We start from the raw sequence: 72,089 nt of genomic DNA on the forward strand, positions 1-72,089 counted from the left end.
TTGAGGTTCCCGGAGAGGAACAAGTTTTATAGGTCCTGTGATGGGACAAGTTTTATAGGTCCTGTGATGGGACAAGTTTTATAGATCCTGTGATGGGATAAGTTTTATGGTTCCCATAACGGAACAAATGATTTTGGGTCCCCGTAATGGGATAAATGGTTTTATGAGTCCTGCGATGGGACGAAATATTTGAAAATGAAAGAAGCATGCTAAAATTGAAATTGATATTTATGCACAGCACACAACTGATGATTTGGTTTTCCAGAGCATACTAGTTTTGATATCCAGTTCACACATGTTTTAATTGTTTTCTAGCAAGTTATGATTTCTGTTCCTATAATTGTTTATCATAAACTGTTTTTGATTATTTTTCATATAGTGGTGCTGCTGAGCAATCTATTGCTCACCCTTGCAAAATGTTTTATATATGTATTGCAGATGCCTAGGGGATCTTTCCGTGGTGGTCAGGGCAGAGTTCCAGTTCCTTCCGTGTCAGGCTCCTCTGAGGTGGTTGTGCTGGACCCAAGCGGGTCTGTTGAGTTGCTATACAAAGATAGTATTGTCAGGATTGTCTTTAGTAATTTTGGTTTTGTGAGGATTGTAACCTAAGTCATACTTAAACCTGGAAAAGATCTTGTAAAAAAGGGGTTGTGTTTATATAATAATGTTGAGTTGGATTATATTAAGTAGTTATTGTTGTTATTGATGACGTCAACTCCTGACCCCGGGGTTGAGGCCGTCACAGATAAGTTGGTTAAAAATTCTGTTAAAGTAATTAGGAGTGATAATGGCACTGAGTTCAAGAATTCGATTATGGAAGAGTTCTGCAAAGAGCATGGAATCAAGCAGGAATTTTCTGCACCTGGAACTCCATAGCAAAATGGAGTTGTAGAAAGAAATAACAGGACTCTGATTGAAGCTGCACGAACTATGCTTGATGAAGCAAAGTTGCCAACCTATTTTTAGGCTGAAGCTGTGCAGACTGCTTGTTTTACTCAAAATGCTACACTCATAAACAATCATGGAAAAACACCATATGAGATGGTGAAGAAAAAGAAGCCAAATCTGAAATACTTTCATGTATTTGGTTGTAAGTGTTTTGTTCTTAAGACTCATCCTGAATAGCTGTCAAAATTTGATATAAAAGCTGATGAAGGAATCTTTGTTGGATATCCACTTTCCACAAAAGCCTTCAGAGTCTACAATTTAAGAACAAGGGATGTCATGGAATCTATCAATGTCTCTTTTGATGATAAGAAGATTACTGGACTTGAAGATTTCGATGATCATGATCAGCTGAGATTTGAGAATGAAGATTTAAATTCTGATTCTGAAAATTCTGATGACTTAAATCATGATCCTGTAAGTTCTGCTGGATTAAGTTCTGATGTCATTAAAACTGTGGTAACAACTCCAAAGGAAAATGCATTTGTCCAAGGGGAGCAAGCTGAAGAGCCTATCACATCTCAAGACTCTCGAGAAGCATCAGAACCTGTCACTGACTCTTCAAGTTCTGATTCATCTAGTTCTGATGAGCCAAGTACTAATAATTCTGGAAGCTCTGATTCTTCAACTCCTGAAAAATCAAACTCAAATTTTGAAGTCTCAGAGAGCATAACTACAGGGGGGGCATCAGAAAATGCTGATGGAGACAACATGGATCATGGGGGAGGATCCAGTTCTAGAGATCAACTTCCATCTGCAAGGAAATGGACTAAAGCACACAAACCTGATTTAATCATTGGAAATCCTGAAGCAGGTGTCAGAACTAGAGCTACAACTTCAAATGAATGTCTCTATCATTCTTTTCTATCTCATACTGAACCAAAGAAAGTGGAAGAAGCTCTTCAAGATGTTGATTGGGTGCAAACAATGCAGGAAGAGTTAAATGAATTTGAAAGAAATAAAGTCTGGACCCTAGTGCCAAGGCCAAAGAACAGATTTGTTGTAGGCACAAAATGGGTATTCAGAAATAAAACTGACAGTGATGGCATAATTACAAGGAATAAAGCAAGACTGGTTGCTAAAGGCTACTCTCAACAAGAGGGTATTGATTATGATGAAACATTTGCACCAGTTGCTAGATTAGAAGCCATAAGAATCTTTTTGGCTTATGCTGCTCACAAGAAGTTTAAAGTCTTTCAAATGGATGTGAAAAGTGTTTTTCTCAATGGAGAATTGGAAGAAGAGGTATATGTTGAACAACCTCCAGGCTTTGTAGATCCTAAATTTCCCAATCATGTCTACAGGCTTGACAAAGCACTTTATGGCCTTAAGCAAGCTCCAAGAGCATGGTATGAGACTTTAGCTCAATTCCTTCTGGAAAGTGGATTTCACGGAGGCACAATTGACAAGACTTTATTCTACCTCAACCATGGAAAGGAATTACTTTTGGTACAAATATATGTTGATGATATCATATTTGGTTCTACAAATTCCAAAATTTGTGAGAAGTTTGCAAAGCTAATGCAGTTAAGATATCAAATGAGTATGATGGGAGAACTCAGCTATTTTTTGGGCCTTCAAGTCGAGCAAAATGAAGAAGGCACTTTTATCTGTCAATCCAAGTACACCAGAAATTTACTGAAGAAATTTGGAATGCAAGATTGTTCAACTACATCCACTCCCATGGCCACTGCAACCAAGTTAGATAAGAATACTGGTAAATCAGTAGATATTACTAACTACAGAGGTATGATTGGCTCCTTACTCTATCTAAATGCAAGTAAACTTGATATCATGTATGCTACCTTTCTTTGTGCAGGATTTCAGGCTGATCCAAGAGAACCACACTTAATAGCTGCGAAAAGAATTTTCGAGTACCGTAAGGGTACAGCTGATCTAGGATTGTGGTATTCTAGGGAATCAAATTTTAAGTTAATTGGTTACTCAGATGCAGATTTTGCAGGATGCAAAATAGACAGGAAAAGCACTAGTGGAAGCTTCCAATTTCTTGGAGGCAGATTGGTTTCTTGGTTTAGCAAGAAATAGAAGTCAATTTCCACATCAACTGCAGAAGCAGAATATATTACTGCAGGAAGCTGTCGTGCACAGATTCTTTGGATGAAGAATCAGTTACTGGATTATGCGTTAGAATTTTCTAAAATCCTTATTTACTGTGATAATCAAAGTGCAATTGCTATGACAGGTAATCCAGTTGAACACTCAATGACAAAGCACATCAGCATAAGGTACCATTTCATAAGGGAACATGTGGATGAAGGTACCGTGGAATTGCATTTTGTTCCAACAGATGAATAGCTAGCAGATATCTTCACAAAACCCCTATGTGAAGCTACTTTTATAAGATTGGTAAATGAACTTGGAATTGTTTCAGGTTCTTTCTCTAAATCTGCTTAGTTTTTGTTCTCATGCATCAGACTTTATGATCAGTGTTTACCGATTGTATTATCTATATGTAATCTGTGCTTAATTTGAAAATTCATTAAATGCTGATTGTTATCTGATGTGGATCTATATACTCTGATAAGTGTTTTGAATGTTCTGTGACTATTCAATCCAATGAGGATAACTGTGCACAAGATGCTGACTTAGTAGTCTTTAAGATACTAGAAATCCCATGTTTGAATTAGTTGTTTATGTGGAAACTCATTAACACAAGCAGATTCTGATATTGAGCTTAGTCAAGTTTACTTTGTGTATCTTATTACTATGTCACAAACTAGATTCTCGTTTCTTATCTGTCAAATTCTGATGTCAGTAAATCTTAAGAATGAACTAAGTGTTGATAGGCCTCACTTATCAAAAGAAAAGAAAAGAAAAGAAAATAATAAAAGTCAGGTACTCCTTTGAGATCTAGAGTAAATATGTGGAAGGGAAGACCCAAGTGCATTGCTGGTATTAAGTAATATGCATTAGAAAAGCAAAAAAAAAATTTTGGTAACTTTTCACATTCTATGATTACTGGAGAAATACTCTGATAACAGCATAAATTCTGATAAGCAGTCGTGACTCACTTACACTGAGAAGCCACTGTAAAAAGGAATTTCAAAAGATGCATAAAATGAGCACAAACAGTTGAGGTGGACTCTTGCATAAATTTGTTCTATAGTAGACATCATGACTGATGACAGATTTTAAGCATTTTTCTCAGTTATGCCTTATTTCTAAGATGTACTGAAGTTTATCAGACTTTAATCTTTATCTGATATTTTGCTGAATGCACACACACTTTCACTCCATATGAATGATGAAAATTACTGTGGTGATTAAGTTGTTGTTAAAAACAGTTAAGTATCATTTGCATAAATTCTGAGGACAAGTTCTGATGGAAGTTCTGATGATTAAAATCTGAAGAAAACAAGTCAGTATTTGTATGAAGAATTACAGAAAAAGATATTCACTTTTTGAGTATAGAAGCCATGTTCTGATGACTGTTAACATATGATATAATTTAAGTTCTGATAGTAAATCCTGATGGAATCCTTGATGCTTACGTGGCATTATTCTTTACTTGACTTATTTGTGGTAAAATCTGAAACAGTCATATTTAAATCAGAATATATTTGGGTAAGATAAAAACAGTAATAATCATTTTGGGTTAGTGGTAAACGTGTATGTCTTGAAAAACTGCATGTGCACAGTAATTGTTAATTATTTCCCATGCCCATTAACTCCTGCTTTAACCTTTTACTGACTGTTATTATTACACATCGGTCTAGGGAGACGAGGCATCATTATTTTTACTCTCAATAGTTAAATAGTCCTCGCGTCCCTTGATCTTCCATTGGCTATTTAAACCGACTACTCATCAAAGCCAAAGTCATCTTTCATTTTCTCACAAACTCACTCTCTTTTTATTCTCATCAACAAAAATGGTTTGTTTCAACTTGTTCATGAACTATGAAACTTTCAATATAGAGTTGAGTTGTGATGGCTGGCAACAGGAGTGGCATGTCACCGCCATTCCTGAAGAGCTCTGGAACTCAGTTCCACAAGAGGTTCTGACAGACCTCTTGTTCTTTTCGATGGACTACCACCTCCATCTTGATCGTTTGGAAGAGGAAAGGAGAGAATGTCTCCGTCAGCAAGAACGGATCATCCGTCTTGCAGTGCTCTTCGTCAGCAGCAGAAGGAACTAGTCGTTAGGCTTCTTAGACTAGGACTAAGGCTGTTGATGTTAAGAATCTTAGAATAGGACTATCTTATAATTTTTGCATGTAATTGATAAATTTCATGAAATGTACTCATCTGATATGTTAATGAAATTTTCTTTAATTACAAGATGTGGTATTTGTTTCTCAAATTATATAACTGTGCATGTTTTAATTGCAATTTGTTAATCTTTACTTCATCGATTTTGAACTTTATCCTGTGATGAATGTTTTGATTCAATTTTTGATGATTTGAGGAAATAATTGAAGCACGGGTTCATGCATCTGAACCTGTGATAAATGAAGCTGAGAATGTTACTTCTCAGAAAGAAACAGCACCTCAAAATTCTGATACTTTGAAAAGAAAGAAATCTGTAAGTTCTGTTACTGCTGAAGCAACTCTTTCATTGGCAAGGAGATTGAAGAAAATGAAGGCTAGGAGGTATTTGGCTAAGGCTCCATCAGAAGATACTGAAGAAGCTGAGGAAGGGGATCAGGAATCTCTGATCTCACAAGAACCAGTTATCATTGAAGCCCTTCCAGCTCAAGCCAAAGACACTACTAATGATACAGTTGTTACCCCTCCTGTCTCTCCTATTAAAGCTACATATGATGCTAAAGAACAAACTGATAATTCTGAAATAGATATTCATAATTTGAATATAACTGAAGTTATTTATCTGGAAGCTCCATTGACATCAAAGAGACCTGCTCTGGAGATAAATTCTGATCCTCAGAATTTAGATGATGTTATTTCTGAATCTCCAGTTGCTTCACACAATGTTGAGCTATCAGAACAGCATGAGTCTTCCTCAAGTTCTGATGACAGTGTTTCTGCTGAGCATCCAGTTCCTATTCTGGGCAAGTAAGAATTGGTGAAGAAATTTATTGAAAAGGAAGCACCTATTCCTTGGGAGGATACTCACAGAGGTGTTGAGTGGACCAAGAAGTGGAATGAATCAAATTTTATTCCATGTTCTAAAGTTCTGATAGAGCATATTGCAAACGCTAATAAGTTGCTCACAAATGCTGATTTTAAGACACAACTCAAGATCACAGCTCTGTCTACAAAACATCTTCAAGGTCTACATACTTCTACTCATGAAAAGGTTGATACACTCAGAGAACAAGATGACAAGCTCGATCTCCAGCTCAAGCTTGACAAGAACAGGTATATCAGACCTATTTCTAAAAAAGTTGAAGCCGTTGAGAAAACTCAAGAGAAGCAACAGGCCCAAATTGCTGAGGTCCTGGCTAATCAAGCTTCTCAGAAAGCTCAATTGGATGAAATCCAATCTTCAGTTGAACTTCTTCTTTCTCTCTTACTTCCTGATGATGCCAAAAAGGGGGAGAAGGAATTTAATTCCAAATGCTCACCTACTTATGAACTGAAGAAAAAGGATGATAGAGGTGATTGACCAGGGAAACTCTAAAAAGAGCAGAGGTCAAAGAAAAGTTCAAGGAAAATCTTCTATTCAGAACAATTCAAGTTCTGATGATGTGAATGCTCAAAGACTGAAGTCAAGTGCTGATAAACAAAGTCTGATGTCAAGTTCTGATATTCTAATTCATTCAGGATCTGAAGACTCTCAGAAGTTTTTGCAAACTCTGAAGTTAAAGGGGAAGCAGACTACTGTTTATTATAAAAATCCTAAAATCCAGACACTTGATGAGGAGATAGCTAAAAGATTTTTCTGAAACACAATCCAGGAATGGATTTAGAAACTCTCAAGGAGGAAGAAGCTAAATTTGCTGCTGAGAAGACAAATCTTAAGTCTAAAGCTTCTGATGCAAAGAAACCTCTAAGGCCTAAGGAAAAAGGCATTGTGATCAAGGAAAAGTCAAATTCTGAAACTTCAAAGTTCAAGACTAGAGAGTGATCCCAAAGACAAAGGGAAAGGAAAAGTTGATGAACCAACCAAGCCACTGGATTTGAAAACTTCTTAAGATTTGATGAAACCAGTATGCAAAATGGTTCAAGTAACTGATGATAATCTTGTTGAAGATGAAACTGTTCAAATTCTAAAAAGAAGAAAGATAATTGAAGAATCTAAAACAACCTCTAACACTGCTCAAGTTGTTGTTCAGAATAAAGGACAACAAGGTACAGAAGAAACAGCAAATTCTGAGCAAGCTATCAAGACATCAACTACTGACAATGCTCAAGTTGATTTGAAGAAAATGACAATTGCTGATAAGAAAAAGCTGTTATGGAAGAAAGCGGCTCCAGTTGAACCAAAATCCAATCTCATGATTAATCAACTCGCTACATTTGGGTTGAGAGCCAAGCAACCTAGAGATAGAGCTGGATTAGGTTCTAGCGAAGAGAAGATTCAAACAGGAGTAGAGGTTACTCTAAGAGATCCTTTCATGTTGATAGACAAACCATATGAACAAATCAAACAAAGGCACCTTGACAAGGTGTTGTCTGCTCAAATTGTTATAGATGCTCATGACAAAGGGAATCTAAAAGAGAAATTGATCTTATTTCTCAAATATGGAAGGACATATAGACTAACTGATACTGATGTACTAAAGAAGTCTGTCAGAGAGCTTCAACATATTCACTATCTTCTGGAAGTAAAATTTGATGTTACAAGAAGATGGTTAGAATACAGTTTGAAGGCTATAAGAGATCTATTCAGAATCTCTGGTACAAAGACTTCTCATTACAGTCCAATGATTACTGGAGGTGATGGAAGAGAAATTCCTATGCTGAAGAATTCTGCTAAGTTGGAAGTTATTCTGAAAGGAAGATGCTTATGTTATAATGAAAACTCTTCACATCCTAAGGTTATCAGACTTGGTGATGGACTTGAAAGAACATCCATTCAAGCTCTCAGAACAGCCATTTATCAAATTGGTGATAGTAAAGAAGAAGAACTGATGCAAGTCAAAGCACAGTTAGCTGAAGTTCTGAGGAAAGCTGAAGATAATCTGATAAATGATTTTCTTAAGAATCATTATGGATTCAGATTGATTCAGTGATGTTGGTAAAGATGGATGTTTTGTAAGTTGTAGTTAATAGTATTATTAAACTCTTATTATATTTGAACTTAAATGTTTTTGACATCATCAAATCTATTAACTTGTACATTCTTGCATAATTTACAAGTTGGGGGAGATTTTTTGATATATTTGAGATGTCATGTCTAATATGTTTCATGTTTAGTTTTCAGATCTTAACAAACAGGAAATTTCAGTTCTTACTGGAATCAGGACTTACTGAAAGTCAGGACTTAAGGATATCAGGACTTAGATTATCAGAAGATAATATCAGAAGATGGATATCAGAACTTAAGTACTGGAGGACTAACAGTTAAGGAAGGAAGCTGATTTACAGGAAATAAGATTGAGACTAATACAGAAGAAGATATGCATGGAAAGAGTTAGAGGACTAGAAGAATTGTATAAGATATCTGATTGATATATTTTAGGAGACATAATTATATTCCATATCAATTAGAATTTATCTTGTAACTGTGTGTCTATATAAACACAGACATAGGTTTACACTATATGTGTTACGATCATCGAGAATATCATACATTGTAACCTAGCAGCTCTCGTGATATTTGTTCATCACTGAGAGAGAACAGTTCCATTATAACAAAGTTTATTATATCTAATACATCTGTTTTCTGTTACTTATGTTCTAAATCGATTTGATTGTATTCTACACTGTATTCAACCCCCTTCTACAGTGTTGTGTGACCTAACAGTTGTCACAAAGCATGGTTGTCAAGTTTCTCAAACAAAAATCTTATCCCAATGACAACAAAAAGAGAGCTTAAGTAGGACTGACAGATCACATCAGGGAGTACTTTGCTACCGTTGCTTAGTAACCTAAAGCTGCACATCAAGCTGACAAAGGTACAGGACAACAAAGTGATCCATAACCTCAAGCTGAAGCTCAAATAATGGAAACTGATCAGGAACCTATTGCTCTGAACAATAAGAAGAATCCGTGCCAGAATAATCAGAATCAGATGTCTACATGCCAGACTTCTCAGGTATGAATGTATCTTCACATAGTGAAACATTTAAAGACTTCCCCGACTTAATCAACATTGATTCATTACACATCGATGAATTTCAGACATAGATCCTTGAGGATCAAGTTAGTATAAGAGGAAGTGATTTTGTTTTCCCGTAAATTCATAACCACCCTCTAGAACCTATAAAAGAATCTCAAAATCTCTTAAAAAAAACCCTGGAGTATAAGGATCCACTAAGTGAAGAGGGAGAAAATGCACTAGTTATAGCAAATAAAGAAGGTACAATAAGAGAACCCACAACTCCGTCTCCTAGAAAGTATAGTAGTGTCCAAACTGAGACAACTGTAATCCCCCTTGTATCTTCTCAAAAGGATACAATGGCTGAAAACGCAATGAAACAGTTCCTAAATCCATCTTTTCAACAAGATGTGTCTATTGAAATTTTCCCGTCGGCCAGGGCATCCTATATAGAGTCAAACAATCTTTCAGATACCCAAGATCTTGAAGTTCTAAATGCATCAATCAGACGAGAGGTATTTGGTGAGGAAGAATTGATGAAAATAGGATGTTCAACCATATTACGGTTAGAATATCCCGTTCAAGGTCCATCAATGGATGAACTGCCTTCATAGGTGTTAGGAGAAAGTGTTGTAGTCACTGCCACATCTAGCACAACACTTACCTCGCTAGCACTAATAAACCTGAATGTATCTGCGGATAGGGGATCCCACATAGATGTGGATCGGTAACCCATTGGCCATGAACCGGATTCACCTGGTGACCCTAAGGGGAAAGTGTCTTCACCGACACTTGAGAACACTGAGGATTAGATGCCAAATATGACGGCTTCAGTGATTCTCCCGGATATTCAAATTTTGGAACTGTCATCCCAGGATGACATGCAACTTGTCTTGTACAAGGAACGAGATTCACAAAATCCCATTGCACCACTACTGACCTTCTCAAGGATGACTCCAGTATTTTTTACAGGTACTTCTGAAACTCGAAGTTTTGAGCAGAGTGTATCAGTGAGGATTAGTGAAACACAATGCCCTAAACCGAGTGACAAAGTGCTGAGTGAAACACCGCGAGAAACCAGTGAGACACCCACCATCTAAACTACACCTATAGATATGTCAAAGTACATTACAAAGGCATATCTTGAAGTGCAGTTGGCATTCAAAGATGAATACCTTAGAGAACAACAAACTCTAAAAGATCAATTACTCTAGGGTGAACTGTCTATTAGGGACCACCAGATTGCACGTCTTTCCGAACAACTGGAAGTTCAACAAGCATCTTTTACGAGCTTATTGGAATTCATGGAGCAATCACTCTCTCATTCCTGAAAGGGAAAGGCAATTGCCAATATTGAGGCAAAGCTCTCAGTTAGCAAGCAAGTACCAATTCCTACAACCACTGGATTAGTTTTTTCCAGTACTGAGGAAATGACCTTAGTCAGCAAGCAAGTATCTATTTCAGAACCATCTATTCCAAATGCCCATAACTTGATCTTAACTACACAATCAACCCTAACTTTGAAGGATAACACAACTGAGGGGGAGAAAAGGGTATAACAAGAAAAAGTAGTTGCTTCTGTAGAGTTAATTCAAGATGCATTTCAAGCAGCTAGCTCAGAATATGATGAGTTTGGTGACGAAATGGAAGAAGAGAGGGGTGAAGAAAGAATAGATGAAAGGGTGCTTATTAGAGCCAGAGCAAGTGAGAAGACTTCTACAACTCAGAGGGAGCAATCAATATCAAAGGAAGATCTTTTGAGCCAAATTATAAAAGCTCGGAGGAATCTACTATCAAAAGTATATGGTCCGAGGTCCTTATTTACAGAACTTGAGGATCGAGGATTGGAAGAAGGGGAGATTGATGAAAAAGATTTTCCTCAAGGGTTTGAACCTGTGTATGAAGAAGTTGAGGTAGAAGAAAGGAATAAGAGATTTGAGGATGAAGAGTATGAGGATGGAGATACTTTCACGGATGATTTCCTATTTTACAGAGCTACTGAAGAGTATAAATTATCATATAAAGCAATTCAAGATGAGATACAAAGATCAAGAGCAAGAGTCCAGAGAGCTATTCAAAGAAAGGAAGCTAGAGAAGCTATATAATCATATTTTCAAAGAACCAGAAAAGGAAGCAAATGGGATGAAGTGAAAAAAAAATGGACAAATCGTAAACATATCTGAAGACAGACACTGATAATAGGAAGCTCCTAAATGTTGGGGGAAAATTCAGGGAACGCTTTGTGAACATTCATGTTTTCTTTCATGAGTTCAGTCAGATAATCACTGCTGTCACAATGAATACCTTGAAGATTGGATGGAGAATTTATGTTAATCACATTGACGGGATCCAAATGAAAATATCCACCAGTGTACCGAGGAAACTAAACATTGTTGAGCTATTTCTCTTAAATACCAAAATCCCACGGTTGACTTCACTGAAGAATGAATACATCAGAGATAAAATTCATAAGATGATGATGGATGTGTCTTCTCAAACATTCTATGAACCATTTGTGAGCAAGAGGTTTGCAGATGGAAGAATGCAGAACATAATAATATCTGATGAACATTTGAGACTCGGTCGATATCTTCAACTCACCTTTCTTAAAAGTCAACTTAGAAGCAAGAAAGCAAAGAAGGAAGCTCCTGGAGTGAAAAGATCAGAAGCAGATCTCAAATCTAGTAAAGCACTGTATGCTTATAGGTTGAATGACAAAATGATCAGAGATTCAAAAAAGGATATGTGAAAGCTGAGCAGAGCATATCATGAGATGGTGTTAATAAATAGGGTGGCAGAAATTATTATTCTGAAAGATTGATAAGTGGATTTTATATCTACTTGGAACGCTTCATTAAAAGCTAATGTTGGTATTTTGGACTCAAGTTGTTGGTATTTTTGATATGTTTTTGTGTTATTGCATTTCAGGCATCGATTAAATGAAGAAATGAGTTTTTCAAGGAAATATGCTCAAAAGAGCTAAGAATTGGAATCCTAGGCCATTCTCAAGTTGAAGTGAATCTCGTTAGCTTCGCGTGGGAATTTGAATCGCCTAATTTTGACGAGTAGAACTCAAGATACAACCAAAAGAAGAATCAGGAGAAAAATCCAGAAACCCTGTGCGGCCTCCTACGCGCCCGCGCCGTTTTTCTGCCGAAAACCAGCGCTCCCGCCGCCCTTTTTGCCCCAGAATCCTTATTTTATTAGAATTTGATGATTTTGAGGGTCCAGGTCCACTAGGGGCTTATATAGTGATAAAAATACGTTTTTAACAAGAAGAGAGCAAGGAGAGAGCAGAAAGAAGACCTAATAGAACAATACAACGAAGGAGAAGAAGATCTTGTTTTTACTTGTGATTCTTTGCTTAAGTTATAATCTTGGATGCTTATTTTCTTTGTTGTTTGAACCTAATACTCTTGTTAACGTACTGTGTTATTATTATTCAGTTATTTCAAACTTAGTTTATCTTAGTTATTTACCATGCTTTCATTGGAACCCATGGTGACAATGAGTTCGGTTATGAATTAATTGTTATCGTGGGGTTCTAACGGATTTACTTATGGATTTCTATAGTTAATTGTTTTAATACCTAAGTGTGTGGTGATTGTATGATATCCTAGTGTTGATTGTGCGTATTCGTCTTATGTGCTCGCGAACATATAAGATAGTAAGTTAATCTCTATTGAAGCGACAGTGAATATAGAGATTTAGAACTTGCCATGCTAGCATAGGTTCATGTATTTATTATGCATGATTCGTAGGTAATTTTAACCATCTTACTTGCCCTATGTAATCAAGATAGATAACTTGCGCATTAAACCTTTATATTGTCAAATTGTATAGACATATATGGTCTCAACATAATTGGTGTCTATTCAGCTTCTATCTCTTTTGTGGATGTCTGGTAGTAGGGTATTCGTACAACAAAAGTTGGCGTTTACTAGTTTCGTGTTATCTGATTAGTTGTCATCACCATTGCATGTTAAGGTTAATAACAATGACTTTGAGTGAAGTAGTAATGAAGTTAGAATCCTATATTTGCCTCATATAGTTAATTCAATCACTTTAATTCTTAGTTAATTGTATGTTAGTTTAATCTTAGTTATAAACATCTCAACTTGTTGTTGTCTTAGCATTGAGCGATAGCCATACTATTGTTGCATAGGTGCATAATCTTAAGTTAACTAAAAAGTGTCTCTGCGGGTACGAATTTGATTTATATCTTATACTACTTGCGAACGCGTATACTTGCATGTAATTTTAGTGCATGTTTTCGACCTAATAAGTTCTTGGCGCCGCTGCCGGGGACTCGGTGTTAATTTTTTGCTTATGTGCTTGACATCAGTGGTCGTTAAAGTTTACTGACTCGGACTTTTTTACGTTCACGGTTTACTTGTTTGTGTTTCAGGTACTCGAGAGAGTGTGTATGCGAACACGTTCTCAATCTCTTAAGGAAACTATTGAAGAAGAAGAAGTGGTCATTACAATGGGAGAACCAGCAGCAACAACGAAGGCGTTGATGGATTATTCCCAACCAAAGATCAATGACATTCAATCGAGCATTGTTAGGCCAGCCATCGCGGCTAATACCTTCGAGATCAAGCCTGGCACGATTCAGATGGTACAGAACTCAGTTCAGTTTGGGGGTTCTTCAACGAAAGATCGCAATATGCATATTAGGGATTTCATCGATATCTGCGATACCTTCAAATTCAATAATGTTTCTGAAGATACTGTGTAGCTAAGACTTTTCCCTTTTTCTCTGAGGGATAAAGCTAAGTGCTAGTTGCATTTTGTACCAGCAGGTTCTATCACTACTTGGGAAGATCTTGCTCAGAAGTTTCTTACTAAATTCTTCCCTATGACAAAGACAACTATAATCAGGAATGCTCTTACTCAGTTCGCGCAGCAATCAGGTGAATCTTTATATGAAGCTTGGGAGAGCTATAAGGAGATGCTTAGAAAGTGTCCTCATCATGGAATGCCTGACTGGATGGTGATCAATTGCTTTTATAATGGGTTGGGAGCACATTCGAGAACCATGCTCGATGCGGCATCAGGTGGAGCATTATGGGCAAAAAGCTATGAGGAAGCTTATGAGCTGATCGAGATGATGGCTGCTAATGAATATCAGAACCCAACCCAAAGAATGCCACAGGGCAAGGTAGCAGGAGTTCTTGAGGTGGATACAACTAGGTTATCATTGCTCAGCTAAAGGTGATAGCTATGAAAATCGATTCTCTGGCTAACTATGGAGTTCATCAGAGGACAAATGTTTGTGAGCTTTGTGTAGGTTCACATGCGACATGCGCTATATCTAGTGAATCAATTCAGTTTGTGAGCAACTTTCAGAGGTTACAATAGCTAGTTCCTGTCACGTACCATCCTAACAACCATAATCATCTGAACTTCAGCTGGAGCAACAATCAGAATGCAATACAACAGCCGTACCAGCAGTTTGGAAACAAACAATTCAATCCTCCTGGTTTCCAGCAACAGTTTGCACCAAGACATCAGTTTCAGCCACAGGGGATGCAAAAACAATCTCATGGAGGTCCAGGTCCATCTGTTAATGAAAGATCTGAATTGGAGGAGTTGAGACTCATGTGCAAAAGCCAAGCGGTTTCAATCAAGACTCTGGAGAACCAAATAGGGCAAATTGCCAATGCAGTGTTGAGTCAACCTCAAGGAACTCTTCCTAGTGATATAGAAGCTAATGCAGGCAAGAGGGAAGTCAATCCGAGAAGTATCATGATATATAATCAATCCTTATATTTGAAAGGTGAACAAAACCAAGCATAAGTATTTTTTTATTTTCGTACCTGGTATACTTAGATTTCTTAAAAACACCTTGATATTCTGATTTGATCTGCTAGCTGCGATTAGTAAACAACCTTGCAATTACCTTAAAAATTCTTACACTACGTCACTGCTTTGAAATATAGAGTATTCTCGTGCTGATAATATTTTATATATTTTATAATAATATAAAAAATGAGAGAGCTAGATGATCGGGAGAAAAGAGATCATACTCATATATCATGCAATGATTTATGTAGGCCTTAGGAGTTTTAAGTTATATCACTGAAAAACCAAAGGTTAGGCTTAAGTTACAAACATATGAAAGGCCAAAAGTTGAGTCAAGTAGTTTCCAGAGAGTCATACAATAATTTCACGATAAATTTGAGATATTTCAAATGATAACATTGTATAATTGTCTTTTTCATTTGGTACCATCCAATATGTTTGACTTCCAAATGGTACCATTGTACTTTGAACTTCATCCACATGATACAACTTTGTCAATCAAATGTTAATGAAACGTTTTAAATTTATAAAAAATTTTAAATGATATCATTATACAATTGTCTTTTTCATTTGCTACCATTAATTTTTTTGACTTTTATAAAATACCATTTTTCAAAACTTTTCATTATTTTCACAATTTACTTACACATATTTCTCTATTTACTAATTCTCTCACAAATAGTACTTTACATAAATACTTCAGATCATCCAATACTCTCGTATTCAATTACATAGTCATGATAGAAATTAATTAGTGGGTCAGAATATAAATTAAATACTTTATATGCGTGTTTGTTTTATACTTAATTAGCCCAAAAGGCATGAGTATATTAAAAATGTGTATGCGGATCTATCAAGATAATGAAGGAAATTTAGGATGATTTATTTTTAATATTTAATAAAAATTGATTTCAAGCGGCATCACGGTAAAAGTGATTTTTTCATGTTATACCCTTTAAGTTAATATTTGTATAACAGGTAATAAAATCTAAAATACAACGATACCACTTAAAAAGTAAAAAATATTGCACGATATCAAATAAAAAAGTCAATTGTACAAAAATGATAACATTTTAAATATCCTAAAAATTTTATAATACAAGAATTAAGCATCTGCCTCGAGTTAACTCTATGAATAAATTTTCTTGGGCTAATCCAAAGCTTGATCCGGTTTCGCACGGGTGAAGGACAAATTTAACCCGTTTTTACATAAAATTGACAAAAATAACCAATTTCTGAAAAGTAGGTCAACTTTGGCCGATGGGATACTCAACTGTCAGTGGAGTATCCAGTTTATACAAGATACCCAACTGACAGTGGAGTATCCCATATATGAAATACCCAACTATCAGGGATTATCTTATACAAATTGGGATACCCAACTAACAGTTGAGCATTCAATCGGTCAAAATTGGCCACTTTTTTCAGAATGACTGTTTTTGTTAATTTTTTTCAAAAATCGGTTATTTTTGTCATTTTTTCGTTTTTCGCACTAAATTAAGCTTTTTGTTGTGCCCGAACCATTTATTATATATATTTGAATGTGTAAGGAGTTAATATGAAGGGTGATTAAATTAAATGGCAGCGGCCGTTAAAACAAGCTCAAGGGCTGTCCAACAACACCTGTTCTCTCTCTTACACAACTCCCTCACTTACAAACAACTTGAACAAATACATACATGTCTTATCATCAATGCCTTGGCTCACAAAAACTTCATTCTTGTAAATCTATTGTCCTTGTACATATCTTTAGGCCATTTTCGAAAAGCCCATCAAATATTTAATCAGGCTAATTCCCCTAGCACTACCGTTTGGAATCAAATGATTAGAGGTTATTGGATGCCCCGTGAGTCGATTAAGCTTTATAGTAGAATGGCAGGTAGTGGAGTGAAGGCGGATGAGTACACGTATTCGTATGTTGTTACTGCGTGTGTCAAGGCGATGGCGTTGAGAGAGGGAATGCAGCTTCATGGGAGGGTTTTGTGTAGTGGGTTTTGTAGAAATGTGGTGCTTCAGACTAATTTGCTGAATTTGTATTTGATGGCTGGAGGGGAGGGGATGTTGGACGAGGCCCGGAGGGTTTTTGATGAAATGTGTGAGAGAAATGCGGTAATGTGGAATTGTTTGTTATCGGGGTATTTTAGGTGGGGGGAGATAGATAAGGCTTCTGATGTTTTTCATGAGATGGCGGACAAGAATGTTGTTTCTTGGACAACTATGATTGTTGGATTTGTTCGGAATGGGAGGTCAAAGCGAGCGTTGTCTTTGTTTTATCATATGTGGAGAGGTTGTGTGAAATTTGATCGGGTAACATTAGTGGCTGTATTGTCAGCTTGTGCTGAATTGGGTGACTTGAGATTGGGAAGGTGGATTCACTGTTATTATATACGTGGCAATTTGGATGTTGTGAATGACGTGGAGTTGGTGACATTACATAATGCACTTGTTCATATGTATGCTAGTTGTGGCTGTGTTGATGAATCTTTTAAAGTATTTAAAATGATGCCAAGGAGAAGTACTGTTTCTTGGACAAGTATGATCATGGGTTTTGCAAAACAGGGCCATGGAGAAGAAGCTATTGAGCTTTTACGGGGGATGCAAGGATGTGGAGATAATGATGTTAGACCTGACGGGATTACACTGGTAGCGGTTCTGTGTGCTTGTAGTCATGCTGGTCTTGTTGAAGAGGGGCGTTATTTCTTTAACTGTATTCAGACATGGGGTATTGAGCCAATGATTGAGCATTACGGATGCATGGTTGATATTTTAAGTCGTGCTGGACATCTTGATGAAGCGCACAGACTTATAATGTCAATGCCGATGAAGCCAAATGATGCAGTATGGGGAGCTCTTCTAGGTGGTTGCAAAATTCATAAGAATGCAGAGCTTGCTTCTCTTGTGGCTCAGAAAATGGTTTGGAATCTTGATCGCGACCAAGCTGCTGGTTACCTTGTCCTGTTATCAAATGTATATGCCACTACAAAGATGTGGCAAGATGTGGTTGATGTTAGACAGATGATAGGGTAGGACGGAGCAAAGAAGACTCCTGGGCAAAGTTGGATCCAAATAGATAAAATCATTCAATATTTTGTGGCTGGTGAACAGAAAAATGTAGATGCACATATGGTTTGTAAAATACTGTCGGATGTTAGTAAGGAAGCAGGAATATTTGATGTACAATTAGTTATTGAGGAGAAAATAGTTATGATTTTCATAAAGATAGCCTAGGTGAAGTAAGAAGAACTTGAGCTATGGACAGTTGTTCGAATCAAAGGTTTTGGTACAAATTGAACTGAAGGACATGAGCATTGGACCAAACCATCAATGAAGAAGTTTAAGATAGATGTGCATACCGCCATTTTTAAGATACATGGATATTAGCCGAATGTATCACCGATCCGAATGACCAGTACTCTGATTTGGGTCTCAATAAAACATACAGTCTTGAACCCCAGATTGAATCTTTTGACATTGATAGGAAAATGAAGTTTTAGAAATACTCTTATCTTCCGGGTTGGGTTAATACTTTTGCATGTCACTTGTTTACTACCTAATCCTATTGATAGCCTAATTAGGGATAATTATCTGTCAGAACCTGTAACGAATATGATTGATTACCGTTGGTTATATGATGATGCAATTATTACTGATATTGGCTCATATGGCCAAAAATAGTAGCTGGTTATTGTGAGAAACTGCTGCGGTTAGGAAGTTTGTGAAGTTATGTGGATTTCATGGATGGAGTCTTTTGTTTGAAATTTTCACTGGATTTGTCTGTTTGTTGGATGACTGGCCTCCAATGGGTTGGAAATGTCCGATTCATGACGAGACGTGGAAAATTTTGACCGAGATTTGAAGTGCAATGGTTGGTTGATAGGTCTGTGGAGATGATTGGAAAATGGAAAGTATTAGCTAGAATTGGTAGATAAGAAGTGCCCGTTGTGACTATTTATTGGTATTTCTTAGGTTTACGTAGTTGAGAACTGCTTGAGGAGTAGGGAGTGCTCAGCATTTTCTTTTCTGACAACCAGGTTAATTACGCATTATGGGAATAGGCAAAATACTACTCTTTTGGAAATTTGTCAGCTACTCTTTTGGAGTATGTAGATTAACTTCATAGACAACATTCAACACTAAGGAATAGTTGATCAAAAGGTTAACTTGTATGCCATCCCCTGCAGGAGATTATCTTTAGGTAATGTATTACAATTATACAGTTTCAGGTTTTAGTTTCATAATACTTGAAGTTCAGTCACGGCTTTGTTCTTCATCTGATTGAGCACTTGAGGATAGTATTAGTATCTATTGTTGATGTCATGATGTTGCTGAAAACTATTCAAAATTGAAAGAGAAATATTTGTAAAAGTCTTGTTTATAAATTTTGCTCACTAGACTTAAGCTATTGCTAGCTAAGATACATTAATGCCTTTCTAGCCCATCTGCTTCATTCAGTGGAGGGAAGACATTCTTGCTTCATTCAGTTGAGGGAAGAATTTTGAGCCTGTGTATATTATTTGCATAAATCCCATAGTTTTTCTAATACAGTTCAATGCTTAAGTGTTCTATTAGCATGTCATGGCTAGGCATACTGCAAAGAGTATATTTAGGCTCTCATTTCATTTTTTTCCCCTTCCTTTCTCTTTTTTCTCCTTTAAGAACTCTTGGCATGCACCGTAGATCAGATCCATTGTGAACTTAAATGCTATTGAACATACTTGTAGTATCTAACTTGTATAGCATGGAGAGCTGGAAAAAAAAGTGAAGTATTTCCTATAATATGATCTGATATCTGCATTGCATACCATATAATGTGATGCACATATCTGCATTGCATACCATATAATGTGATGCACTGATACTTCTTTTGTTGATTGTGCTATTCAGTGGGGAACATGAATATATGCAATCTTAGTAAATTGGAATTCAGGTGTAACAGGGTTATATGACAACTCAATTAATTTTAAATGCTTCTTAATTGCTTTTAAATATGAGCAACCTGATTTGGTATTTATTTATTGGCATGTCAAAGCTTTAAATTTAATTCTTCTACTTGTTGCTTGGAAGTATATGGCAATATATGTTGTTGCTTTTTGAATTATCAAATGTCTCGCATCGCCAGGTGGGTACTGCAGCACCACAGTCAAGTTTAATTCTTTCAGCAGACTAAGTTTCTGTGCTTCCTAGCTGGTCAAAGTACTTCCATCGAGGAGTATGTTTAGAGAGAAAAATATTTCAGTAAAAATATAAATTCTTATTTAAAAATGAATGATACAAGAGGTATTTATACAGACATCTCATATGAAGTAAAAGACTAGAGTACCCATCCGATCTATCTCACTACTTACTCTATGAGCTAATCTGACTAAGCTAGCTACAGAGTATTTACAAAGTTAACTATTTTGAATAAGCTTCATACCCCCTTAAATTGGCAGGGGAAACATCGTTTGCCACTCCCAATTTGGACATTAGAACTCGAAGTCGATGAGCACTAAGAGGTTTGGTTATAAGATCAACTGGTTGTTGAAATATTGATAGATATGTGGCTAGTATGAAACTTTCTTTCACCTTGTCACGAATGAGATGACATCCAATTCAATGTGTTTTCGTTCATGAAGAACGGGGGTTTCGGCTATATGAATAGCAGAATTACTATCACTATACAGCACTATAGGACGAGGAATCTTGAAATGAAGTTCAGTAAGAAGATTGTAAATCCAGATTACTTCACATAGAGCATTTGCCATGCTTTCGATATTCTGCTTCAGCGGAAGAACGAGCTACAATAATTTGTTTCTTGCATTTCCAGGAGAATCCATATTACTTCACATAGAGCATTTGCCATGCTTTCGATATTCTGCTTCAGCGGAAGAGCGAGCTACAGTAATTTGTTTCTTGCATTTCCAGGAGAATCCATATTACTTCACATAGAGCATTTGCCATGCTTCGATATTCTGCTTCAGCGGAAGAGCGAGCTACAATATTTTGTTTCTTGCATTTCCAGGAGAGAAGAGAGTCTCCTAACATTACACAATAACCTAAGATTGATCTGCGAATCATAGGACAGGTAGCCCAGTCTGCATCAGTAAATACCTTGAGTTTGAGAGGACTGGATGCAGACAAAAATAAACCTTGTCCTGGTGCATTTTTAATATATCGGACTAGCTTCATTGCTGCGGATTGATGAACATCAGTTGGTCTGGCCAAGAATTGGCTGAGAATATGAACTGGATAACTAATATCAGGACGAGTGATTGTTAAGTAGACTAACTGATCAACTAGACGTCTACAAGACATAGCAGCATGAGAATGAAGAGCTACTCCAGTGTCATTAGTTAAATAAAGTTGGGACTCCATAGTGATAGCACTAGGTTTTGCATCATGAAGACCTGTACTATTAAAGAGATTCAAGGCATATTTTCGGTGATGAAGACATATACCTCTTGAACTTCTGGAAACCTCAATGCCAAGAATATATTTCAGAGTGCCTAAGTCCTTCATCTTCAATTTACTGGAAATAAAGTCTTTGGCCATGGCAATCTGACTTGGAGAGGAATCAGTTAAGATTATATCATCTACATAAACTAATAACATGATAAAACTTCTCCAGAGGAAGATAAAACAAAGAATTATCACATTTTGACTGAGTGAAGCCATAGTTGAGAACAACAGTAGCAAACTTATCAAACCACTCCCTTGGAGCTTGTCTAAGACCATATAAGGATTTTATAAGTTTGCAAACAGGAGTAGTCCCTTGAAATGAGGAAGGTATAGGTATACCAGGAGGTATTGTCATATATACTTCTTCATGCAATTCCCCATTCAAGAAAGCATTATTTATATCTAGTTGATGCAAGTCCCAATTCTGAATAGCAGCAAGAGACAAGATAAGTCTGACATAAGTCATCTTTGCAACTGGTGCAAAGGTCTGAAAATAATCCAAACCATAAGTTTGAGTGAAACCCTTGGAAACTAATCTTGCTTTATATTTATCCAAGGTTCCATCAGCTTTATATTTAAGTTTGTATAGCCATTTACATCCAACAGCTTTTTATCAGAAGGTAGAAATGTTATAATCCAAGTATTATTTGCTTCTAGTGCATTGATTTCATCTTGCATTGCTTTACACCAGTTAAGATCCTGAATAGCTTGGTGAAAATATTTAGGTTCCACAAGAGTTACACTGGTAGAGGCTACAATATTAGATGACTTGGTAGAGTAGGGGGAAGACAAGTATAATCAGACAACTTGTTAGGAACTGTTCTAGTTCTGATAGGTCTGGATGGAATTTGAAAGTTCTGATTATTGTCTATAGCAGTGGAGTTGTGGGATTCTGAAGTATCAGAATGAGTATTCTCAGATGTAGAACATTCAGGGACACGAGTAGTAATGATTTCTGCAGAAGTGTCAGATATAGTAGGAGTGGAAGAATTCTTCTTATTTACAGGGATAAGGGTATCTATAAATGAAATTTCTTGCGGAAACATCAAATGAGAGGCAGTTGATGGTTGATTCACAAATGGAAATGTGGATTCATAGAAACATACATCTCTAGAAGTAAAATGTTGACCAATTTTGAGATTAAGTAATTTATAACGCTTCTGATGTACAACATATCCAACAAACACACACTTATGAGCTCTGGAGGCAAATTTATCTTTTCTAAGTGACAGTGTTGAAGCATAGCATAGAAAACCAAAGATCTTGAGATGACTGTATGAAGGTGGTTTATTGAATAATACCTCGTATGGTGATTTGTTTTTCAGAACAGATGAGGGAGTCCTGTTGATTAGATATGTTGCAGTGAGTAAGCAGTCTCCCCACAAATGAATTGGCACATTTGATTGAAACCTTAAAGCCCTAGCAACAGACAGCAAGTGCTTATGCTTCCTCTCAGCTCTACCATTCTGCTGAGGGGTTTCAACACAAGAGTGTTGATGTATAATTCCATGAGAGTCAAACAAAGCATTAATCTCTTTGTTGAAAAATTCTGTACCATTATCAGATCTAATAACTTTCACTGTGATATGAAACTGATTTTAAACAAATGCAAGAAATTTCTGAAACAGTGATAACACTTGAGATTTATTAGACAGTAGATATGTCCAGGTACATCTAGAGCAATCATCTACTATTGTCAAGAATGCATTACAAGTAGAGTAAGTCTTGTGTTTGTAGGGTCCCCACAGATCACAGTGTAAAAGGTAAAATAGTTTATCAGCATGACTAGTGCTATTAGGAAAATAAGATCTACTATATTTTGCATAGTGATAGACATCACAGGGAAGGAGTTTGTTTGTATTAGCAGGAAAATCTATACTAGCAATGTTTTTAAGAACATGAGTTGGAGAGTGTCCAAGTCTTGAGTGCCACAATTGACAGTCCTCAAGCTGAGCAGTAGAACAAATAGTTGATTTTTGAGGTTCTTGATTGAGAATAGCAGAGATACCAGGACTGCAATTTTTTTGTTTAGGTAGAATGATTTTGTAGAGAGAACCCTGCATCCTACCAATCCCCATCACCTTCTTCTGCAAATAGTCCTGTATAATGCATTTATTTGATCAAAATTGCACATCACAGTTTAAGGTATATGTGAGTTTACTGACAGATACCAGGTTAAACTGAAATTTTGGAACCAGTAGAACATCATATAGCACAATTTCAGGTGTCAAGTGAACTGCTCCTTTTAGTTTCACCTTTGTTTGATAACCATTTGGTATGCAAATATCAATATCACATTTAGTGATCTTAGTAAGAAGATTATGATAGCAAGTAATATGATCAGTAGTCCCGGAGTCAATGATCCAGTCATTAGGATTATGATTATTAATGACACAAATTGATGTCATATAGGCACAAGTATGAAACAGAAACATGTTACCTGATTGAGGTATTTCACTGTTAGAAGTAGTTGAGTTATTCTGATTCAGAATTTGCATCAACTGCTAATATTGTGAGCTTGTCAGTGTTGTGTTTGAACCTTGATCATTTTCCTGAGAATTAATATCTGTATCTGCAGCTTTAGAGTACTCAGCATTGTTCACATTTGGAGTTGTAGCCAATTGAGCCACCATTTTTCCTGCATTTGCATTTGTTTTTCTAGGGGAAAACCAATTAGATGAAAACATCTATCTCGAGTGTGATTAGTACCATGACAGTAGGTACATTTTTATAGTTCTTCCTTCCTTCATTGAAGCTTCTCTTGAAGTTCTGACCACCAGTAAACTTTTGACTACCAGCAAATTTCTGATTCTTGAAATTGTTACCAACAGTCCTATTCATTAACAGTGCAGACTCAACAGCTGGTTGTACCATAGACATATGGCTTCTGTTTCTTTCTTTTTGTTGAAGAAGAGCTAACACTTGAGTAAGTTTGGACATAGGGTTCATCATGAGTAATTGGCCTCTAATGTTACTATACAATTCATTCAATCTTATCAAGAACTGAGTTACTTTCATTAACTCATCATATTGCTCATTTTGAGCCTTTGCTTTGCAAGTACACAAACATACACACTTAGGTATATTAGAGACATTAACAAAATCATCCCACAACATCTTGAAATTTGTATAGTATACAAACACATACATAGTTTCTTGATGAAGAGCACTCATGGCTTGCTTCAATTCGAATATTCTAGGGCCATTACTCTGAGTATACCTGGTATGAATATCATTCCATACATTTACAACAAGTGGAATGAACACCAAACTAGATCTTATTTCAGGCACAATTGAGTTCAAGATCCAGGTGATTATCATATCGTTACATCTCTGCCAGTGATCAAAGTACTTAGAGTAGTCTGAAGGTATCTTGAATTTTCCAGTAACAAATCCTAATTTATTCTTAGCTCACAGAGCCAGAGACATAGATCTCTTCCATTTATTGAAGTTTTCACCATTAAAAATAGTACTCACAAGAATCAAACCTGGATGATCAGATTGATGAAGATACAACGGATGACTTGTTTCCAAAGATATAGAATAAAATTCATCTTCCAGATCAGTCTCCTCAGTTTGATCTGTTGCTTCTTCAGTTTGATGATCATTACCTTCAATTCTTGCCATTGATGACGTTTTCTTGCAATTAGTTACTCAATATATATGAATAACAGTTTGAGTTTGTTGAAAATCACAAATCAAGACACATTTCAACTAGTATTAATAGCTAATAAGAGAGATTGTATAGATGTATTATGATTTATGTGAAGAAGATGAAGCTTGTATGAAGCTTTAATGGTGGAATTATACGTAATTAAATTGATTGATAAAAGTGAAGAAGATGAGTTTGTTATAGAGAGAGAAAGAAAGCTCTGATACTATTTAGAGAGAGAAATATTTGAGTGAAAATGTAAATTCTTATTTATAAATGAATGATACAAGCGGTATTTATACAGACATCTCATATGAAGTAAAAGACTAAAGTACCCATCTGATCTATCTCACTACTTACTCTATGAGCTAATCTGACTAAGCTAGCTACGAAGTATTTACAAAGTTAACTATCTTGAATAAGCTTAATAGTATGCCTACTAGACACAAAGATTATCCATTTTCCACTTCTAGTTAAACATGCATCATTTATCATTTTATATGGGAGGTAAATCTGATTTGCTCTTTCTTTTCCTTGTAATTTTATTTATCTAGTTACATATTTAGTCATTAGTATTTTTTTTAAGTTCTACATATCGTTTTTTTGCTAAACAGTTCTACATATCTTTTTAAAGATTAATACATAAATTTGACTGTCTAAATATGAAGGCCTGTAACATGCGAGAGGGGAAGTCATCAAGAAAACTGGAAATATAAGACATTCAAAGTGCTAGAAGAATTGAAACATATTTATATGTAAAACTTGGTTTATGTCATCCAATAATTAACCTATTATTAGTGCATAATTTTCAGGTTTAATGTAATCAACATCTATTAATTTTAATAAACAATAGTAGACATGCAAAGGAACTTGTACCATATCTTAGATATGAGCAACAGGATTATGCATATGTACGCCCTAACTTTTCGGCTCCCCAAAGAGAGGTATTTGAAAAATTTCTCAAATGCTGGTGCGTTATATGGTACTTGGTAACTTTCCTAATAATAATACAGGTGCCCGCGTGTATACATATGCGCCTATAAATTAAACTTGTCATATGTTATTCACATCATTTGGGAATTTTTTTGGGTTACTTACCACTACTCATTTCAAATTGCCTCCAGAAAATCGAGAAAAATCAGGTTCTTTCTTATTTATATTATTTTGAGGGAAACAAAGCTTAAGTTCTAGGCAGTAACCACACATCTAAAAATTCATTATATGCAGCATTCTAGTCGATTCATAAGAAATGAAAAACCAATTGAACTAGAAGATTTTTTACTAATGGAACATAGTAGATAAGGAATCATAAAGGGCATATCATCATTCTGGGATTAAATATTATCAAATTTTCATATCAATGCTATATTTTTTCATGGGATATTAATCCTGGAACCTATTTGCTTAAAATCTGAACAATACCGTAGACCAAATTTTAATTACTTTATAGTTCATTTATATGAGATTAATAATACATAGAGAGATGATGAGGAGTGATAGTACATGTAGCTCCTGCAAGGACCAGGCCCAGACTCCTAACTCACTCCAGTCCCGCACACTGCTAGTCCTAACTGGCCTAGTCCCGCAAGCCCAACCTTGGGGGGCCCAGCACGTGAGGCACATGCCGAAACACATGATAAGGAAAATTGTCACCCATCAATCATGGGAATAATCAAGGCACGTGTCAGAAGATCCTCGGAACATTCCCCAACCAGTCCCGTCTCGACACGTGTAAAGCATCCACTTCAGCCAGGTGTCCCCCGCTCCTAGAACCGACAAAGAAGAGGAGAAGCAGAAAGATCTAAAAGATTTAATCAATGAATTGCAAAGGAAAATGGACAGAGACTCGGGAGTAGAAATTGGGGAAACTTTAACTCCTTTCAGCCAGTCCTTGGAGGCTATTCCCCGACAGCAAGACCCAAAACACTACAATTTCGATTCTTTTGATGGACTGGGAGACCCAGAAGAACACTTGAACTACTTTGAGCAGATGCGCAGATATATTACTACAACGATTTGACAAAATCCTGTTTCTTCGCATCAACTCTTAAGGGAGGGGCCCAGAGATGGTTCAGTAGGATCCCATCCCGAAGCATCCATAGTTGGAAGGAGTTCCGCGCAGTATCCCTCAGGAGGTTCTGAGCAAACAAGACACATAAGATGCATATGTGTCACCTGGAAACCATCCGGCAGCATGACAATAAGTCCCTCTCAGCCTATATGCACCGGTTCCAGGAAGTAATCAACAAGGTTTCAAACTTGGACGAGCGCGAAGCTCTGAGCATCTTCAGGAGAAATTTAGATCCGGAGCATAATGAAAGATACATAGTAGAACTGATCAATAAGGAGCCACAAAATCTGGCAGCAGCTTACTCCATGGCTTCCAGATTCATAAAGGAAACTGATGTACTCCAGGCAATGAGGATGACCCGGAGTGGAGGATCTAGGAGTAAGAACTCTGATGACCGACCGAAAGGGGGTTACCATCAGGACAAGAAGTTCAAGCAAAGCCATCGAAACCAAGAAAAACAAGCTACTCCAGTTTTTCAGAGGCTCGGTCCTAAGCCGGAGTTGAAGAGCGATCCAGGACCCACAAAGCAGTCCTAGGAGCCAAAGCAGGAGCCAGAATGGACTCCTCTCAACATGAACCGGGAGGAAATCTTAAAGGAGATAAAAGACAAGCCTTTTTATTATCTTCCGAAGCCAATGCAAACTCCACCGGAGAGCAGACCTTACAACAGGCAGTGCGATTATCACGACACACATGGCCACAAGACGGAGAACTGCTTATCGCTCAAGTACTTCATAGAGGACCAAGTAAAGAAAGGAAACATGAACAAGTACTTGGTCTGGGAGAGCAACAACAGAGGAGAGGGGCGGAAGAGAGGGAACAATATAGTTAATATGGTCCTAGGAGGTTCTCACTCCCCACCACGAAGCCCGGACTTCGACGAAGAAGTGCTCTCAATCCAATCACTCCCAGATTTGGTGATATCCTTCAGAAGTAAGGACTATGAAGGAGTCAACCCCCACCACAATGCAGCTTTAGTTGTCACCTTGGACATATTTGATATTGAAGTAAGAGGAATGCTGAAAGATAATGGTTCCTCGATAAATATTCTCTTCAGCACACACTGGATCGAATGCAGTTAGGGAGCGTCCGCTCAAATGATTTCCGGGTGGACCCACTCTATGGGTTCAAACAACAATCTAGTCCTAATCCAAGAGACCTTATACCTACCTGTAGTTTTTGGAATAGCTCCTAACTAAGTGACTCATGTCATCAACACTCCTTCATCCTGTAATGGAATCATTGGCAGATCAGCTTTAACTATGATGTAAGTGATAACTTCAATTCCCATCTCAAAATCAAGTTCCCAACCCCAACGGGAGTCGGAGAGATAAAATGAGATTATGGAGTGGATGAAATATGCTACTACCAGGGGTTAGTCATGGCAGAAACACACCAGGATTACAAAAGGAAGGCCACAGTCCTTCAAAAACAGTAAAGTATCAAGAAGCACCGACCCCGGCAAAGAGAAGAAACAACAAAAGAAGTACAATTCATCGAATCGAGTCCAGATCCAGAAGCAAACATAACAAGTTCGGAAGAACTGACAAGCAACCAAGTCATGGTAGTCGACAAGGCAAATCAGGTCCTAGACCAAGCTAGTCCTATCATGCAAGCAACCAAAGACAAAGGATCAGAACAAGTTAGCTCCTACTTGAATAAGAACTTCGACGCCCGAATTCATTAAATGGTCTCAACCAAAGAATAAGCAAAAATTGAGGTAGCAGTTGAAACAGAGGAAGTCCAGGTTGATAAAAGCAATCCTAACAGAAAGGTGAAAGTTGGATCAGGAACCGAAGATTCCTTTAGAGAAGAACTAGTGTCCTTGCTCTGGGAGTACAAAGATATATTTTCCTGGAGTCCAAGAGATATGCCCAGACTGCATGAGTCCATAGCAATGCACAGTTTGGACGTCAACCCCAACAGAAATCCGGTCAAGCAAAAAAGAAGAAACTTTGCCCCAAAAAGGCAAAAAGCAATAGATGAAGAAGTAGAAAAGTTGCTCAAAGCAGGAATTATCAAGGAAATTAAATATCTGGAGTGGTTAGCAAATGCTGTCTTGGTGAAGAAGTCAAACAAAAAATGGAGAATGTGTGTGGACTACACTGATTTGAATGATGCATGTCTGAAGGACCCATACCCTCTCCCCAATATTGATCAATTGATAGATGCCACCTCTGGACATATAATGCTAAGTTTCATGGACGCCTTCTCCAGGTACAACTAGATCAAGATGAACCCGAAAGACATACCCAAGATAGCATTCGTAACTCACAGAGCAGTCTATGCTTATGTGGTGTTACCATTTTGAATAAAAAATGCAGGATCCACTTACCAAATAACCATGAACAAGATATTCAAGTCCCAGGTCGAGAGAAACTTGGAGTCCTATGTCGACGACATGATTGCTAAATCAACAACCATCCCCGAACACATAGAAGATCTGAAAGAATGTTTTGACAACCTGAGAAAGCATGAACTCAAACTGAATCCGGAGAAATGCACCTTCGGAGTTGGAGCAGGCAAGTTCTTAGGGTTCATGATCAGCAACAGAGGAATAAAGGCTGATCCGAACAAGATAAAAGCAATCCAGGAGATGAGGGCTCCCAGGACCCAAAAAGATGTGCAGAAGCTAGCAGGATCACTAGCAGCACTCAGGAGATTCGTTTCAAACCTAGCAGAGAGATGCTTACCATTTTTTGATTTGCTCAAAGGAGCAAAAAAGAAGAGATAGGTAAACTAGAGTTTGGAGTGCTAGAGGGCATTTGAGGAGATCAAGTCCTACCTCTCCCAATTACCAGTCCTAACTAAAGCTCTACCAGGAGAGCCTCTCTACCTATACTTATCAGCGGGAGCACAAGCAGTAGGGGCTGCCCTAATCCGGGAAAAAAATGGAAGACAACAACCAGTTTACTATGTAAGCCAAGTACTTAAAGATGCGGAAACCAGGTACCCAAGAGTAGAGAAGTTTGCCTTCGCCTTAGTCATAACATCAAGAAAGCTCAGGTACTACTTCCAAGGAAGAGAAATCAGAGTGGTCATAAATCAGCCTCTAAGAAAGATAATTCACAAGCTAGATGACTCGGGAAGGCTAGTCAATTGGGCTATGGAGCCAAGCCAGTTTAATTTGAGCTTCATACCCAGGACTGCCATTAAAGCTCAAGCACTTGCAGATTTTATAATCGAATGTAACTTCCCGGATGAAGAACTAGCGCCGATGAATATAGATCCGGGTACAAACCAAGATGCAAATCCAGGAGCCTGGACCTTGAAAGTAGATGGATCTTCAACAAGCGAGAGGTCGGGAGCCGGACTTATACTAAAAAGTTCTGAGGGATTCACCATTCAGAAAGCTATGTCTTTCGGCTTCCCGGTAATAAACAACCAGGCGGAATATGAGGCATTGATTACAGGACTGAAGCTATCCAGGACCCTCAAAGTCCAGGACCTGAATATCTACAGCGACTCCAAGATAGTGGTCAAGCAAACAAACGGAGAATAAATAGCAAAAGACCCTATGCTAGAAAAGTATCAAGCACTGGTTCAAAGTTACTTAGCTTCAATCCCGAAGCATCAAGTCCTCCTGATATGTCGAGAAGAAAATGAAGAAGCGGATATTCTATCCAAGTTAGTCCGGAACTCATCAGATCTGGACTATGAATTCTACTTCGAAGAACTCCAAAAACTCTCCATTGAATCCGAAGAAATCTTGGAGATAGAAAGCAACCAGAACTTGATGACTCCCTAAATCAATTACTTGGAGAAAGGAGAACTCCCAGAAGATAAAGGCAAGACTCAAAGACTGAAAGCCAAAGCAGCCAAGTTTTTCCTTGAAGGACAACTTTACCGCAGGACCTTTTCCTTTCCTATCCTTAAATGTATCGGCCCAAGAGAAGCTAAGTACTGTTTAAAGGAAGTCCATGAAGGGATATGTGGAGATCATATGTCCGCAAAGGACCTGGCACATAAGATCATAAGGCAAGGCTACTACTGGCCAACTATTTACCAGGATGCGCTAGAATTCGTGAAAAAATGCAAGGAATGCCAACTCTTCAGCAATGTGTCCCGGATTAGCCTAGTCCTACCTTCCATAGTCCTATCTCCAATCCCCTTTGCTGTCTGGGGTATTGACATCATGGGATCCTTTCGCCGGGCCAAAGGATATCTCAGGTACTTGTTAGTCTCAATAGATTACATGGCCAAATGGGTTGAAGCAAAAGCAATAAGGACCATAAACCAGTAGAACTGCATAAAGTTTATAGACAATATTTTAATGAGGATCGGGATTCCAAAATCCTAGTATCAGATAATGGACCACAGTTCATCATATCAGAATTCAAGTCCTACCTCCAAGAACGTGGGATCAAGCACAAAAAGTCATCAGTTGCATATCCCTAAGGGAATGGACAAGTTGAAGTCACCAACATAATCCTGCTCCGGGGAATTGAGAAGAGACTCAAAGAAAGCAAAAAACAAATGGCTAGAAGAACTCCCAAGCATACTATGGTACTACAGGACAAGCCCCGAGATAAGCACATGAGAGACTCCATTCAAACTAGCTTATGGCTTAAAAGCAATGCTTCATATTGAGGCGGGATCTCCTTCACACAGAGCAATAAACTTCGATGAAGTAGCCAACAAAAAAGGACTCAGAACAAACATGGAGCTAATTAATGAGGTCCGGGACCAAGCTGTAGAAAAAACGGAGAGGTACAAGGAGAAGAGCAAGGAGCATTTCAATAAGAAGTCCAGAGTTAAGAACTTCCAAGTTGGAGATCTAGTTCTTCAAGACACAGAAGCATCAGATCCTACAAACACTGGAAAGCTAATGCCCAAATGGGAAGCCCCATATAAGATCAAAGAAGTGTTGAGGCCAGGGACTTACAAACTCTTGAACATGGATGGCTCAGAAGTCCCCAATACCTGGCATGGACTCAGGCTAAGGAAGTTATACCAATAGGAAAAAAGCAAACAAATTAACCAAAATCTTATAGCCCATATGGCAAACAACCAGTTTGTTTTTCCTTATATCTTGTATAAATGAAGTTTCAGATTAATGAAAAGAATTTCTCTATATTACATTTTCTCATATTTATCCAAAAAATCAACCAGTAGTCCGGACCAACGATGAATCTGGACTAGAGTAAACATACTTGTAATTATTTTTCTAAAATAAAACAACAACCACTAGTCCAGACCAAACATGAGTCTGGACTAGAGCAAACATATTTACTTAGAATTAATTTTCGAAGTAAAACAGCAACCACTAGTCCAGACCAATGATCAGTCTGGACTAGAGCAAACGTATTTACTTAGAATTATTTTCCTAAGTAAAAAAAGCAACCACTAGTCTGGACCAAATATGAGTCTGGACTAGAGCAAACATACTTGGAATTATTTTTCTAAATAAAAAAGCAACCACTAGTCCGGGCCAAACATGAGTCTGGACTAGAGCAAACATATTTACTTAGAATTATTTCCTTAAGTAAAAACAACAACCACTAGTCCGGACCAAACATTAGTCTGGACTAGAGAAAACATATTTACTTAGAATTATTTTCCTAAGTAAAAACAACAACCACTAGTCCAGACCAAACATGAGTCTGGACTAAAGCAAACATACTTAGAATTATTTTTCTAAATAAAACAACAACCACTAGTTAGGATATACGATGAGTCTGGACTAAAGCAGACATATTTACTTAGAAATATTTTTCTAAATAAAAGATCAACCACTAGTCCGGACCAAAGATGAGTCGGGATTAGAGCAAACATATTTACTTAGAATTATTTTCTAAGTAAAACATCAACCACTAATCCGGACCAAAGATGAGTTTGGACTAAATCAAAAATATTTACTTAGATATTATTTTCTAAGTAAAACAGCAACCACTAGTCCGGACCACAGATGAGTCTGGACTAGAGCAAACATATTTACTTAAAATTAGTTTCTAAGTAAAAGAGCAACCACTAGTCCGGACCAGTGATAAGTATGAACTAGAGCAAACGAATTTACTTAGAATTAATTTTCTAAGTAAAACATCATACACTAGTCCGGACAAAATAGGAGTCTGGACTAAAGCAAACATATTTACTTACAATTTATTTTCTAAATAAAATGTTATACACTAGTCCGGACCATTATGGCAAATGACTAGAGCAAACACAATAATTTAGAAAAAATTTCTAAGGCAAACACAGTATAAAAAAGCAAAGATAAAGGCAAACAAAAGCAAATGCATCAAAGTTAACCGGACCAAAAAAGCCTAGAGCTAGTTACGATATTACAATTACAAATCAATAGTCGGTCTAAAAATATTACAAAGTCCGGAATGAAAGTTCAGAAATCAAATATAATGCTAAGAATCCAGAGCAGTTGGAGGGAGGAAACTAGGGCAAGGACCATCGAAGGGCTCTGGCTCCCCAAGCCCAGACTGAATATCCTGCTTGGCTTTAATAAATTCGTACACAAAGCTATCCCAGTCCGTCTCCGGATTAGTCTTCATATGTTTCTCGACGATAACCCAACAAAGCCCAATCTCCAGAGCACTAGCATTTACGATAGCCCTATCATATTCTTCAGATTTCTTGTAAGCCTCGATAACTTCAGCCTCCGGTCTAACAACAAATATCTATCTCTAGAGCTCAGCTAGCTCTATCTTCAGATCAGCAGGTTCCTTCTCAGCATTCTCAGCCCGTATTGTGACATCATTCAGATGAGTATTCAGGCTGGACAGAGAAGTGTCCTTCACAAGAATCTGGCCCCTCTGCTCCGCAAGTTCGGTATTCTTGTCAGCAATCGTGGTCCGGGCATGCTTCAATTCGTTATATGAGAGGGACACAGCTCCGGCCATGTAACCACCAAGCTATAAAGAGGAAGTTACAAACCTCAGAAAAATTTATAAGGCAAAAACAGAAAAAATGGAGCAAACACAGAAATATTGTATACCTGGCCCCAGAGACGAGTACATTCCTTCATCGTAGCATCGAAGCTAGAGGCATTCATTTCCTTCCAATCAGCTGGTGAGGGAATCTCATCCATAAAGCGAGCAACCTTCAAATCCAGGACCGGACTGCTCCTTTCCGGATGCCCCTCCTCCACTCCCTTCCCCTTGTGCACTCCATACTGAGCACCAACATCAGTCTTTTCAGCCCAAGGGAGGTTTCGATCCCATACACCGGAGCCTTTTCTTCCTCCGGACAACATCCACTTTGGGAACTCTCCCAACGATTCAATCTCCTCCAAATTTTCAAACTCATCACCAGGTTCAACTTCATCTTCCTTCTTCGGAACCCTTTCATGCCCACTAGACTTCAGCCTAGAGATGGCATTGCTCTGAGAGCCCTCCTCCGGAAGTGGATTGGATCCGGACCCAGCAACTAAAGCCTTTTTTCAGCTTGAAGGCGGTTCATAAACCCTTCAAAGCATCAGTGTAGGGTGAAGAAGACATGTTCGGATTAAAATGAGGTAAACCTGCCAAAACACAACAAAATACAAGTTAGCACAAGTACTGTACAAAAAAAACACCAAGTAACAAGTACAAAAACAACCAAGTCCGGACCAAAAAATAAACACTCACATCCAAGCCTATTCATGGTCCTGTACATCATAAAAGTGTCCCTGGTTAGCTGAAAACCCAGACACTCACAAAAGGAAAAAATGAGCCAGATAGCATATCCCCGGAGAACGGCCCGGGGAAACCTAGTCCGGATTCCCTCAGCAGCAATATGAGGAAGATACTGCAAATCCAGCCCCTTAAGCATAATCAATTCCCCATTCTAATATTTCAGGGAAGACTGTTGGATAACCGGTCTGTAAGAAGAACCTTAGCCGCACTCCGTAGACCCGAATCGAAGCTCATACAATGGCACCTCGCTAGACCTAACTAAGCTAAAGATATAGTGCCACAACCTAAATATAGGTTGCACCTTAAACTGATTGCAGGAGGCAATAAACCAGGTCATCCACTTTATACCGTTCAGAGTCATCTGCATCGGAGAGAGCTGATACTCATACTTGTACAAGTGCTTCAAGAAGAGGTGCCAATGGGGATACCACCCGGACCGTAAATGCTCCAGCCACACCGGAATAAACCTATCAGCCGATCTATGATAAATCCTCTCTCCGGGATGAGGCCACATCCACTGAATCCGGGGATCCAACTGGAAAGCATCCCAGATTGAGGGATCTTGGGCCGCGTGATCCAACGTGACATATTCATCCTTCAGTTCGTACGGTTCATTGGCGACTATACTTCCTGCGAATCTCCTATCAAACTCAAACTGATCATACGGCCCCGGACCAACATTCAGTTGCCTCGCTTATCCGGACCTGATACTCCTGTAATACCAGTTGTTCTCTATTTCCTCACTCTTAGTGATGAAGTAATTCGGAACATCAACCCATAACCCCTTCGGAGTGTAGGGTACCTTCCTAGGGGAAATCTTTCCTATAGTCAGTTTAGTGATTGCATTGGCATCGGAAGTAGAAGCTTTCTTCCCCATCTCAAAGCGCTCAGAATTAGTAGATGAATCTGAATCCGAATCCGACGGGCCCGGGTAGCAGGAGATGTAAACCTTCGCACGAGTTTTAGTCTGGACCATATACCTAAAACAAATGATAAAGGTTACTCTAAATCCCTACAGTTTATTTATCTTGAATCCTACATGGTCCGGACTACCCTATGTTCAATTTTATTAAATTTATAAAAACACAGCCCGGGAACCCGGACACCGAAAACCAAAATAGGCCCATAACCAAAAAACAGAAAAACCACAAACAAAAAGTCCGGACTATACAGAATCTAAAAACCCAAACACACCAAAAGTTTAGTCCAGAATCAAGTTACAACCAGCCAAAACAAGATAAAACCAAACACAAATCTTAAATTCCGGACTCTGCATTCAAGTCCGGACTAACCTAAAAAATCCTACACATAGAAACACTACCAAATGAAAATCAAACACCAAAACATGTCTAGAACACATATACATACACTTATACACATGAATATTCAAACAAATAATCCCATGAACACAAAAGTAACACAAAACCAAATAAACAAAACAAATTAAACACCAAGATCTCGAAATAAATACAAAACGAAAAGTGCAAGAAAGAACAAAGAAGCTTACAGGTATAGAGAATATGGAGAGGTTGGGGACGACCGAGCAACTAATGCACACCTTTGAGATCTCTGTCACAAATGCCAAAAAAGCTTCAGAGAAAAAAGAAAAACTGAGAAAATAAATTGGAGAAGCAGTAAAAAGAAAAAGAAAGGTTAGGGGTGCCTTTTATAGGCACGGTGAATCCCAACAGTCTTCGCCACGTGGAAAAATCATGACCACCCATCAAAGATGTAGTTAATACAGGCTATGATGGGGCACATCCTTTTAAGATATTTATAGCTGTTAGAATTCAAATCACGGGGGGAAACCATAAATGATTCATCTCCTAGTCTGGCCATATGAACTCAACACAATCCGGACTGGGGGCAAGCAAAGCTCAAAATCTCCTAAAGATAACAAACCTTAGTCCTGATTGGCTGAACTCAACACAATCTGGAATAGGGGGCAAGTAAAGATCAAAATCTTTTATAGAAAATGATAAGTGGCATTTTATACCACTTAGAACATCTTAAAATGGCTTAAATTGGTGCCTTGAAATCAAGTATTTTGTGTATTTGATACGTTTTTCTAGTGTTTATGCATTTCAGGGTATTAGTTGCATTTCGGAAGAGTAATCATCAAGAATAAGCCTTGGCATGTGTTCACCATTGCGAGAGGAAAGAAAGGGGCATATTACGGTGAAGAAACGAAGCAAACTCAGGAAAAATCCAGTAGGGTCCTTAGCGCCCGTTCAGCTATGCTGAGTGGCCGCGTAGAAAGCTGAGCGCCCGCTCAGCTATGCTGAGCGGCCGCGCAGGGTCGGGAAATTAAATAATTATTTTTAGACTTCTACTTATGTTCGGCTTCCAACTTTTATGTAATCTGAGTTTTATGGGACTATTATATAAGTAGATTTGGAGACGTTTTCATGAGGTTGGATGGTGGTATTAAGCAAGGAGCAAAGGAGATAAGGAAGAAGACCGTTTTAGCACACAGCAAAGAAGAGGAAGCATACTTTCTTGTGATTCTTATTTCGTTGTAACGTTGGATGCTAGTTTTCTTACTTTGAACTTAATTACTCTTGTGACGTACTCTGATTTAATATAATTAGTTTAGTTATTATTTTCTTGTGTTTGTTTATCATGATTTCATATGAACCCATGATGACGATAAGTGCTATTATGGGCTAATCGTGATCATGGGGTCGTAACGGATTTACTATGGAATTCTTTAGTTAATTCTTTAATACTTTAGTGTGTGATGATTGTATGATATCTAGTATTGGTTGTGCGTATTCGTCTTATGTGCATCGCGAACATATAAGATAGGGTGTTAATCTCTTGTGAAGTGACAGTGGATCTTGAGATTTAGAACTTGCCATGCTAGCATAGGTTCATGTATGATGTACATGATTAGTGGGTAACTCTAACAGTTTTATTTGTCCTGTGTAATCAAAAGGAATAACTTGTGCTTAAATCGTTGTGTTGTCAATTTCTGTAGACATATAGGAACTCAACATAATTGATGCCTATTCAACTTCTATCTTAATTGTGGATGCTTGGTAGAATGGTATGAGTACAATGAAAGTTGGCTTTTATCAGTTTCGTGTTATTCGATTAATATCATCACTGTCACATGCTAAAGGTAATAACAATAACTATTGAAGGAAGTAGTAATGAAGTTGTGATCTCATGAGTGTTTTAATATTGTTAATTGAAGTGTTATTTAAGTGAAAAACTAAGTAATTAATTGTAGTTAATATTTAGTCAATAATTCTAAGTGTTAGTGTTTTAAAATTGAGAAGTAATCATACGTTGGTGCGTGAGTTTAATTAAATAATAATTAGTTTCAGTCTCTGTGGGAACGAACTAGAAAGTATTTTATATTACTTGCGAACGCGTATACTTGCGTGAATATTAGCGCGTGTTTTCGCCCTAACAAGTTTTTGGCACCGCTGCCGGGGAGCTCGGCGTATTTGTAGTTTATGTACTTACCATCATTGGTCATTAGGACTCAGTGATTAGGACGTAGTTGTTACTTATTATTTCTGGTTTTGTTTCAGGTACTTAAGCGAGCGTTTATGCAAACTCGTTCTCGTACTCGCAAGAGGACTTTAGATACAGCTGAGGAGACAGACGAAGTTCTTGATATTCCGGAGAAGATAGATTTTGAAGATTCGGATTCAGGAACTGAGCAGAAAGAACCAGTAATCATGGGTGATCGTATTGTTCAGGCTGATCCAGCTCTTATGGACTTTTCTCGGCCTAAAATTGATGACATTCAGTCAAGCATTCTTCATCCGGCTATTCAAGCTAACACCTTTGAAATCAAGCCGGGCACTATTCAGATGGTGCAGAATTCTGTTTCTTTTGGAGGAGCTGCAACTGAAGACCCCAACATGCATATAAGGAATTTTGTCGAGATCTGCAGCACTTTTAAGTATAATGGCGTGACTGATGAGGCTATCAAGCTGAGGTTTTTCCCATTCTCACTGAGGGACAAAGCTAAGCACTGGTTACATTCTGAACCAGCTGGGTCCATCACTACTTGGCAAGATCTTGCGCAAAAGTTTCTGGTGAAGTTTTATCCGATGGCAAAGACTGCTGCTATGAGGAGTGCTCTTACTCAGTTTGTACAACAACCTACAGAATCTATGTGCGAAGCTTGGGAACGCTACAAGGAAATATTGAGAAAGTGTCCACATCATGGAATGCCCGATTGGATGGTGATCACTGGTTTCTATAATGGTTTGGGGGCCTAATCTCGGCCCATGCTCGATGCAGCAGCTGGAGGCGCGTTATGGGCTAAAAGCTATATTGAGGCTTATAATCTTATCGAGACTATGGCTGTAAATGAGCATCAAAACCCAACTCAGAGGATGATGCCTGGGAAGGTAGCAGGTATTCTGGAAGTCGATGCAGCCACCGCTATTGCAGCGCAGCTCCAGGCGCTGGCGATGAAGGTTGATTCTCTAGCTACATATGGAGTTAATCAAATAGCTATAGTTTGTGAGCTTTGTACAGGTTCTCATGCTACGGATCAGTGTTATCTTGTCAACGAATCTGTTCAGTATGTGAATAATTATCAGCGACAACAGCAGCCTGTGCTAGCTACTTATTATCCTAACAACAGAAATCATCCAAATTTCAGCTGGGGTAATAATCAGAATGCTATTCAGCCACCATATTAGCAAGGTGTGAGTAAACAGTTTAATCCACCTGGATTCCAGCAACCACAGCAGTATGCTCAAAGGCAATCATACCCTCAACAGGGAAGTGCAGCTGCACCTACTAGTGCTGATTTTGAGGAACTTAAGCTGTTATGCAAGAGTCAGGCGGTTTCTATCAAGACCTTGGAAAATCAAATCGGTCAAATAGCCAATGCAGTGCTCAATCGTCAACCTGGAACACTCCCTAGTGACACGGAAGTACCAGGTAGGAAGGAAGCTAAAGAGCATGTCAAGGCTATTACCTTAAGGTCTGGGAAAGTTGTTGATGCTGAAAAGCCAAAAGAAGGAGAAGCTGAAATTAGAGATGAAGAAGCTAAGCAAAAGGAGAAAGCGGTGGAACCAAGGAAGACTACTGTTGAACACACTCTGCCTGAGGGTAATACAGGGGAGAAACAGCTCTATCCTCCACCACCTTTTCCTAAGAGATTGCAGCAACAAAAGCTGGATAGACAGTTCGGTAAGTTTCTGGAGGTGTTCAAGAAACTTCACATCAATATACCTTTCGCTGAGGCTCTGGAGCAAATGCCTAGTTATGCGAAGTTTATGAAGAGTATTCTTTCAAGGAAGGTGAAACTGGATGACCTTGAGACCGTTGCTCTCACGGAAGAATGCAGCGCTGTTCTGCAGCAAAAGTTACCTCCAAAGCTTAAAGGTCCAGGTAGCTTCACCATTCCTTGCACCATTGGCAAGTTGACTTTTGACAAGTGCCTTTGTGATTTGGGAGCAAGCATCAATCTGATGCCGTTGTCGATCTTTAAAAAGTTGGATTTGCCTAATCCAAAACCCACATACATGTCTCTACAATTGGCTGATCGTTCTATTACTTACCCAAGGGGCATAGTGGAGGATGGGCTAGTCAAGGTGGATAAGTTCTTCTTTCTTGCAGATTTTGTTATTCTAGATTTTGATAAAGATAAGAAGATTCCCATAATCTTGGGAAGACATTTCTTAGCTACTGGTCGTACCTTGATAGATGTGCAGAAAGGTGAACTTACTATGCGGGTACAAGATCAGGATGTGACCTTCAACGTGTTCAAGGCAATAAAATTCCCTACAGAAGATGAGGAGTTCTTAAAAGTGGATGTGATTGATTCTGCGGTTACTTCAGAACTCGATCGCATGCTAATGTCTGATGCTTTGGAAAAGGCCTTAGTGGGGGAGTTTGACAGTGATGATGAAGATGGCAATGAACAATTACAATATCTGAATGCTTCTCCCTGGAAGCGAAAGCTGGACATGCCGTTTGAATCTCTTGGTACTTCTGACCTCAAGAATGCTGAAGGAAATCTCAAACCATCAATAGAGGAAGCACCTACCTTGGAGCTCAAGCCACTACCTGAACACTTGAGGTATGCTTTTTTAGGTGATGCATCTACTTTACCTATTATTATTGCATCTGACCTTTCAGGTAGTGAGGAAGACAAGCTCTTACGGATTTTGAGAGAATTCAAATCCGCTATTGGATGGACCATAGCAGACATCAAGGGGATCAGCCCTTCATATTGTATGCATAAAATTCTGCTAGAGGAAGGTAGTAAGCCGACTGTTGAACATCAGCGCAGACTTAATCCTATCATGAAGGAGGTAGTGAAGAAAGAAATTCTAAAATGGCTCGATGCAGGCATCATTTATCCTATTTCTGACAGTTCTTGGGTGAGCCCTGTACAATGTGTGCCTAAGAAAGGAGGTATCACTGTGGTAGCAAATGAGAAGAATGAGCTCATCCCCACTCGAACAGTTACAGGATGGAGAGTATGCATGGATTATCGAAAGTTGAACAAAGCCACGAGGAAGGATCATTTCCCTCTTCCTTTCATTGATCAGATGCTTGACAGGTTGGCTGGTCATGAGTATTATTTTCTTCTGGATGGCTATTCAGGGTATAATCAGATTTGTATTGCATCAGAGGATCAGGAAAAGACTACCTTCACTTGTCCATTTGGCACGTTTGCTTTTCGCAGAGTTTCGTTTGGGTTATGTGGAGCCCCGACCACTTTTCACAGATGTATGATGGCTATATTCTCTGACATGATTGGAAATAATGTCGAGGTGTTTATGGACGACTTTTCCGTCTTTGGACATTCATATGATGAATGTTTGAATAATCTTCGTGCCGTACTCAAAAGGTGCATGGAAACTAATTTGGTGCTCAATTGGGAGAAATGTCATTTTATGGTGCGTGAAGGCATTATTCTTGGGCATAAGGTCTCTAGCAAGGGTCTGGAGGTGGACAAGGCCAAGGTGGGAGTCATTGAAAATCTTCCACCACCAATTTCTGTGAAGGGAATCCGTAGTTTTCTTGGTCATGGGGGTTTTTATCGGCGATTCATCAAGGACTTTTCGAAGATATCTAAGCCGTTGTGCAATTTGCTTGAGAAAGATGTGCCTTTCAAATTTGATGATGAATGTTTGGCGGCATTCGAGACTCTCAAGAAGAGTTTGATAACTGCACCAGTTATTACAGCACCAGATTGGACATAGCCGTATGAGATGATGTGTGATGCGAGTGATTATGCGGTAGGTGCAGTTCTGGGGCAGCGCAAGAATAATCTCTTTCATGTGGTCTACTATGCGAGTAAGACCTTAAATGGGGCCCAAATGAACTACACCACTACGGAGAAGGAGCTCTTGGCTATAGTCTTTGGTTTTGAGAAATTTCGATCTTATCTGCTTGGGACTAAAGTGACAGTATTCACTGATCATGCGGCCATTCGCTATTTGGTTTCCAAGAAGGATTCAAAGCCGAGACTCATTCGTTGGGTGCTCTTACTTCAGGAATTTGAGTTAGAGATCAAGGATCGAAAAGGTACTGAGAATCAAGTAGCTGACCATCTCTCTAGGTTGGAAAATCCCGAGTCTACTTCACAAGATAGGACATTAATCAATGAATCTTTTTCGGATGAGCAGTTGTTCGCAGTTTAGGAGGAAGAGCCATGGTTTGCAGATATTATAAACTATCTTGTCAGCAATATAATGCCTCCTAATTTGACCTCAGCTCAAAAGAAGAAATTTCTGCATGAGGTGAAGTGGTATATGTGGGATGAACCATATTTGTTTAGACATGGAGCTGACCAGATCATCAGGAGATGTATCCCGTTCTGTGAGACGGAGGGGATATTACGAGACTGCCACTCCACAGTTTATGGTGGACACTATGGTGGTGAGAAGACGGCAGCTCGTATTCTGCAAGCAGGTTTTTTCTGGCCTACTTTGTTTAAGGATGCTCATCAGTTTGTTTTAAGGTGTGATCGTTGCCAAAGAGTGGGAAATTTGACGAGAAAGGATGAGATGCCGTTAAATGTGATGCTTGAAGTCGAGGTCTTTGATTTTGGGGAATCGATTTTATGGGGCCTTTTGTCTCATCCTACAATAATCAGTACATCTTGCTGGCAGTCGATTATGTCTCAAAATGGGTAGAAGTCAAAGCTCTACCGACAAATGATGCAAAGGCAGTGCTGAATTTTCTTCATAAGCAGATTTTGACAAGGTTTGGAACACCTCGGGTAATCATAAGTGATGAAGGGTCGTATTTCTGCAACCGTAAGTTTACTTCTATGATGCAGCGTTATAATGTGAATCATCGAGTTGCTACTGCTTATCATCCTCAAACAAATGGTCAAGCGGAAGTGTCTAACAGAGAGATCAAGCGCATTCTAGAGAAGGTTGTTTGTCCGTCAAGGAAGGATTGGTCCTTAAAGCTCGATGAAGCTGTTTGGGCTTACAGAACAGCATACAAAACTCCACTTAGTATGTCCCCGTTTCAGTTGGTGTATGGTAAGGGATGTCATTTACCTGCGGAGCTTGAGCATAAGGCCTACTGGGCGTTGAAAAAGTTGAACCTGGATTTAGATGCAGCTAGTAAGAAAAGAATGCTTCAGCTTAATGAACTTGATGAATTCCGACTTCAAGCGTACGAGAATAACAAAATGTACAAGGAAAAGGTGAAGAGGTGGAATGATAGGAAGCTACATCCTAAGTTATTCATGCCGGGGCAACAAGTTCTCTTATTCAACTCTCGTCTCCGACTTTTTCCTGGGAAGTTGGAATCAAGGTGGTCTGGACCTTTTATTGTCAAAACTGTGTTTCCACATGGAGCGGTGGAAATTTTTGAGAATGATCCGGACCAAGCATTCAAGGTTAATGGTCAGCGGTTGAAGCACTACTATGGGGACATGGCAAACCGAGAAGTGGTTAGTGCCATTTTATTGACTACTTGAGAAAGGTACGCAACGTCAAGCTAATGACGAAAAAGAAGCACTGCATGGGAGGCAACCCATGATTTGTTGTTACAGGAACCCTTAGAAGTTAATAACCTATCCAAAAACACAAAAAAATCAGAAAAACGGGACTGAAAAAAAAAATTCCAGTGACCCCCTGAGCGCTCGCTCAGCTCTGCTGAGCGACCGCTCAGCAAGCTGAGCGCCCGCTCAGCGCCCGCTCAGCTTTGCTGAGTGACCGCTCAGAGGTCAACTGCCAGAATTTTTTTAAGTTCAGAAAAAAAAACAAAAAAAAAAATCAGAAAATTAAAAAACCCAAACACAGCCCATAAACCCACGACTTCTTTTCCTAATACCCCATGATTTCATCCCTCAACCCCACTCCTAATCAAATTTTAACCTAATCCACACCCTATATATACATACACCTATCCTACATATCTCCCACAAACTTTCTACACTCAAACTCTCTCCCAAACACAAAAATTCAGTTCTTAACACTTTTATTCAAGATTCAATGGCACCCAAGAGAGCACGAACTATTGATAGCAGCAGCACAGTCCCTACTGCTGATTCATCGAGGGGTACTGCTGCAAGGCCTCGGTTGAATGACAGAGCTGCGGAGGAGGAGTACACTAGGCTTTTGGGGAAGCCGATTCTGAAGGAGAGAGGGTTTTTACCATCGGGGAGGGATGGTGAGTTGCTACCTATGAGTGCAGAGAATGGGTGGATAGCTTTTTGTGAGTCGCCCGAAGCAGTGCCGATGAGCGTGGTTCGCGAGTTCTATGCGAACGCGAAGGCCGAGAAGAATGGGTTTTCTGTGGTCCGAGGGCTGACGATTGATTATCACCCAGCGGCGATTCGCCGTGTGATTGGGTAGCGAGAGAGGAAGTCCGAGGAGGAGAACTGGAATGAGAAGACTGCTGAGGATTTTGACTTGGATTTGATTTATGCTACTCTCTGTAGGCCGGACACAGTTTGGACCTTCAAGACCGGCACTAATGAGTATCGTCACTTCCCGGCGATCACTATGAACAGGTATGCCTGTGCATGGAATGCATTTATTTGTGCTAATATTTTACCTTCTTCGCATGCACACGAGGTCACAGTTGAGAGAGCACAGTTATTATGGGGAATTCTTAATGAGGAGTACTATGTGGACCTTGGTGAGTTTATCTACCAAGGAATTCTGAAGTTTTTGAGGGGAGCTAAGCATATGAACATCCCTTATTCATCCACGGTCACGAAGCTTTGCCGAGCAGTGGGAGTGAACTGGCCGGCTCATGAGCAGTTGCAGTTGCCGGCCACTTCAATTGATTCTGGGACTCTAAATGGGATGCAGGAGTGGACCGGTGGTGAGCCCGAGGAGCATGGGCTGGGTTATCGTCTTCCAGGAGGGCGTCCAGCAAGAGGTGCTACTATGGCTAGGCCTAGGCGTGATGAGGCTGGTTCTTCGAGAGCTCAGGAGGGTGCTGGGATGGCTGATACCCAGTATAGGAGGCTTTCACGGTGGATGGATGCCATGTTCGAGACACAGAGCAGGTTTGCTCAGGAGCTCACCCTTGCGTTAGGGACTGCTTTTCGGGGCCTTGGAGTCGATATCCAGTGGCCAGTTTTTGGTGAGGACTCTGTATACCCGCCGCCTGATACTCCACCCACTGAGGGTGATGATGATGATGACTCCGAGTAGGTATACCCTGTGTTCCTTTCTACTACCTTCACTGGGGACAGTGAAGATTTTAAGTTTGGGGGTGGTAGTTGAGGAATATTTTGTGTGTGTCATATAGTTGCATATTCATGATAGTTTAGTTCATATAGTTGCATATTCATGCCATATAGTTTTTTTTATAGCTTTATTTGTTTATCATGTCATATAGCTCATGCATATACCATGATCCCTTTTGCGATGATTTATCGACTGAATTGTGATATTGATGCGCGTGTAGTGATAGCATTAAAGTGATATTGAGTCGTGTAGGTTGATATGCATGCTAGAAGCACTTGTATTTTCACTAAGTCTTAGAGAATGCTTAAGGGCTAGATTTTTATTATGCTTAAAATTTGATAATAGGTTCTTAGTGATAAAGGCATGAAAAAGAAAAAAATGGAGTAAAAATGGAATTTGTTGCTAGTTGTGGCTAGGCGTCAAATGGCTAGTAGCCGGCTCGCATGTTATGCGAGTAGTCTAGGGTTGAGCGAGATGGAGCGAAACGCACTTGCTCAGAAATTTTGAAAAAAAAAAGAAAAAAAGAAAAGAAAAAAAATTGTGGTGTTTATGCATAATTGATCACGAGTGGGCTCTTTGGTATTCGAGTTATTAAGTTCTTAGGGGACTTTGTGCCTAGTGACCTAAGGCTTTTAGAGTCTGGGATCCGCTAACCTAACGCTCGCTACATGGATAACATTGTATAAGTCTTTTGTGGACCTCACTCATTGCACGGTCAAATAAGCATTGTTGTCGTGAATAAAAAGCATGATTCGGTAATAAGCTCCAGAATTCTTGTAGTGTTATATGTCATTTTGTGCCTAGAATTTTTATTCTTTGTATAATCATGTGATTGCCTTGATGATAATTGAGTCATAATAACTGGTCTAGCTCCGAAGCATATCTTTAAGCATCTGCACACACCACATTTCTGGCTGTATGTTCGTTTGCATGAGTTTATTGATCTTTAGTCGCCTAACTGCATTTGTTGAGATGTTGCAATTTGGTTGGTTTGTTCGTAGTAAGGGGGATCGCTGCATTTTCATATAGATTGCATTCATGCATGTTTTTTTTATTTTTTTTTGAGTCTGTGATGCTTGAGGACAAGCATCGATTTAAGTTTGGGGGTGTGATAAGTGGCATTTTATACCACTTAGAACATCTTAAAATGGCTTAAATTGGTGCCTTGAAATCAAGTATTTTGTGTATTTGATGCGTTTTTCTAGTGTTTATGCATTTCAGGGTATTAGTTGCATTTCAGAGGAGTAATCATCAAGAATAAGCCTTGGCATGTGTTCACCATTGCGAGAGGAAAGAAAGGGGCAGATTACGGCGAAGAAACGGAGCAAACTCAGGAAAAATCCAGTAGGGTCCTGAGCGCCCGCTCAGCTATGTTGAGCGGCCGCGCAGAAAACTGAGCGCCCGCTCAGCTATGCTGAGCGGCTGCGCAGGGTCGGGAAATTAAATAATTATTTTTAGACTTCTACTTCTGTTTGGCTTCCAACTTCTATGTAATCTGAGTTTTATGGGACTATTATATAAGTAGATTTGGAGACGTTTTCACGAGGTTGGATGGTGGTATTAAGCAAGGAGCAAAAGAGATAAGGAAGAAGACCGTTTTAGCACACAACAACGAAGAGGAAGCATACTTTCTTGTGATTCTTATTTTGTTGTAACATTGGATGCTAGTTTTCCTACTTTGAACTTAATTACTCTTGTGACGTACTCTGATTTAATATAATTAGTTTAGTTATTATTTTCTTGTGTTTGTTTATCATGATTTCATATGAACCCATGATGACGATAAGTGCTATTATGGGCTAATCGTGATCATGGGGTCGCAACGGATTTACTATGGAATTCTTTAGTTAATTGTTTAATACTTTAGTGTGTGATGATTGTATGATATCTAGTATTGGTTGTGCGTATTCGTCTTATGTGCGTCGCGAACATATAAGATAGGGTGTTAATCTCTTGTGAAGCGACGGTGGATCTTGAGATTTAGAACTTGCCATGCTAGAATAGGTTCATGTATAATGTGCATGATTAGTGGGTAACTCTAACAGTTTTATTTGCCCTGTGTAATCAAAAGGAATAACTTGTGCTTAAATCGTTGTGTTGTCAATTTCTGTAGATATATAGGAACTCAACATAATTGATGCCTATTGAACTTCTATCTTAATTGTGGATGCTTGGTAGAATGGTATGAGTACAATGAAAGTTGGCTTTTATCAGTTTCGTGTTATTCGATTAATATCATAACTGTCACATGCTAAAGGTAATAAAATAACTATTGAAGGAAGTAGTAATGAAGTTGTGATCTCATGAGTGTTTTAATATTGTTAATTGAAGTGTTATTTAAGTGATAAACTAAGTAATTAATTGTAGTTAATATTTAGTCAACAATCCTAAGTGTTAGTGTCTTAACTTTGAGAAGTAATCATACGTTGGTGCGTGAGTTTAATTAAAAAATAATTAGTCTGAGTCTCTGTGGGAATGAACTAGAAAGTATTCTATATTACTTGCGAACGCGTATACTTGCGTGAATATTAGCGCGTGTTTTCGCCCTAACAGAAAACAAACCTCAGTCCTGATTGGCTGAACTCAACATAATCCAGATTGGGAGGAAAACAAAGCTCAAATTCTTCTAAAGACATCTAACCTCAGTCCTGATTAGCTGAACTCAACACAATCCGGACTGGGGGGCATGCCAAGCTCAAATTCTTATAAACAAAACTAACCTCAGTCCTGATTGGCTGCACTCAACACAATCCGGACCGGGGGCAAGCAAAGCTCAAATTATTCAAAAGACATCTAACCTTAGTCCTGATTGGCTGAACTCTACGCAATCCGGACGGGGGGTCAAGTAAAGCTCAAATTCTTCTAAACACAACTAACCTTAGTCCAGATTGGCTGAACTCAACACAATCCGAACTGCGGGCAAGCAAAGCTCAAATTTTTCTAATGACATCTAACCTCAGTCCTGATTGGCTGAACTCAACACAATCTAAAATGGGGGACATGTGACGCCCTCCAAACCCGGGTCAGAAGTTTGGGGTTCACAGCACACAGACACATTCAATATATATATACCTTCTTATAAAAGTAATATATGTATAGACCCTATAACCATGGATCGCAACAGGTTAAAGTATGAAAACAAGCCAGAACTTTAACTTTTATTACATTATACCAAAACCCAACTAGTTCCACTTATAACTGATAATGATATCATTCTTACAATCTTACATAACTCATCAACATTATAAAGCTCCTGCTAACTCGGTCCATCTTATCCTGGAATCCTAGCTTGCACACTAGACTGGGAATCCTCGTTACCAACAATTTCCTTTTCAACCGTAAAATAACATAAACAGATTTGCAATAGTGATCTAACTAGCTCAGCAAGTCATAATAGCAATAACTGAGGTTTAGCAATAATTAGAATTGGATATTCACTTTTATTTTAAAAACCAAGGTTAGGCTGCTGATCAGTCATACACTAACCCTGAGCAAGGCTCCCAGCTTTGCTCTATATACTGGATCCAAGGCACACATTGGCCTATTATGACCATGAATCTGGTCCGACCACAAATCTGGTCCGACCACAAATCTGGTCTGACCACAAATCTGGTCCATATTTCAAAACAATCCAATTCTAGAATAACAATATGATAAACAATGTCATTCAATAAGCTGAATCATAAACAACATTTATCTTGAAGCATAGGGTGATTCACAATACCATGAAGGTGTAACAAGGAATTCAAAAATTTTGGCTTTTAATCAAGGAAAGAATCAGAAAGTAGAAGACCAAGGGTTCAAGGGTTACAAGGATTGGTCTTCCGTTAAACAAGGCAAAAGGGTTGGTATGTCAAGCAATTCAATATTAGAAATCAGTATGTGGTAGATATGTATTTGTGGAGTGGTATCGTATATTTTTGGCTCGTATCTGAGAATTCAACAATCAATGGTTTATGAAGAATAGAGCTTATGGCTCAAGATCAATAAGAATCGGGGTTCAAGGTTGAATATTTTAGAGCACTTGCAATATAAAACAAGAATTATTTTGAATACTAGCAAAATGTTATGAGAAAGTTCAGAAATATTTGCAATATACTCGATGAAAGGTTTAGAAGGACTTGCCTTATCACAGATGATTTCCAACTTTACTTGTACTCATCTAACAGTTTTACTTTTCAATCACTTTCCTTCTTTTTCTATGCCTTGCTTCTATTCGTCAATCACTTGCCTTCTGTTTCTACGCTTCAATTCTATTTACGGATCACTGACTTTCTTTTTCTATGCCGCTCTTACTCTTAAATTATGCACTGAAATGGATGATTGATTATGAAAGAACTTGTCGAGAGCTTCAATTTGATATATTGCACGCCCGAATCGGAGTTCGTTAACGCCTTCGTTTGTGCGTTTGATTATGATGAACGCGATGAATTTTAAGGTTTTTATCTGGAAACTATATAGTTTTACTATTTGAAAATGATTATCTGTACAAAATACAATACTGTATTGGCTATTTATATTTACGGAATATTAGTACATTCTGGATCGTGTTGGATCGATAAATACATTTCTTAACCGCTAAGTAACTATAAAAATGTTCCTATCGGATAACGTTTTGGATAAACATTATCCTTTTTTGGATAAGCATTATCTAGTTTTGGATAAGCATTATCCTGTTTTGGATAAGTATCAAAGGTTTTGGATAATTATCAAAACCGGACTTTTATAAAATGCTTTGTACGAAGATAATGTTATCGAAAAGGGTTATCGTATCGAATATTTTGTGCCGGGCCGCGCACGAGTCAAACCGTAATCCGGATCGAAAAAGTCAAAACACGGAAAATGTCCAGAAATACCAGATTAGGTTACGAAGGAGTTTTCGGAAGAGTTTCGGGTGGTAAAATCATAAAAATGGTTGAGGTTGAACGATTCTCGGCTTTATAAAATAGTTTTGTAATTATTCAGAAAATAATTAATAAATTCAAAAATCAATATAAAATCATATAACAGTCCAAAAATTACCAGAAAAATACCGTAATTATCTATATTTTATTCTGGTCATAATAAAATTAACATACTTATACTTTACCACGTATAAATATCCACATATCAACACCAATCATCGGATAATTCACCAAAAATCACATAATAATCACATAATAATCATTTATCAATAAAAATAATTACACGCTATGTCCCGGATATTACATCCTTCCCTCTTAAAAGAATTCTATCCTCAGAATCACACTAAGGATCAGATAATGATATATTCAAGTATCTCACATCCATTTTCTCAGATTGATCCCTCAACCTTACAACTTTTCATAAACTTTACTCACAACACCACTCATTACCTATCAGCCTCTTGCTGATATCATATTCTATTAGTTGCTCATATAACTCAACTTAAGTCACCATTTTATATATATAATGGAGCTTAATTATGTTTCCAGAATATACACACATAAACACCCTATAAACCAGCTATACGTGTGGCGGTGAAGCCAACTCACTTATACTTATCGTGCCGATTTTACTATTTTAAAAGGACCAGCATAATGCATATTAATTCTCTTTTCTTTCTAATTCTAGTAATTCGTGCTCATGAACGTTTCCAATAGTTACTGGTTATTTAACCTCATTCCCACATGTTTCTCTATTCAATCAACCTAGTTTGTAATTGCTCCTAATCACATTCGAGGCTCTTTAATCGTCCGCTTAATCTCCTTGTCCATCTGCGAATGATATATTGAAACCAGGCCGTATTGGATTTCTAACGTTCACGAAATTACCTTAGAATTACGAGTTAACGAAAAAATCTCGACTGGATATGATTGGCGCACAGCCATATCATCATACCTTAATTTCCTTGAATCACAATCGAGTAGATTTGCCGAGCGAAATTCTCTTACTACTTCGAAGAAAATAAACTAATTTGGAGGCATCACCCACTTATTATAACCATATTATCATTTATTTTAGTTTTAGGGAGTTCTCATACGAGCTGACTGCAATGCTCTTCCTTGACGTCTAGTCACATTTAATGCTTATTCTTATTTTATGCCATATTATCAGAAAGTCTTCTTTGACATCTATGTCTCGTATCATATTCTCGGAGTAGCTTGAATCCCTTGAGTTATCATAGCCAAATTCCTATCTTTTAGTTCCTTCTTACTTACTGCTCGTTCATCTAGGAGTGGTATATACTATTCGGGTTCGACATAATTCATCGTATTCTGAATACTCATGTAAAATCTCAAATCAAATAATATCGATCATTTACAATCAATTTCTGGATCTGATGACGTACCGCCATTTCTTCAAGCAGCAACTAACACACTTATTGGAGAAACTTTGGTTCTCAGGTGACTTCACTACGATGTTTCCTGGCGAAATGTATCCATCTAGTCTTTGATGTCCCGCCTTAACTCTTGGGTAGGTATAATATTTATCTACATGTTCCCCCCCATTTTATCTTTATGTCTGGTCACTAGATATCTTCTTTTAGCCCTCAGTACTTAATCGTACTCCTGGGACACATTCCCTATCTCAATTTATAAATGTTTCCTAATTTTTTCACCTTACTTCTGTCCCTCATTTTACTCATATCTTACCTATAAAGTTTCTTTATCATCCTTTTGATTCCACTTTCTTTCCTATTTCCGTTCTTCATTCTCATAGCTCATTCACAACAGAACTCTGATATTTATACTCATTTTGATGTCATATCAAATTAGATATCAATACAAACTTTGATGCCCACAACATCCCATACTGAAGTAAACATCAATCATTTATATTAATACAACTTTTGATATTTAACAACCTAAGTATCAATATCAATCAGAAACTTAACTAAAACTGTATCTCACATTTTATCCAAAACATAAATACTTGATAAATCATTTAATGTATGATTATCAAAATAATTTGGAAACAAGATGTCCTTCAATAAAACTTTATTGCAGATGATAAAATCTCTTTGATTGTCTAATAAAATCAATATTGGTGTGGTTATTAATCTCTTCTTTATTCCACCATCCTTCTTCCTTTTCTTCCTTCCTTCTCTTTGCTTTATCTTAAATCTTTAGTTCTTCAAAACATTCTTCTCACTTGTCCATACAAATAAGTTTTTATTTCTTTTGTTCATTGTAAAGGGCATATTCATCCAAGTAAAACCTCACACACTTGCAGCAATTTCTAAATTCTACTGGTGTCCTTACCTTCTCCAAATTCCTCATTGCTTTGATTTCGGATTTAAAAGTCACATCAAACTTTGACTTAATCTAATTGGAATTGATTTCCATCTAACTGACCATTAATTGGTAAAATTAGCCTATTAACTCACTTAATTGATCAATTCCACCAAGTGATGACTAGCTAAATGAAATCAAAGACCAATTATATTTAGTCAGATTGGTTGTAGCCTCTTTCAAGAACCGATATCGCAATTATTTAGAGTATCAACAGGAATATCAATAACACACGGAAGTATATTTTATATCTTTAAAAAATAGGTTATTTTCCAAAAATTGGGCAGCATCTCCATTATATTATTGACTACCATTCGGACTCAAGCCACCACTAACAATCAATCAAACAACCAACAATCAATCCACAAGTGTACCAATCAACTGCCACCTTCTAACTCACCATTTCATCATCACATATAATACTAAACAGTAAACCCATATTTTTAGTTCAACTTAAGATTATAGCGACCAATTCTTATTATACCATACCTTTTTTCTCCACTTATGCCTTTTCATATTGAACTTCTTTCACCGGCTCAGTTACGAGTATCAATTTTACGATAACTCATTTACCTAAGTGGGAAAACCCAACCATTCCTTGAAGAACACCTTTGAAGTTTATTCGTAACTGGCATTTCTCAGATCTTGAACCTTCATGAAAAGTATCTCTCACATGATTGAAGTATGTTTCATCTTCACAATGTATTAATAGATTATCTGGTTATTGTTAAGAATTTCTTCATTCGCTTCTATTGTCCAATCAATCATTTGCTTTATCCGATATACGCAACTTTACTTTCTTATTTCTCTAGTTAATTTACCTCACACAGTTCACTAACTACTTCAATTCACGTCAAAATCTCAGACTTGAAACATATCATGTATACAAATTTCCGCTTCTAATTTGATGTCCTCGTAACAACAATCACGTTGTTGGTATAAGGGTTCTTCTCTGCACGTATATGTCCACTATTTAATGGCTTGCAATTATCCATACTTATCATATAACCCCATCTGCTACACAGGTTCATTTGACTTCCTTTTAAAATATTTAAAGAATGGACCTTACACAAGAAGGGAATTTGTGGATATGATTCTGATTGGAAACCTTTTGTAAAGAATAAGAGTACAAGGAAATAATCAGAAGGATTCCATAAATCAACAAATCATGGTTGAAGAAGAAAGTATGAATAATGGTGTAGATATGAATGAGACAGCCATATTTGTACTTAAGATGGCCAGTTTTTATACTATATGGCATATAACACATGATTAAGTGGCGTCTCACCAGACTCTTCGTTATTTCGATAAAGAGTTATACCATAACACTGCTTGTCTCAATTAGAAAATAAGTCTTGAGGGGAAAATGATTTTTGAAAGGAATACAACAATTTCCTTATCACCTCATAGAGCTGATTGTGAATAAAGTTCATACTTTATTCAAGATGCATAAGAATGTATGGTATTATAGAAAATAATGATAACATTGGTCGCCGTCCACATTTCATCTATTTACAGCTTCAATGCTCATTCGATCAATATATCCCATTCCGAGTCATATATTGACTTTTAAAAGTTTTCTGAAATGCCTTCTTCAATCGATCATTATAACAAATTCCCATGTATTAGGTCTTGTATTTTTTACGTCGCACTTCCATGTTCAATTTTTTTATAATTCGACCCTATTTGCACTCTTACGAGATTTACAATCATAACTTCAAATTTTGCTTATGCTACTGCTCATTCAACATATCAACTCCTTTCCTAATAGCATTCTTCCTTTAGAAAATTCTAGAGATTTTCTCAATCTTCTTTGCTCATACTCGACTTCTTGTGAATCGACGTATTCTTTGAACTCTAATCATCTCAGAAATTGGATGAATAGTTTCTCCGTATATTGGTTCTGTCGTTAAACTTATCAAACAATATTTTCACTCTTCTGTTAGGATTTATCAAATCTTCTCCATAAAGTGGGTCCACTTGGCCTTCTAAATGAACCATACTAACTTCTAGAACAAGTATTCTCCTGGATAATCTGAATCTTATAACAACCAAGAAACTCAAGTAGTAGTTTGACAACCAAGTTTTTAAAACTTGTTTTGTTTAAAGGACTTTTAGAAAAATTTGTTAAGAAAATCTCTTTTAAAAACTGTTTAAAATTTTAAAAATCATACACCTGGTCGTCATTACTATATAAGTTGGTTGTCGTCCTTCTCAACCACTACCAAGTATCAAATTAGGGAAACACTCAGATAAGAGCTCATTCATTTCCATATATCTTCTACCCTTTATTGGGAAATGCCTTCATTGGTTGACAAAAATTCCAGTTACCATTGCATATTATCTTATTCGTAACTTCACTTCTAATATTCCATACCGGTAACACTCCCATCATTATCTCTTACGATTACTAACTATAATAGGTCTATCAAATCTATTTTATAAAACAAGATCGACTAATATCACATCACATTACTACTATACGTATCATGTTTGGTCATAACATCATCTTCTACTTGCGAGAAATTTCTATTATTTACTAATCGCGTAGCGAAAATCCTACTCGCGTACGAAAATTACACGCTTAAAATATTCCAGCAATACTCGCAATGCCACACGACTAAATTACACACAATATATAATGAATTCGCATAATCGGCCTTATAACACAGAATATTTATGAATATATATATCGCACTTATAAAGATAGCTCTAATATTTACCGGCTGTCACATCCTCTCCCCCTTATAGGATTCTATCCTCAGAATCTAGGAGAATAATTGAGGATACCGATTCCGCATTTCAGATTCTAATTCCCACATTGCTTCTTCGACTTTAGGATTCTTGCATAATACTTTTACCAAACTTACTACTTTATTCCTAAGAATTCTCTCTTGTCGATCTAGTATCTGCACAGGTCGCTCTTCAAACGATAAATCAACCTGAATCTCTACTGGTTCAATCTCTATCACATGATTGGCGTCTGGATTATACTTCTTTAGCAATGAGACATGAAACACATTATGCACGTGCTGATATTGTGGTGGTAAGGCTAACTCATAAGCAACTTTACCTACTTGGTTCAAGATTTCAAAAGGTCCAATGTATCTTGGCGCTAACTTCCCTTTCTTACTGAATCGGGTTAAACCCTTCCATGGTGATACTTTTAGTAACACGGCTTCCCCCAATTTCAAATTTCACATCTTTCTGGGCGGGGTTCGCGTACTTCCTTTGTCTATCCTGAGTAGCAATGAGTCTCTTCTTGATCACAGTGACAATGTCCTTCATATGCTGATTCAATTCAGGTCCATAAATCTTTCCTTCTCCAACTTCATCCCAACTCATCGGTGTTCTACACTTTCGTCCATATAACGCTTCGTATGGTGGCATGCTAATACTGGAATGGTAGCTATTGTTATAACGAGAATTCTACGAGTGGTAGATGATCGTCCCAACTTCCCGAAAAATCAATTGCACAGCTTCGCAACATATCTTCAATGGTTTGGATTGTTCATTCGCTTTGGCCATCGGTTTGTGGATGATATGCCATACTCATGTCTAGTTTCATCCTAAGGTTTTCTTTAAATTACCTCCAGAATCTCAAGTTGAATCACGAGTCTCGATCCGAAACTATTGATATGGGTACACCATGATGTAACACGATTTCGCGTACATACATATGAACTAGTCTGTCTACAAAGACTTCTCATTGATTGGAAGAAAATGAGCCGATTTCGTAAGGCGGTCAACTATCACCTAAATCCCGTCGTGTCTAGAACGTGTTCGCGGTAAACCCACTACAAAATCCATGGCAATATTTTCCCACTTCCATTCTGAAATCTTCAATGGTTGTATTAAACCACTTGATTTCTGATGTTCTACTTTCACTCTTTGGCACATGTTGCATTTTGAAATCCATTCCGTAATCTCCCTTTTCATGTTCGTCCACCAAAATACTCTTTTTCAAATCATGGTACATTTTGGTACTTCCCGGGTGAATCAAAAATCTTGAGTTGTGTGCTTCTTTCAAAATATCATTCTTTAATTCAGTCACATTTGGGATCTAGATTCTTGTTGAAAATATCAACACACCTTGTTCGTCTTTTTGGGTACATATCTCTTCTCCTGTCAACTAATTATTCTCTTGAGTCATTACTTCATCTTGGCATTTCTTTATCCTTTCTAGTAGTGTCGGTTGAAAAGTAATGGCATAACACATTTCTTCCACTCTTCCATGATCATAAAGCTCTAATTGTAATTTTTCAACTTCATCAAATAATTCATTCGGCATTGTTATCATATTTAAACTTTCATTCCTACTCAAAGCGTCTGTTACCATGTTGGCCTTTCCCGGATGATACTGTATTGAACAATCATAGTCTTTAATCAATTCTAACCATCGACGCTGTCTCATATTCAGCTCCTTCTAAGTAAAGAGGTACTTCAGACTCTTATGATCGGTGTATATCTCACACTTTTCCCCATATAAGTAGTGTCTCCAAAGCTTCAAAGCAAACACTATCGCAGCTAACCCTAAATCGTGTGTCGGTACTTCTGTTCATGTGGTTTAATTTGTATCGAAGCATACGTTATTACCTTCCCGTATTGCATCAATATGTATCCAAGTCCTTTGTGAGAGGCATCACTATTTGTAAAGGATTGTGTATATGTTGTGTACTTGATGATTTCATGAACAAAACACCTTAGTAGATTTTACTTAGTGAAATAATGTAGCACTCGACGGATAATATATATAGTCCCGACGGATGACTCATTATAGTCCCGACGGATGATGACTTATTATCCATCGAGTGAGTAGCTTATGTAACAATAAGTCTGTAGCACATTTCTGCATTCACTATTGTATAGATTCTGTAAGTAGTATTCAAGTCATGTTGACTTTAACTAGATATGCAGAATAGGTTGATTAATTGTACATAGATGATGTCTTGTAATTATGCATAAATGAAATGAAGTCAAGTGCCAGTATGCTACCCGATGGATATCCTACAATGAAGTCGACGGATGATCAATAACTCGACGGATGATCATGAACACGACGGATAAAGAATTCAAATATCAGTTGACAGTGACAACACAGTCACATGCGTCGAGTGGATGCAAATGGAATGTGGTAGCCTATTCAACTGGGTTTTCGAGAACAAAGTAGCATTGCCATTTCCATGCTATTATGAAGATATTCAAAGATGCTGGAATAGAGTAATGAAGTAGCATTGTAATAGACTAGATAGTTTTTGTTTTATTATCTTATCTTATTACTTTGTAATCTTGGTGATATATAAACCAAGTAGTAGCAACTAAGACACTATCAATCTAATCAAGAAAGCAGAGAAACATTTGTAAGCAGGATTCTCAGCATTTCTCTGTAGTCTTAGAAGTTCAATTGTTGTAAGCAGCTGTGAGCATTTCTGCACACAGGGTTCTCTCGATATATAATATATATCTCTGGTGGAATCATTCAAATCCACCAGAAAGTTTTTAAAGAATCTTGTTTTTAATTACTTGTGTTTTGATTCACTTAAGTTTTTATTCTGCATTGTGCTAATCAATACACTTATATTTATATTTGAGTTAGAACATTTTATTTCAAGAAAAAGTTTCAAGAATTCCATTCAACCCCCCTTCTTTAATTCTTGTCATATTGTTAAGGGACTAAAAATTGGTATCAGAACAAGCTCTTAACTTACAAAGAGTTTAAAGATCAAAACAATACAGCAAGATGAACAAGAAGGATGTTGGAGTCAAGATCCCTTTTCTGGATAAAGATAATTAGCATCATTGGAAGGTAAAGATGCATCTTCATTTGCTTTCTCAAGATGAGGCCTATGTTGACTGCATAGAAAGAGGCCCTCATGTTCCAATGAGAGCAGCAACAGGAAACGAGCCATCAGTCCCCAAGCCAAGGCATGAATTATCTGATCCCGACATTGAACAAGTCAGGAAGGATAAAAAGGCAATGAACATCCTGTTTAATGGAGTTGATGGAGATATGTTTGACAACATTATCAACTATAAAACTGCCAAGGATGTTTGGGATACAATACAGATAATCTGTGATGGCACTGAGCAAGTTAGAGAAAACAAGATACAGCTCTTGATTCAGCAATATGAGCATTTTCACAATGAAGAAAGTGAGTCTCTCACTGACATTTATAGTAGGTTTCAAAAACTACTAAATGCTCTAAAGTTGCATGGAAGGGTCTATCAGACAAAAGACTCCAATCTGAAATTCCTTAGATCTCTTCCAAAGGAATGGAAACCAATGACAGTCTCATTAAGAGACTCACAAGACTATAAGGAGTTACTTTGGAGAGGCTGTATGGCATCCTGAAAACCTATGAGTTTGAAATAGAGCAGGATGAAAGTGAATCAACTTCAAGGGTCTGTGTGAATAAGGGCAAGGGGCTTGCAGTAGAAAGTGAAGATTCTTTGAGCCAAGATGACATGGAAGACATTGATGAACATCTAGAATTTCTTTCCAGGAGATTTGCCAAGCTCAAGTTCAAAAAGAACTTTGGAACAACCAAGCCAAATAGAAACATGGTGGATAAATCAAAATTCAAATATTTCAAATGAGGCTTGGCAGGGAATTTTGCCAGTGAGTGTAGGAAGTCAGATTCCAGTAAGAAAAAGTTTGAGCCAGTGGATTATAAGCAAAAATACTTTGAGCTGCTCAAACAAAAGGAAAGGGCTTTCATAACACAAGAAAATGACTGGGCAGCAGATGGTCTGGATGAAGATTAAGATGTCAGCTATGTCAATCTAGCCCTAATGGCCAAGTCTGATGAGACAGAAACAAGTTCTTCAAGTAATCAGGTAATTACTACAAACCTTGCACATTTATCTAAAGCTGAGTGTAATGATGCCATAAATGACATGTCTATAGAGTTATATCATTTGCGTGTTACACTTAAGTCTCTTACTACTGAAAATGCTAAAATCAAATAAAACAATTTGTTTTTGAGTAAGAGAAATAATGTGCTTGAGTCTCAGTTCATTGATTTTGAAAAATTAAGAATTGAGTGTAAAATTGCCAAGGAGGAATTAAATGAGTCCTTGAAGAAAGAGGAATTTTAAAGAAGCAGCTCGAGCATGAACAAGAGATGATTAAAGCATGGAAAACATCCAGGGATGTCCATGCTCAAATCACCAAAGTTCAAGGAATTGAGTCTTTCTGTGATGCAGCCTGGAAAAAGAACAAAGAGAAACTAGAACCAAATTTGGTAGATGGAGTGCTTACAGATGTAGACTCGACAGATGATGAGGATCATCCGTCGGATAACAAATAATGTTATCCGTCGAATGATGAAAATCCTCATCCGTCGGCTGTAAGCAAGCCTATCAGTAAAGCCAAACTAGTTAAGCTGAATGAGAAGTATGGGTCTGTTTCCAAGAACATTGTTTCAGGAGAATCGAGTCAGGTTAAGAAAGGGTAAAAGGCTAATGTTGGTCACATGACTGTCAAACAGTTAAGTGACAGACTTGAAAAGGTTGAGGTAAAAACAGAGACTAAAAAGAAAAACAATAGGAATGGTAAAGTAGGAATTAACAAACACAATAACTATACACCTGATAAATATGCTCCTAGAAAAATCTGTGTCAAGTGTGGTAGTGTAAATTATTTGTCTGTTAATTGCAAATCTGTCATGCGTACTTCCATGTCTGTGCAACCTCAATTTCCTAACATGAATGCCATGCCTCCCATGCCTATGAATGCTATGTTTGCACAGAATATAAATGCTCAGTTTGCTAACATGCCATTTGCACCTAATCCTTATTATGCTGCATTTAGTATGCCACAAATGCCATTTAGCATGCCATATGGGAATAACATGTTTACTAATAGCATGCCATTCCCTGTTAATAATAATATGCATGATAATTCTGTTGTAATAAATGGTTTCAAAGGCCAAACTCAAATGACCAAGGATGAATCTGATATCCCTATGTCAAATGAGATAAAGCCTAAGAAATAGAAAAAGAAAGCTAATAAGGCAGGACTCAAGGAAACTTGGGTACCAAAATCAACTTGATTTGATTTTGATGTGTGCAGGGAAACAGAAAGAATCTTTGGTACTCAAATAGTGGTTGTTCAAGACACATGACTGGTGATTCTACCCTGCTCACAGAGTTTAAGGAGAGAGTTGGCCCAAGTATTACTTTTGGAGATGACAGCAAGGGTTATACTGTGGGATATGGCTTGATTTCAAAGGACTATGTCATCATTGAGGAGGTTTCCTTAGTGGATGGTCTCAAACACAACTTGTTGAGTATCAGCCAGCTTTGTGATAAAGGCAACTCAGTCACCTTCAACTCAGAAGCCTGTGTTGTGACTAATAAAAGAAGCAACAAAGTGGTTCTCACTGGTGTGAGAAAAGGAAATGTGTACCTAGCTGATTTCAACTCATCTAATGCAGAATCTGTAACTTGTCTTCTTAGTAAAGCAAGTCAGGATGAAAGTTGGCTATGGGCACAAGAAGCTATCCCATTTAAACTTCAAGACCATGAATGAGCTAGTAAAGATAGAACTGGTTAAAGGCATTCCTCTAGTGGAGGTTTCTAAGGATGGACTGTGTGATGCCTGCCAAAAAGGGAAGCATATTAAAGCATCATTCAGGAAGAAACTTGATTCAACGATTGAAGAGCCTTTGTAACTACTTCACATGGATTTATTTGGACCAGTCAATGTATTGTCCATCTCAAGGAAAAGATTTTGCCTAGTAATTATAGATGATTTCTCAAAGTTCTCTTGGACATATTTCCTAAAGTCTAAAGATGAGGCTAGTGAAATCATCATTAACCACATAAGGCAAGTCAATAATCATCCTGATTTCAAGGTTAGAAGAATCAGGAGTGACAATCGAACTGAGTTCAAGAATTCTGTCATGAGAGCATTTTATGAGGAAAATGGGATTCTGCATGAGTTCTCAATATCATGGACTCCACAACAGAATGGAGTAGTGGAAAGGAAGAACAAATCACTTATTAAAGCTGCAAGGACAATGCTTGAAGAATCTAAACTGCCAACATATTTCTGGGCTGAAGCTGTAAATACTGCATGCTACACTCAGAATATATCTCTGGTTAATCAAGCTAGATGCACGACTCCCTATCAATTGTTGAAGAACAAGAAGCCAACTTTAAATTTTCTTCATGTCTTTGGCTGTAAATGCTATATTCTGAGAAATCAAACTGATCAAAATGGAAAGTTTGATGCTAAAGCAGATGAAGGAATTTTTGTTGAATATGTTGTTGGTAAAGCATATAGAGTCTACAATCTAAGAACCAATATTGTTTTGGAATCAATACATGTTGTGTTTGATGATAAAAATATTGAAGGACTGAAAGATGGAGATTACCATGAGAGCCTCAAATTCGACAATGTGGAGATGGTTAGTGATGACAGTGATGATGAAAGTGATCAAGAAACAGTGTCTAAGGATAATGCAGATAAATCTACTAGCAATGAAGCACAAAACTCAACATCTGTCGAGTTGCACAATGCTTCATCCGTCAAAAGGCAATCTGCGTTACCCGTCGGAAGACAACCAGCTTCATCCGTCGGTACTCAAAATTCACCATCCGTCGGGTTATCAAAAGGAGCAGGAAGTCAAGATAGATCACCTATAAAAAGTTCCCCTTTCTCAAATCAAAGATCCACAAACTCAGGGGGAGTTTCTAACAATCAAAACTCAATCACACATCAAGACAACAATGAGGTTTCTTCATCTAGAGCTAATCTACCTCAACAAAGGAAATGGACAAAAGATCACCCCTTTGAGATTATCATTGGTGATGTTTCTTCTAGAGTTCAAACAAGAAGAGCAACTCAGGAAGAATGTCTATACAACAGCTTTCTTTCCAAGGAAGAACCAAAGAAGGTAGAAGAAGCTTTGTTGGATCCTGATTGGATTTTAGTGATGCAGGAGGAGCTAAACCAATTTGAAAGGAATAATGTATGGAAGCTGGTGCCCAAGCCTAAAGGAAAGAATCCAATAGATACCAAATGGGTATTCAGAAAAAAGATGGATGAAAATGGCATATTAGTCAGGAACAAAGCTAGATTGGTTGCTAAGGGCTATTGTCAGCAAGAAGGAATAGATTTTAATGAAACATTTGCTCCTGTTGCAAGACTTGAAGCCATCAGAATCTTCTTTGCCTATGCAGCCCATGCCAATTTCAAGGTCTATCAAATGGATGTCAAAAGTGCCAGTCTGAATGGAGATTTGGAGGAAGAAGTCTGTGTCAGTCAACCTCTTGGCTTTGAAGATCCAAATTTTCCAGAACATGTCTATTATCTTTTGAAAGCACTTTATGGATTAAAGCAAGCACCTAGAGCCTGGTATGACACTTTATCAAAGTTCCTTTTGGAAAATCACTTCACAAGAGGTACTATAGATAAAACTTTATTTTTCAGAAATGTTAATGGCTCTAGTATACTTGTTCAAATTTATGTAGATGATATTATTTTTGGCTCTACAGATGAGAAGCTTTGCAAAAAGTTTGCCAAATTGATGCAAAGTAAGTATGAAATGAGTATGATGGGAGAACTAACTTACTTTCTTGGTTTACAAGTTAAGCAAGTTAGTGATGGAATATTCATTAGTCAAACTAAATATATTTTTGATCTCTTAAAGAAGTTTGATCTAATGGATTGCACATCTGTAAAAACTCCCATGGCCACTGAAACTAAACTTAAATTAAACAATACTGAAAAGTCTGTGGATATTTCATGTTATAGGGGCATGGTTGGCTCACTTCTGTACCTAACAGCTAGTAGGCCATATATAATGTTTGCTACATGTTTATGTGCTAGATTTCAGGCTGATCCTAGAGAATCTCACTTAATAGCTATTAAGAAAATTTTCAGATATCTCAAGGGTACACCAAATCTTGGCATTTGGTACCCTAGAGATTCTGGTTTTGATCTAACTGGTTATTCAGATGCAGATTATGCAGGTTGTAGAATTGATAGAAAAAGTACAACAGGAACCTGTCAATTTCTAGAAAACAAGCATGTGTCCTGGTTCAGTAAAAAGCAAAACTCAGTTTCCACTTCTACAGCTGAAGCTGAATATATTGTTGCTGGTAGTTGCTGTGCACATATATTATGGATGAAAAATCACTTGCTAGACTATGGTTTGTAAGTTGAAAGGATTCCTATTTTCTGTGATAACACAAGTGCAATTACCATCACTGAAAATCCAGTACAACATTCAAGGACAAAGCACATATATATCAAGTACCATTTCATAAGGGAACATGTAATGAATGGTACTGTGGAACTTCATTTTGTTCCAAGTGAGAAGCAACTTGCAGATATCTTTACCAGGCCACTGGATGAATCCACCTTTTCAAGGTTGGTAAGTGAGTTATGTATGCTTAATTACTCTTAAATCTATATAAGTTAATTTGCAAGTTGAAATGCAGCCAGAAATTTAATTGATTTTTCAGTCTTGGATGAAATTTTGGCTAAGTCAAAAATTTACATCTCGACGGATGATCCTTATCCATCGAGTTTGATCATCCTTCGATATATTATTTGCTAACAAAAATCAATTATATTTCTGGAATATTTTATGTCTCGACGGATAACAGTTTATCCTCATCCGTCGAATTGTCTTAATCTCAGCCGTTAATTCCCTGGACATTATCCATCGAGTATACTTACAGTTTGTAAGCATAACACGACGGATAATGGGTGAAATTTTTACAGTTTATTTTTTTAAACGGCTATTTTAGGCAATTTCTATTGGTTACTTTACTTTACTTTATTATTTTTATCAGTTATTTTTGAGATAGTATAAAAGCTTATTACAATGTGACTTCACCACACACTGACACTGATATAATCAATATGCTTAATTCCATGCACTATGCACTTCCTACTTCTAAACTGAGTGATATTAGGAGAATGGATCTTAAGAAAGAGTGGAGTTTCTTGTGTGATGTAGTTACAAAAGTTTTCTCAGGAAAGATCAGTAATTTTGATTCAGTGAATATTTCCATGCTTAACATGCTCTACATGCTAGTTACAGATAAATTCTACGATTTTAGTGACCTCGTCTTGTTTGAGTTAGGTTTTAAATTAGGAGAGTTAAATAAAAGAGGTAAAAATGTGTATTATGCTAGATTTCTTATATTATTAGCTAACTACCTCTGTAAAGAGATTGTGCTTGAGAACCCTAACAACAAACTAGATTGTTGGGTTCAAGAGAGAAGGCTCATTGCAGATTTGAACAGGGCCAATCATCACAAGGATGTGCCAATGTTCTATTTTCCTGTAATGCTAGCACCTCAGGTAAGTGAGGTAAGTTCACCTATCCCCAAAACTATTCCAACCTCCACAATTTCTTTGAGTTCAAGTGTGGCTATGGCAACTGTGTCAATGACCAAACAGTTGCCTACCAAAGCTGCCAAACCTTCAATTATTTCAAAATCCAAATCAAAGAAAGCCCCCTCTGGTATCTCCCAAAAGACGCCAGTTGAAAAATCCACTAAAGCCAAAGAGGGGAGTGTGAAGGAGGGTAAGTTAGGTGAGGGAAGGGGTGAATATAAAAGAAACCCCAGGAATAAGGTTGGAGAGTTGAGTGAATCCCAGCCTAGCTACACTGTAGTTTCCCGACAAACTGCAGTGCTTAAAAAGGACAAAAGCTTATTTCTAGCTGCATCCTCCCAAAAGGATGTAGCTATTGAACAAAGCTCTCAACCAAGAGCACATGCCAAGAGGGTTAGGGACACAAGCTCACCCCAAACTTATACCAGAAAGAAGAAATCAAAAACCTTTGGGGTTGCACAGAGTACACACACTGTACAAACTGGTGCTAAAGACACAGTCACTGCACCTTCACAAATTCAGTTTGATGTGGTTCCAATAAATGTGGAGTCACAGCCAAAATCTCTAGTTATAGAAGCACCTCTAACACCAAACTCACCAACAAATTCTCTGGATGTGGATTTGATAAACACATTAATTCCTGATTCCCCTTCTTTAACTCTGTTGGGGAAGCCAAAATCTAGTGCAAGTGAGCATCATCTTTTAGATGATTTGTTGGCTCACTTTCCAATTGTTTCAGGAACTGTTATGTCATCTGTGTCTAAAATGTCTTCAATCAGCACATAGTCAATAAAAGTTTCTATTCCCAGCTCATTCATTTCTACTCTCTCAATGGATATTGCTCATCCCTCGAGTAGTGATCGTATCCCGACGGATAAGCCTAACAACAGTTATCCATCGGATAGCAAAACCACCCACTCGATGGATATCACTCATCCGTCGAGTATCTCTGCACAACTTCAAACTTCAATTATACCAAGTGCAGAAGATTTAGTGGTTGTACAGTCACTCTTAGGGTTGAGAGAGAAGAGTGTTTTGAGTGAGAGTTTGGGTTGCTCCCAGGAAAAAGGAGAGTAAATGAGTGAAAATCTGCAATCCATTTCTTCAGGATTGGCAAAAGAGAGTGAGAGGAGTCCCACCTTAGTAGGTGAAGGTGAGCTTGTGAGGGTGGGGAGCCAGGGTGAGACCCTGATGCAACAAAAGAGAGAAAATGAGAGAAATGCATGTACTGGAGCAATACAGATGGATGTCATTACTAGTGAGTCAATGAATGTACAGGATGCAGACAGGGAAGGACTATCTCAGCATCCTAAAGCTGTTAAAGATTCCACTTCCCTTCATGTTGAGGCATTTACTCACCCTGTTCCAGCTTATCAACTTCTAGCTGAACAGGGCAATGACAATGCAGAAAGGATACTGAATTTGGTGCATACCACACAGTCTATAATGAGAGCTAAGGATGTCATCACAGCTTTGCCTTCTACAGCTGGTGATGTGGACTATGAGACTCGTGGTTCAGCTGATTTCTTTGGAGATGGGAGTGGGGATAGTGAAGATGAAGCAATGGACATAGGGGGAGAAGTAGGCTCAAGTTCAAGGTCAGGTATGCCATCATGGGCATTCTCAAAGCACTGTGATGAGCATTAATTCAAGACAACCCTGATCCAATTAATCAATCAGACAAATACTGCTCTTCAAACCACTTCCAATGCCAGCACCAAGAAGCTCCTTCAGGCACATCTAGCCTCCCTGCAACTTCAACAAATCCAGGGCTTCCAACATGCTAGGGATGTGAACACCATGAAGGGTGATATTGAGGAGATGAAGAAGGCCCTTTCAGACCGGATAGATTTTAAACTTCCAGAAGCTACAATGCTTGACATCAAGAACAATTAAGGAAAAATTCTAATCTGTCAACCAAGATAGATGTCTTGGACACAAGAATGTCATTCATGGAAGCATCTTTACTGCCATTCATCTCCATCAAGCCCAACAGACTAATCTACTTCAAAAACTGGTGGCTGCTTAAACCCCCTCCTCTACTCAACTTGATGATAACAAAAAGGGGAAGAAAGGATCAAGTGAGGGGGAGAGGCTTCAAATTCAAATCAGTAAAGTAGTTGTACCTTCAATTACTATCTCAAAGCCATCAGTTACAGATAGTATAGCTCTGATCAATGCAACAGCAGCCAACTTAAGAGTAGCTGATAAGGAAAAGTTAAGTTTAGTAAACTGGGAGAAGATTGATGAGGAAATACAGAAGAAGTTTGAACTTGTCAAGGAGCCAGTTAAGTCAGCCATCCATCACTCTCAAGTCAAGCAAATTAGTGTGAATGAGATGAGCATGAACTATCTGGAAAGAGGACAATCTTCCTGCATCAAATCTCCAAAGGCTGAAATAATTCTTAAAGCAAGGGTAAACTACTCAAAATCATCATTGAAGAATCCTTTGGACACTGTGTATGAGACACCTAAGCCTGATGAGAAGAAGCTTCTGTCAAGGTCAATTGCTTTATACAAAGATCCAGCTGATTCAGCTTCCAAAAGAAGAATTGCCAAGATTTTCAAAAATGGGAAAGAAATTTGTGTGGTAGCTGGACGTCCTCAATTTGCTCAAGCAAAGAGAGAAGAAAAGGCTAGATTGAAGCAGGAAAAGAAGCAAGCTGCTCTGGATGCTAAAAAGACTAAACAAAAGAAAGAGCAGATTGCTATCTTGGCCAAGCTACATGCTGTAAATTCATCACAACAAATTCCTTCTCAACCATCTGAAGCTATTGAATCAAAGAAGCAAGTTGAACAACAGAAGAAATCTCCAAGAAAGAAGGAATTGGCTAAAAGAACTAAAAGGAAACTGGATATTGTTGACAAGGAATTGGAAGATCAGTTTCCTAAGGAATCCACACCATCAACAACTCAAGCATCAAAGCCCTCTGTGGTATTTGAAGATATCAGGGTGGTGGATCCCTACAGGAATATTCATGGTGAACCTATTGTGCCCAAGGATGAGCCAATAGAATGGGAGAACATACCAATTCCTGACTTCAATCTACCAATCCTTAGCAATCCAAAAAGAACAAAGTCAAGAGCAGTCAAGAAAGTGAAGCTGTCACCTCTCAAATCCAAATCTCAAGTCAAAGCTCAATCTAATGTCAGTAAGGGAGACTATCTGTACTTGTGTGACATCAAAGAATTTTCTGATCTAAACCTCTATCTGGATGAAATAAATGAAGTGAGAGGAATTGATGCATACAGAAACCTACCTGAAAGGTTAGTGTTCAAGTACAAAGGAGGAAAGGAGATTCAGTGGCCCAGCTGTACTGATTAAAGTTTATTCATCCTTCAAGAAGAACTTTGGGTTGAACATCACTGCAAAAAGATTGGTATTGAAGAAGATTGAAGAACTAAGGAGTGTTAGAGCTAAAGATACACTCCCAAAGACTCTAATCATCCCTTACACAGGGAGAAGAGTGCATCTAAGGCCCTACTGGCTGATGGAGTTCATGGATGACAAAGGTGTGAGAAGATTCTTCAAATTGGAAGACCAATTGAGTATCTCTAGCAATGAGACTTTTTTGGAAATGCAAGGAAAGCTAAATCTCTCTGAATACGATGAACTGGAATTCCACAGGCAGCTCCAAAATCAGATTGAGGAAAATAACAGAAAGCTTGGAAAGAGATCCAGACCTTCAAGAAACTAGACAAATCTGCTCAGGCTAGAGGAGCATCTTGAAAAATGACTGTGAGCAAAACTTTGTACATTTCTGTTAATTGAAGCACTTTTCAGTAATATCTACTTTCTCTTAAAGTCATTTTTTTAGGGAGTTTTATTATCATCAAGTATCTCTTAATCTTTGGCTACAATTCCAGTAGACATAAATTGGGGGAGATTGTTTTGTATATGTTGTGTACTTGATGATTTCATGAACAAAACACCTTAGTAGATTTTACTTAGTGAAATAATGTAGCACTCGACGGATAAGATTTATAGTCCCGACGGATGACTCATTATAGTCCCGACGGATGATGACTTATTATCCATCGAGTGAGTAGCTTATGTAACAATAAGTCTGTAGCACATTTCTGCATTCACCATTGTATAGATTCTGTAAGTAGTATTCAAGTCATGTTGACTTTAACTAGATATGCAGAATAGGTTGATTAATTGTACATAGATGATGTCTTGTAATTCTGCATAAATGAAATGAAGTCAAGTGCTAGTTTGCTACCCAACGGATATCCTAAAATGAAGTCGACGAATGATCAATAACTCGACAGATGATCATGAACCCGACGGATAAAGAATTCAAATATCAGTTGACAGTGACAACACAGTCACATGTGTCGAGTGGATGCAAATGGAATGTGGTAGCCTATTCAACTGGGTTTTCGAGAACAAAGAAGCATTGGCATTTCCATGCTATTATGAAGATATTCAAGGATGCTGGAATAGAGTAATGAAGCAGCATTGTAATAGACTAGATAGTTTTTGTTTTATTATCTTGTCTTATTACTTTGTAATCTTGGTGATATATAAACCAAGTAGTAGCAACTAAGACATTATCGATCTAAGAAAGAAAGCAGATAAACATTTTTAAGCAGGATTCTCAGCATTTCTCTGTAGTCTTAGAAGTTCAATTGTTGTAAGCAGCTGTGAGCATTTCTGCACACAGGTTTCTCTCGATATATAATATATATCTAATGGAATCATTCAAATCCACCAGAAAGTTTTTAAAGACTCTTCTTTTTAATTACTTGTGTTTTGATTCACTTAAGTTTTTATTCCGCATTGTTCTAATCAATACACTTATATTTATATTTGAGTTAGAACATTTTATTTCAAGAAAAAGTTTCAAGAATTTCATTCAACCCCCCTTCTGTAATTCTTGTCATATTGTTAAGGGACTAACACATGTCCTGGTTTCCCACACTTATAACACGTGATGTTGGCCTTCTGATTCTTGCATTCATGAGCATAATGACCCTTCGTATGACACTTGAAACAAACTATATTCGCCTTATTGCATATTCCCGTATGTCGCCTATTACAAATATTACATTCCGGAACTGATCCTTGCGGGGGTTTCTGTCCACTGGTTGATTGAGATCTTGTTTCTTGTGACTTATTCCCAAATTGTCTCTTCTTAAAGTTTCCGGGTCCACTCTGGGGTTTAAACCTTTGACTAGTCCTCTGATTCTGGCCCTTGTAACTTGAGCTTTCTTCTCCTGTTTCAAATCTTCTCTTCTTGTTTCCTTTCTCCTTTTGATTTTGCTCACTCTCGCCTTCAATTACCACCGCCTTCTGAACCACTTCAGTATAGGTAGTCAACTCAAAAGCTGCCACACGACTCCTTATCCAAGGTTTTAGTCCATGCTGGAACCTTTTTGCCCTTTTCTCTTCAGAATTAACATACTCTCCCACAAACCTAGAAAGTTCTGTAAACTTCTTCTCATATTCACCGACCGTCATGTTGTCTTTCTTTAACTCATAGAATTTCATCTCCATTTGTGTTTGCATATAGTGAGGAAAATACTTATCCAAGAACATTCTCTTAAACCTATCCCAAGTAATAACTTCAATAGCTTCTAAAGCTTTCACCGACTCCCACCAGTAGTTTGATTCACCTTTAAGAAAATAAGTGGCATACTCCACCTTTTGATTATCTCCAAAATTTGTTAAGGCAAAGGCCTTTTCTATTTCCTTAAGCCAAGCATGAGCTTCTACCGGGTCTTGTGTTTTTTTGAATTCTGGGGGTTTTACAGATTGAAATGTTTTGAAAGTAGTGACACCTTTTGGGGGTGGTTGAGGGGGTTGCAATGTTGAAGATGTAGTTGTTGTTGGGCTATGGTAGCAGTTTGTTGGCGTACCAACTCCACAAGTTGTGCTATATCAGGGTTTTGGTTTTTTCCGTCATTTTTTTGGTTATTTGTAGGTCTCCCTCGGGCTCTTCTAGGTGCCATTTTCTGAAATAAGAGTTATACAGTTTGAGGGATACAGAATTAGGGTATTATTTGCAGTTATCATGGTAAACAATTTTCAAACAATAATGGTGATGCATGGTGATAAGCAAGAAATTTTAATGGAGCAATTATAGGAATCAAAGAAAGTGCATAACTAAATTTAACATGGTTCAAGTCAAAAGGTACGAATCACAGGGTTCAAATACGATTACAGATCCGAATTAAAACAGTACGAGAGTCTAGAAATGGAAACAAATGACATGGTAAATAAAAGGAACAACCTAATCCAAGCAACTAAAGGTCAAGTCTCCTAGAGCTCGTCCTAAGCCTCCTCCTCGGACTCCTCCTCAGGTTCCTCCTCAGACTCCTCCTCACGGGTTCTCGGAATGTCGGGGGAAGTTTCCTCACGTAGCATCTTAACCACACTCCCAAGCGCATCCACTATCATTTGCACAGTAATCCGACTGGTCCGGTCGGGGTGCACGAGCATCTCCTCCAATCTTGATGTGGCCACCTGGATCAATGATTCGAGCCTCGAAATGGTTTTCCCTTTAGGTCCATCACCCATCACTTGCTTACTGGCATAGAGCTCCTCAAGACGTTCCATCAGCCTAATATACTTTCCTTGGAGAAAGTCATGATGCATCCTTAAGTCAGCATAGATAGAGAAATCAATTGTGTCGCTCAGCGGAATCGAAGATGATGAATGCGCACGTTGCTGTCAAGCAATATATATATACAAAGGTTAGATACGGTCTATTCAAATATCATGTATTAGCATTCCCGATATAATAATATATACTCGTACTTCCTATAGTCCTAATTGGGATGTCTAGGGACTCTAAACCTAGGCTCTGATACCAAAAACTGTCACACCCCAACTACACACCCATACACTGAACAAAAGAGAACCATAATTATTACAAACTTATAAGTTCAAAGGACAAGAATGATCTATTACAACCCAACCAAAATAACAACAATCTCAAGATCTTTACAAGTTCAGAGTTTGGAACAGCCCTTCTAACTAATATCACGATTACATACTGGCGGATTTCGCCTAAACTATATATATTCTACCTGCGCCCTCAAATGGTCTTCACCCTGCCTAGCGGTTGACTTATGGGCGGTCTTCTTGGTA

At 37.9% G+C, this 72,089-nt stretch overlaps 3 protein-coding genes, 1 long non-coding RNA gene and 2 other non-coding genes across 6 annotated transcripts in view; 3 read left to right on the forward strand and 3 right to left on the reverse strand.

Annotated features, from left to right (window-relative positions):
- Nucleotides 1–14,006: 14,006 nt before the first annotated feature.
- On the reverse strand, nucleotides 14,007–14,113 carry LOC141694386 (small nucleolar RNA R71). The gene has a single exon (XR_012563699.1). It is a non-coding gene; the product is annotated as a small nucleolar RNA R71 (small nucleolar RNA).
- A 2,403-nt stretch (nucleotides 14,114–16,516) lies between these two features.
- LOC141689369 (pentatricopeptide repeat-containing protein At5g66520-like) lies at nucleotides 16,517–19,317 on the forward strand. Its single transcript, XM_074493644.1, has one exon. It carries the CDS (start codon nucleotides 16,517–16,519, stop codon nucleotides 17,963–17,965), a length of 1,449 nt encoding a protein of 482 aa, XP_074349745.1. The 3' UTR covers nucleotides 17,966–19,317.
- A 10,126-nt stretch (nucleotides 19,318–29,443) lies between these two features.
- LOC141690416 (uncharacterized) lies at nucleotides 29,444–30,601 on the forward strand. Its single transcript, XM_074495220.1, has 2 exons — nucleotides 29,444–29,621; nucleotides 29,949–30,601. The coding sequence occupies exons 1-2, from the start codon at nucleotides 29,444–29,446 to the stop codon at nucleotides 30,599–30,601; spliced, it is 831 nt and encodes a 276-aa protein (XP_074351321.1).
- A 1,074-nt stretch (nucleotides 30,602–31,675) lies between these two features.
- On the forward strand, nucleotides 31,676–32,059 carry LOC141690417 (uncharacterized). The gene has a single exon (XM_074495222.1). It carries the CDS (start codon nucleotides 31,676–31,678, stop codon nucleotides 32,057–32,059), a length of 384 nt encoding a protein of 127 aa, XP_074351323.1.
- Nucleotides 32,060–38,812: 6,753 nt separating this feature from the next.
- On the reverse strand, nucleotides 38,813–38,919 carry LOC141694030 (small nucleolar RNA R71). Its single transcript, XR_012563363.1, has one exon. It is a non-coding gene; the product is annotated as a small nucleolar RNA R71 (small nucleolar RNA).
- A 32,151-nt stretch (nucleotides 38,920–71,070) lies between these two features.
- Nucleotides 71,071–72,089, reverse strand: part of LOC141693725 (uncharacterized) — a 6,722-nt gene continuing 5,703 nt past the window's right edge. The window contains exons 3-4 of the long non-coding RNA XR_012563231.1: nucleotides 72,029–72,089; nucleotides 71,071–71,666 (exon numbers count right to left, since the gene is read on the reverse strand). The exon at nucleotides 72,029–72,089 is cut by the window's right edge and continues 17 nt beyond it. This is a non-coding gene — a long non-coding RNA (uncharacterized LOC141693725). The remainder of the gene's footprint in view (nucleotides 71,667–72,028) is intronic.

The sequence above is a fragment of the Apium graveolens genome, chromosome 10 (genome assembly GCF_009905375.1).
Source record: "Apium graveolens cultivar Ventura chromosome 10, ASM990537v1, whole genome shotgun sequence".
Taxonomy (NCBI): domain Eukaryota; kingdom Viridiplantae; phylum Streptophyta; class Magnoliopsida; order Apiales; family Apiaceae; genus Apium; species Apium graveolens.

What these genes read in the sequence shown, in the direction of transcription:
- LOC141689369 (XM_074493644.1), top strand. Translation starts at nt 16,517, where the DNA reads ATGGCAGCGGCCGTTAAAACAAGCTCAAGGGCTGTCCAACAACACCTG.
- LOC141690417 (XM_074495222.1), top strand. Translation starts at nt 31,676, where the DNA reads ATGCTTCATATTGAGGCGGGATCTCCTTCACACAGAGCAATAAACTTC.
- LOC141690416 (XM_074495220.1), top strand. Translation starts at nt 29,444, where the DNA reads ATGAACAAGATATTCAAGTCCCAGGTCGAGAGAAACTTGGAGTCCTAT. An exon ending in CACCTTCGGAGTTGGAGCAG is followed by an intron (nt 29,622 to 29,948) that starts GCAAGTTCTTAG and finishes TATACTTATCAG; the next exon opens with CGGGAGCACAAGCAGTAGGG.